Genomic DNA, 72,089 nt, shown 5'->3' on the forward strand with positions numbered 1-72,089 from the left:
GAAGATTTTTGAGCGGCTTTGCAGAAGAAAGATCCAGGATTCTAGATCCATAACACCAAAATATCTACCACCCATGGAGGATATAATCTAAGCCATGGACAGCTGGTAAACCACAGAAAGAAAACCAGTCAGTGAGTCTATGGATGTACAGTAGTAACTCTGCCAGATGGAGAGGGACAATGCCATAAATAGCTTGAATACAGAGAACTTAGCAAAGTGTGCTGTGCTGAGCATAGAGCAATAAGAGTTTAAAATGACATTAAATTAAATTACATTTAATTAATATTAGATATTTGTATTAAAATAATTTTAATTTATTACATTTTCATGTATAAACCCCAGCTAAATGAGGATAATATTTAATGTGATATTATGAACACAAGCAAATGAAGTAATTGTTTCTGAAATTAACCCTCATGTTGTCATTTAGTCATTTTGACCTGGAGAGAATGTTCTTTTTCAAACAAAATGCTAGTCAATGTTATTGCATCTGATTAAAACATAATGACTTTGCTTGCACATGGTATAACATCTTCTCACAAAATTTTGATAATTTATGTACTTTTTTAGATTTTATTATTATTATTACTATCATTATTATTATATTATTATTATATTATTATATTATTATATTAATAGAAGTGAAAGCCAAGGGTCCCCAAATATGATGCAGTGGACGTCCTTCCATTTCTATCTATCTATCTATCTATCTATCTATCTATCTATCTATCTATCTATCTATCTATTCATATACAGTATATTTGTCTATATAATGTTTATATATATATATATATATATATATATATATATGTGTGTGTGTGTGTGTGTGTGTGTGTGTGTGTGTGTGTGTGTATATATATATATATATATATATATATATATATATATATATATATACATTAAGCCTGGTATTATATTATTTATATTATTAAGCCTGGTATTATATTATTTATATTATGTATAAACAGTTGTGTGAGAAAAATAATTGCTTCTGAAATTAAATAATTTCCTTTATACTGTAACTTTACTAGAGCAAAAAAAAAACTAAAACAATTGCACTTATTTACTAATATTTGAGCAGCATGTTTTAAGAATGCTGTGTCATATGTGAGCACAACAGTCCAACATTTTTACATACGAAAAAGTAGCTTAGTGGAATGGAAAACCGCATTCTTGGAGTGTCAGTGAATGTGCTATATTTTTTCAGACACCACAGCGATTCTAATAAAATTGGTTCATTAATGAACCCACTTTATCACATACTTAACTTCTGCTTATTCTATGTAAGAATTGCACACTCCTAATGACCTTAATACTGTCCTCCACAGTGGGGTGTGGTGGTGCAGATGGGCTTGGAAAAAGTATAGCTGCAAAAAGTGAAGCATATGCCACATACAGCAAGGTTTAGCTGGCCCATATGTCATTAACACACATGCACACACACACACCTCAGCATTAAGCCTGGTATCCCCCTCTGGCCATCTTATCCTTGGATAGAGCAGCATATAGAACATTTGGGTTACCTGGGCCTCCATCAAAGACTGCATTAAACAGTCCCCCAAGCACAATTAGTAGCTTCTAATTTACATTTTGCCAGTTAAGGCATATACTGTTTTCAACACACATCAAATTTGTAAAATTATCTAGAGAAAAGATATATTTCAGTCATATCAATATGCCCAATGTGAAAATAGTAAAAATTACTTGTTTTTTTATATATATATGGTAGTGCAGGTCAAACCCACATCTGCAGGATCAGGATGTCTGTTCACATGTAGTGCAGGGCACAGTTGTGTGGATTACTTGTCAAAATTTACATGATGAAGCCAAGGAGTTGTGACAAGGTTACAGCTGTTGAGTTTCTGCGATTAACGGACTGCCACCGAGAGAAGAGCACCAACGGCATGTGTTAACGCAAAATCTATTAACTGATATAATGACTTTCACAGCTTGAATTTCCATTGCCTTGCACCTTTAAATCAGACATTTTAGAGACTAACAGAGCAGAGTTCTCTTTATGCTGCACACCTGTTCCCCATTACAGTTTCTATTACTCTCGTATTGCCTTCTCGCTATGGTCTTCTTGCTCACTTTGAGAAATTTGGCCAAGTGGCTGTTTTGTTGAAAAAGCTCACAGTGAGATGTTGTGTAGAACCATCATTTCACAGTCAGATGCTAATCTTCTGAGAGTTCCTTGGTGATGCCTTTGAAAAAATATCGAAGCCACAAATGGCTCTTGCTCTAGTAGTAGCACATTACAGTACTAATTAACTTGTAGTCAGAAGAGAGAACTCACTAAAAAATGGGAGAAAAATGGTTGAGTCTTAATATTGCATAAACCCTTCTCAGTAGTATGATGGCACTGTGGTGACTGTGTGTGTGAGTTTAGAATGACTGTCAAGACCAGATGCCCTCAGTGTGGTATCCAATAAACTCTAATAAAATTAGAGGGTTTTAAAAGCCTGAATGTGTGACACATTAGCTCTATGGTGTTTTTGCTAAAAATATGCTAATATTAAACACACTCCGAGAAAAAAAAAAATCATAGAAAAAAAAATAAACGTGTACATAACAGAATACCAGACTAAGGAAAGAATTAATGGATCTTGTAGCTGGAGCAGGACTTAACACTCAAACAAAAGCACGCCTGCTCAGAGAGGGCTCTTGAGAGATGTTTATTGAGCATGTGGGCTGCTTCTACAAAATTCCTTGTCAAGCCCACCACGGAAGGAGAGCCTGGGTCCACTGCAGATCCAGAGCTATTGCCCACCATGGATCCTGAGCCAGAACCTATGCCCACAAAGGAGCCAGAGCCACCACCATGTCCATTCAAGAGGAAATGTCTGCTGCCCAGTCTGCCCAGGCCAGATCCAACAGCCGTCCCTGTGGGAGTTTTGGTGGAGCTGGATCATTATGAGTCCTCTAGCATCGGAGGTCAGTCTACCTCAATCTGGAATGATCGATGTCCTAATAGATTCCTGTTCCCAAGCCATTCCTTCTCCACTGGTTCCAAGACTTTGTCTTCTTGTTCATTTCCATCCATCCGTTTTCAATCTTTGTCTCCTACAGCTCCTAGTATTCTTCATCACTGCTGACTGTGTATAAAAAAATAAACTGCTTACACTTTAGATTATGTCAGCAGATTGATAATGTATGAAACGTAGAATACCTGTCAATTTTTTAAAGATCACAGATTATAAAATCAAGATATACCACAGGTGAAACTCATCCAGGAACAGAAGGAAGTCATTCATCCATACAATTTCATGTCTTAAGGGAAAGGCACTGAAAGCTAACAGCTCTTCCTCCTCATGTTTTACATCTCATATGTGTGTGCATGTGTGCATGTTTCACAGATAACAGGTCTGATCATCTTTAGAAAGGCATCAAAATGGAGCTCCAAATGTCAAATAAAAAGTGAAATAGGTCAGGCAAGTTTGGAAGGATTAATTTGCAAAGAAATTGAAAAGAAACTACAAATGAAAAATGGTGGTCATGCATGGATTATGGCATTACATTTAGATTTATCTGTGTAGCTAAAATATGCTGTTTCCCCAAACACAAACAATTTATTATAATAATACTTATGATTAAAATATCAAGAGCAATAATGTTGGCTTTCGATGTAGACAAAATTTTAGTTCAGCAAAGTTTCAGAAACTTTTTACACACAATTGTTCAGCATTGCAAATAGTCCAGATTGAGCAGATGAGCTGGTTTTGTCCACCGTGAACCAATTAACCTTTCATACAGTAGCACTTTTTCCTCTCTCCCAGATGCTAAAAATATATGCTTGCACATGTTAATAAAAATATGACTGGACTTCACTCTAAATAATGCATTGAGTGGTTTAAGAGATTTACTAAGATACGTGCTGCTCTCTGACAGCCAAAGCAGCAGTTCAACACACATATCAACACACATCTCTCGGGAGAGACTAATCCTCATACAAACCCAGTGCGGCCATATTTTGAGAACCAACACCTGCTGAACACAATAAATATGACTGACTACTCCAGAGCAGATTTTGTTCATATCAGTCTGAAACACTGCCTGAAGGTGTTATCATGGACACATGTAGTGATTTCTCACCTGTCAGTGAATGTGTTTTTGAAACAGTGGTCAGTGAACAGACCTAACATTTCAGAACAACATATTTGAGTTCTGACACACTAAATAACAGCAAGTAATTTCTGCGCCACTAGTAGCACCAAATGTACAGTAATTACAAAAAAAAAAAAATAATGATTTCCAATGTTCACAAACAGGTTTCCCAAACCAGCATGCTATAAGGAAACCTAACTTTAGTAACTTTTAGTAACATTGCAAACATCACTGTGATGCTGTATTCAGCTTTTTTGAAGGATTCTATTGTTTCCCTAGATTCAAAGTCCCTCAGAGCTGATTTCATTCATTTCCATTCAAGAAAAGTGAATGATGATCTGCTATCAGGTTCAAAAACAACAGTTCATTCTGTCTCGGCACATTTTCTGAGGCCATACAAAATGTGAGTAATTTATGGGCAATATTTCTTTTTTGGGTGAACAAACCCTTTAATAACAAAACTTTAAAAGCATACCAACAATTGTACTGTAGATATGTACGTATTTATAAACCCATAATTACAGTCTTTACAGTAACAATCTTACAATAACATGGTCCATTTAAAATATAATTCTGTACTATAAAAGATGGTTTTCCTGCGATGTTGGTCCAGCTCCGAAAAGCTATACCTCAGAGTGCAAAATATCATCTTCTACTGTACTGAACATGTTTTTCACACACATGCACGCTCTCACATCCTACCTCAATTGCACAAAACACATATGCAGTACAATGATTTCCACATAAACGCACCTCATTTTAAGGTAACCCACATAAACTGCTGCGTCTTATCTCAAAACACATAATCACAGCCACCACATATAGACTATCTTCATCTGTTTAATAACAGTTATAATTATGTATTATCTGCACCCAGTTACAGCTGCCTAACCTAGTGAGCGTCTGTTATCAGAAGAGTGCAGTTTGCTAAATAGCATGATGTGAATTCTTGATATCTGGATGTTTATTAAGCTAGCTTGTGTGTTTGTGGGTTGCAGTTTTGTATCATCCTAATATGTGTGTTCATATGCATGTATGGAGGAGGGGTAGCTCCAGTATTATCTGATGGCATACTGCATCCACGTGTGTGTATATGAATGCATGTGAGTGTTCTACTTTCCTAATCTCAATAATGAGGACTGGGATAATATTAAGCCGGTTTATGAGAGCAAATATAAATAATGTGTATGCATTTATAGCATATCCATTCTTTGGAGACAGATAAAAGTTCCATCTGGCTAAAGCTTTTAAAAAGTCATGAAGCATTCATTTTTATTTATTTTATTTTTTATTTTTATTTTTATTTTTTTAGATAGGGTTTGGGATAATGAAAATTTTTTCCAATGAAAATATAATTAGATGAATCAGTAAACAATAAAAGCCAATGTAGAGCATCCAGGCTTTTAGATAGTTAAAATATTAGATAGTTCAAATAATAAAAAGCAATTAAAATTACTATTGACTATTCAATTTGTCTGAAAGAAGAAAGTCATATACTGTACACCTTGTAATTTTCATTCACCACTAATTTAGTTTTCCCAGCTATGACAACTTCTGCTTCAGAGACACCTTAAACACTACGGGTCTATGGCAAGTGCAAACTTAAATGGATAGTTCAGCCAAAATGGGAAATTCTGACATATTTTACTTTCCCTATAAGTTGGTCCAAACCTGTATGAGTTTCTTTCTTCTGCTGAACCAAAAGGAGATAATTAGAAGAATGTGGGCAACCAAAGAGTTTCTGGTCCCCATTGACTTCCATAGTATTTTTTTATTTTTTTATTTCCCTCATATGAAGTTTCCTTACAAAGTAGGTCTGTCTATATATGTGTCATATGTCATATATAAAGTATGTTGGAATCAAGAGATAACTTACATCTCTATAAGTGCAAGTTATTGCAGAGCCTATTGCAGAGACACTGCAACTATTCCTTGCTAAACTAGTCTAGTTTGCTCATGAGATCAGGAGATCAGGTGTTGTTCATGAAAGGGCTTTTAAGATGAAGAGCAGCTCTTATGGAGTGTCTCTTCACTGTCCAAACAGTAGCAATATTGAAGAAATGTTCGAATTCAGCTACAAGGGCAGAAATTAGCAGTCTTGGTTGAGAGATGGGCAGTATTAATATGTGTATTGATCCTGATTGGATAGGAAATTACATTAGGTAGGTTTGTGACACAGAGCATGAGGGTAGCTAAAAATAGAGGGCAGCTGGAAAGCCACAAAATGATTAGAAAGGATAATGTAGGCTAAAAAGGAGGTGTGTGCATGTGTGTCCATGTGCATTCACAGATGTCAGTGAATGTGAAGGATTTAGTTACCAACAAAGCTTAGATACTCACTTATTTTACGCTCCAGCAGAACATGTTGGTACTAGAAAATTGTCAATGGTAAATGTTTCATCTCATGGGGGTGTACTTGTCCATTTAATTTTAATGACTGAGTATTACTGGAATCCTCTAAAGAACTGGATTCATTCATCAAATGATGCAGTCCTTTGAAGCTGTTACAGTGTCTAGTGGTGGTGCCCTGGACTGGCCACTGGATGACACTCTCCTCTTCCACTGTTTCATGGTATGAACTCCGTTTCCCATAGTTCTTTGCCTGATCTATCGTTACCAATTATCATCAGCTGTTGGCCATTTACCCATTAACTCATCACTATATATATACCATACTCATTTTGTTTTTTGTTGCTGTACTATGGAGCCTGTTATGTTTTGTTTTTGCTGTTTCCTTGGCACTTGCTTTGTGGGTTACCTTGTGTTTTTGCCCTTGCCTTGCCTTTCTTTTTATCTTTGTGTGACAAGGAATAAAGATGCCCTCAGATCAACTAATTTGTCTCTGAGATTCTGTGACAGAAGTTTACTGCAGGCCTAGCAGAATGAGTTGGAAATATTTCATTTTTAGCAAGGGTTAGAGTTGAACTGGTCTGCATAGTGAAATGCTTCTTCTTTTTTATGGTTCTAGTGAATTCAATAGGTTGTGTGGTTTATGCCACATTTCCAGAGTGGGGAGATATACAGCAGTAACCAGTAAATCATGATTTCTGTGAGCCCACAGATAATTGTGTGATTTCAAAGACAAACACACTGTTGTCTAGCTAAACAAACATGATTGCATATGTTGTTTTCAAACACTTGTCAGAACATAAGCAACGCAATGAGTTGCATTCTCAGCTTTGCCAAAAGAGACACTTTAGCAGCAATTAGCTTGAACTACTTTTCTTCTAGAGTCAGTTTTTCCTCTTTCAGTAAGTTAACTGTCAACATGCTTATACTAAAACAATACTGTTTAACAGCACAGTCTCATGAGGTTCATTACCAATATAACACAAATACATGTTTTAAAGGGGTAGTTCACCCAGAAATGCCAAAAGGTTTTGAACAACAAAGAGTGACAGAATATCTGGGAGAATTATCCCTTTAAGGATGTCTGTGTTTTTTAAGAAATTAATAGTACTTTTACTGAGCAAGAATACATTTATATTGATCAAACGTGACAGTGATTATATTTATAATGTTGTAAAATTTTAAATTTCAACTATGTGCTGTTCTATAGACTTTTCTGTTCATCACAAAAGTGAAAAGAAAAAAATCTGCACAACTGTTTTCAAATATTGATCATAATAATAACAAATGTTTATTGAGCACCATATCAGCACATCAGATGCATCATATGACACTTAAGACTGGATATTTTATACACTGTAGAAAAAAAATCAGACCTTTTCAACTCTATACATTGCTTGAGACTTACTCATGTCTGTGGCTTTTAAAAATAAATAAATAAATAACATTGGTCATTACAGGAATAAATAGATTTTTAAAAGTTATCAAAATAGAAAAGGGTTATTTTAAACTGTAATAATATTTAACAATATAACTCCTTTTACTGTATTTTCAGTCAAATAAATGCAGCCTTGATGATCGTAAAAGTCTTTTCAACAGCAGTGTATGTTTTTGACTTTAAAACAGAGAGAAAGATTTGGATGACTAGAAAAATGTATTGGAGCAATAATTATAAGATTGTGTTCAGCCAAAGTCTGTGATGAACGTAAAGAACCCAGTGAAGCAGAACAGGTCAAGTGAGAAAAAAAAAAAGTCTGTTCAGTGGGAGCAACACAACTATGCCAGCCGGACTTAAAGAAGCGTGTGTGAGAAAGATTTGACACAAGTCACAGGCTTGCCTACATCTAAATCATTGGTAATGCAGCATAATGGCAGATTGTCTAATGTAGATGATCAAATCTCAGTGCACTACAAATTGTCTGGGGACCCTGTAACCACCCCATGTTTTCTTCATATGCAAATAAATATGCAAAAGCACAAAGCTGGAACTACAATGCTTTGCCTCATGCATGCTCGGTGTCAGTTTTTATGTCACAAGTGGAGAATATTAAAACATTATGTTGAACATATGATGTTTTAAAACCAGCCTCTTTTTATCAAGGGCAAAGTCTGCTGAGTTTGAGTGAAAAGCAGATATCAGAGGTCCTGCTGTCCTCTTGCATCAGAGCTCTGCTTTCATCTGCCATAAAGCTCGGGGCAATCTGCTGACTTGCAGTCTCCATCCTCAAAGTCAGTGGGTGATTCTGGTTGGGTGAAACCGGTTTCAGAGAAAAGTTGTGCTTATGAGATTAAAAAAGAAAAAAAAAATCAGTGAAGTCCAGATCTTTGTCTCTTTTTGATTCCGATTTCTTTATTTGATGTACAGAGACTGACAATAAATCACGCTAAGCAAAAAGGGTAGATTCTTTTTAAAACAGCAGGAGGGAAAGCCCTACCTGCTTAGTTGTTATGTACAGAGAGTTAGCTCTCTCCGAAATCTACCCTGAACACCTGCAGCTAGAAAATGCTGCAGATTTGCCTCTGGAATACAGTCAAGGGCAGGTCAAAACTGAAATCTGTTGCACTGCCCTGTGATACAGTAATGTACGTGTGTCATCCCATCTAGGATATCAGATTGACCCTGATGACCTCAAAGCTTGCGATTTAAAGATTGGAGACTAATAGAAATAAAAACATACAGGACAGACATTACCCATTTCATAATTCCACCACATTTTCCCCCACATTATCATGTTGCTTGAGCTGTAATATTTCCCTATTAGCTCATTTTATCTCTGTCATCAGTAAATGATTAACAAGACACTTTCATCGCAGCAGGGATTAATATCTGCCTCACACTGGGACTTCCTAATTCTAATCTATATGCCACCTGCAGAGTGTTTCCAGCCACTGTGATTTGATTTCAAGGGTGATAGATGGCCAGCTGTCCTCATGTGGTTATTCATGATGGCCAAACACCTTTTTTTTCTGGAGTGTTTGGGGTTCATTCTGTTAAAGAGTGCAGCTGATTCAATAATTCATTTCTCCCATGTTGCTGCTCACGCATCTGTTTGGTATAATAGGTTTTCTTAGAATCCCTCTAAAATGCAACATCTAGTTCTAGGTCAGTGCTGAAATATTTATGAATATGCAAATATTAGCTTGGTAGGGTGCAAATGCAGCCCGGTTTGAAGTTGAGTGGCCATCTCTCCTGAGATCTCCTGTGTTGCATATTCATATGCGTCTATCAGACTGGTCCTGCATATCCCGGCAGAGTGATAGTGTTTGCAAAAAATATTGCTGATGAAAAAGTGTGTGCATGTGGTAAGCAAGCAGATGATGTCACTTTGACTGCTTTTACACCTGGTATTAACATTCATCAGATGAGCAGATCACAAGTGGAAATAAAATAAAAAATAATCTGATGTCCATTTTACGCTTGTCCTTCCAGTTTAATAGATTTTTTTTATTATTATTATTACTTTGCCAAAATTATAATATTAATTCTTCTTTTGTTGTTCATCCAAAATTTGGCATGCTTTTGATACAAATAATTGTATTATATGTGCTTATGACATCTCAATTGACACTTTTTTATTGAATGTTGCAGTGTTTATTATAAATGGTTTATCCAAGCACATCATTATTTTATAAAAACAAGTGTCCCTTTATCAAAAGCATTAATTGGTCTGCCCCCTTGCAACCACATCTCTTCTCTGATTATGTGTATAACAACATGAAGACTGTGCAGTAAGGTCATGCAGTAGCCAGACTAGTATCAATCCTTTCCCTCCAGAAACCATTTCAGCTCACATGAAGCGATCACAGCAAATATAACATAATATAATATAATATAATATAATATAATATAATATAATATAATATAATATAATATAAGAAAGTCTATAGTGAATCTGTGTTTGACATGCAAAATTTTACATATCAGTTTTGGTCTGTGTTTGACCACCGTAAACTGGCTCTCATACTTTTACTTTCTCTCCCACTCTTGATCTCTACAGATGCTATCCATCTTCACCACTGAGATTGATGAAACCAAACCGAGTTCAGATAGCCATTCACTTGGCTGATGGTGTGTGGGTGAATTGCCGACCTTTGAAAGGATGGAGAACCACAGAAGAAGGAAGAATGCAGGACAAAAAGAGAAACAAGAAATAAAAAATCATATGAAACTGCACCACGCGTATTGGCAATCACCGGCTCAATCTGTCATGCAGAGAGAACAGTGACTATATATTTTTTTACAGGCTCAAGCCAAAACGTGGGCACAATATGTCATGCATGCACACAACACATTCAGGCACGCTCCACAAGGTATTGTAGTACATTTACTGTACAATTTACTCCATATGTAGCTGCATTGAAATGCAAATCAGCTGATTAGTTAAATGCCAGTAAAACCATTTACTTTTTATTTACAATTTACAGATTGCATAGAAAACAATCCCTTTAGCCTGTTTCATACTGCTTTCAAAATTAATGTAAGTGCTGCATATTAAATTATTTTATTATTTAAATATTAATAGCTCACAGCATTCACACATTCACTGAAGGCATTGCGGTTTGAACTTATTTTTTTACAGTGGTAAACCTACTTATCAACACAGCCTTTTCATTACAGGCTTTTATGCAGTAATATAAAATAATGGCATTTGAAAAAAATACATATTTTCAGTAAATCTGATTGAATCCATATAACTGAAGTCATTTATAGCTTCACAATGGGGTTTCACTCATCTTGATTCATGCACACGTATATGACCTACCTCATAGCAATTGGATTTCAGAATGAACAAGTTTGCAATAATTCTCAGTGGCCCACACCCCATAACCAATTTATAATTTCTGGACTTTATTAAAATAAATATTCCATCTACTACAAATAAATGCATTTATTCATTTATTTATTGCAGATCTGCTGTGTAAAATCACAACACTTGCTGTTAAACAGGGTTAGCATATGTCATGTGAAACAGGCCTTATTTATTATAGCAGCTGAAAAGCAGAATATAAACATTTCTGAAGGCCACCCTCTCGGTATGTGAACTGAAATTGTCAGACAATAAATCTGCATCGCATCTAAACTAATCTGCCAGTATATTACTCACCTGTCAAGATCTCAGGTTATTTGTGTCTCTTTGTAAAATTTTTATCACAAATCAACTTGGCTGCCACTAAGAAGCAGCAACCAATCTGGATGGTACATACCTTGTCATGTGACTTGATTCATATCTCATTTAATTCAGCTCTGACTCTACTTTCAGTCAATATTAAGACACAACAGATGAATTCCTCAGTAAACAGAGGTTCAAATAAATTTTTTACAAACGTTATCTGTTTGCTAATAGTTTGAAAAACATTTAAGCTATGTTGCATCCCTTGTAGCCCTCGCCCCTTCTCATATTGTTCTATGCATAATATAAATAGGAATTTAATATATAGAACCAGTCAAACTTTTGAATAATTAAGCTCTTTAATGCTTTTGAAAGATGTCTCTTAGTTAATGCATTAACTAACATTAACAATGAGCAATACATCTGTTACCATTTGTATTAATGTTTGTTAACATTAGTTAATAAAATAGGCCTACATCTGTTCATGGTTATTTGTGTTAGCTCAGGTACGAATGTTAACAGATACAACTTTTAATTTTAATTATACAATAATGTTTAATAAATGTTGACATTTAAATGTTGATCAATGCTTTGAAAAGTTAAGTTGAACCTGTGTGCTGTATTTTTGGTGGGCAATTTGACATGCAGTTTCATACTACACTTGCCTATCCTGCACTCGCTCTAATGACCTCTAATTTCGTGATTGTCCAGACTCGCTGATGACAACAAATAATGTTTTAAAAACTATTTTCGTGTAATGACTAAAAAAATATATAAAGCTTTACAGGTATTCAATTAGTGTTGACACTACAAATACATACAGGCACTGTATAAGCAACACTAAGTATTAAATGAAGTGTTTCCACACGGTTGCTATGAAAACATCTGTGTATTTGACAGATATTGTATCCTATTCACTTGACCGGTGATAAAGTATGCAAACACAGCATGAGCGTTACTATAGTAAACAGCCAAAGTAAACTCATCTATTAATTATTTTTATTGCTCAAGGGATTGGCTCGAACCTGGATGCAAAACTAAAGCTGATGATGCACGGGGCAACTTTTTGAGCAACTATTTTATTTTCTTTTTTTGAGCAATGTTGCTTGGGCACTTTCCCATTGACAATAGAAAACACATGTCTATCTGGATACTTAAAACTGGTCGTGTGCCCTGTGTGTGCATCTGGTTGCCCATTGGCGTCAAAGTTGCTCAAAAAGTTACCCAGTGCATCATATTATTAATTAAATATTATTAATTATTAAATACTATCACATTGCTGGATAAGTGATGGACCAAACTGTGTGAAATACACATAACTACACAATCCTGCCCTCCAGGTTTTTTTTTTTTTTTTTTTGCTAGTTTGCCAGTTTGGCATCTATTCACAGAGGGTTATGGTTTTCTCCCCAAGCTGCCAGTGGGTTTTCATGCCAAGTTGAATGCAGTGAAAGATTTACTAGAGTTGGATCCAGTCCCAATTTTGTGGATGTTGGACTCATTCACCCTGTTCCAACACTGCCAACACCTATAGAACCTGAGTTTTTAAAGTTACAGCCAATGTCAGAGGAGGTCAATTTAGCTATTCTGCCCTAATGCTTCAGTAACATTCCTGTTGTGTTGTGTCACTCATGAATCCTTGGTTTTAAAAAGAATCTAGTTTATCATATGTAAACTGCCGGCCAAAAGATTGGAAGAATTCAGAATATTCAATGTTTTTAAAGTAATTTATGTAAATTACAGTAAAAAAAAAAAAGATAATATTTAAAATAATATTTTAAAATATAGTTTTTTACTATGTTTTTTACAAATTATCTTTTGATCAAATAAATGCTATTGTTAAAGGCTAAATGCCAATGTTATTGAGCATAAGACATTTCTTTTAAAATTATTTTAAAAATCTAATTATTCTTAACTTTTATCCCATTGTGTAAATTTTTGGGAGGTATGAAGTCAAACCACATGATACAGATAATTCAGATTCTTACTCAGGGGTTGAAAAAAATATATAATGTGCATGCATTCCTTAGTGGCAAAGTATGGTTGTGCAAAATCCATAAACACACTGAGGTTGGTTGCTTATAGATAATAGAACTGGGTCACATAACTCTTGCACAAATTCTTTGCAGTGTAGGGACAGTCTTAATCTGTGTCTAGGAAACCAGACCTTACAGGCTCATCAGCAAATCACTTCAAATTAAATGGACCATTTCTGAATCAGCTCTGATCATCATATTACATCAAACTAAACCCTGATTAGGCTGCATCCAGCTCTAAAATAGCCCCATATCTTGAGTACAAGAAATAGCAAATCAACACAGATTCATTGATCTTAAAATTGCTGTTTGCAGAAAATGCCAAACACTAAATTACAGCCTCCACGAAATTGACCAACCCTCATGTTCCGACCATAATCACACTTGGATGGGGCCAGAGTAAATCACCCCTCCTTGCTCATAACTCGATCAATTTTATACATATGAATCTCTTGGTCACTTGCAGAGGGCGATAACTGCAAAAGAGACTCCGATTAGTGCATAATTCTGTTAGAGGGCATTGTAAATCCTGGCATTTTTATGCCGCTCACTCGCTCTCTCACAAACTCGTTCAGTCGTTTGGGTTGGATTACCACAGTGTGTCATGTTTCTGAGATAGAGAGAGAGAGAGAGAGAGAGAAAGCGAGGAGACGTAGCAGTTGTAGGTATTTAGCTAGAACTATTTCAGTCAGGGCCACTCTCTTTGATTAAGAGTAATGTAGAGATCCTGAACAGTATTTTGGCGGTAGGCTTTTCTCTGAAGGGTTCAGATTCTGAGCTGTCCACAAACAAACCTCGCTGTGTTTTGAAACCCCCAAAGTCTAATGCAATTAGCAGAATTGTTAAAAATGCAACAGATAAAATTCCATGCAAAAGTGATACAGATCTGTGAATAAGACTGGACAAGATTTACATTTACATGAATTCATTCTTCAAAGATTAAGCAACGGTTAGCTAATAGATGATTTCCGTGGGCAAGCTAAGTGAGATCATGCCTGCATAAGGAGGAGCTGGGGATGGAGGAGGCATGTCTGTGCGACAGACTAAAGGCAAGTATGAGTATGGATGAACTTGTATACCTTATTTAATTCTAGTGGGAGGAGTTACAATCAGCTGCGAGTCATCTGATGCTTGCTGTCGCGCCGTGGTCTGACTGAAATACGCTTGAGCTCCATTAGTCACTCAAATGACATTGTATAAGCTTCAGTCTAATACTGTACTTACATAGAAGCATTGGTAATACTGCATGTATCTTGTCCCAATTTCTGTGTTATTTAAAAGGTGATGCATAATAACAGCTGGCATAATATTTATTCATTTTCACACTGTAAAAGAAAAAAAAAAACATAATCAGTATTTGTTTTGTTGTTTTCCAGTAAAAAGATCTGCCTATCCTAAAAAGAAACGTATTAATCTGTCATTCTTGGCAATTTTTTATTATCATTATTTTCACGATAATAACAATAAATGTATTACTATAATACACCTTCTAAATTTTTGAGATTTATGCTTAGAACAAGAAAAAACTATTTGCCAGTGACATACAAAAAATAATTAATTCAAAACATATTCTCAGGAAATAAGCCTTATTAAAAAAAAATCACCATTTATAATGTTTTGATTTTATATTGTTTTATTTGTGCATTTTTTAAAATCTTGCTTTATTTTATTATATATAATGTATAAATTTCACATACTTATGCAGAAATTCCGATATATTTTTTATTTATCAAACATTTTATTTTTTTTATTTTTACTCAGTTTGCATATGAAATTGTCATTAGATCCATGCACAACAAAGAGTGGAGTAAAAGAGACAGGTACAAAGGAAAATAAAAGGAGGGAGATGTTTAAAAAGACAGAAAGAAAACGCTAAAAAAGAAGGGGGAAAAAACAGAATAGTAAGCAGAAATGATAGAAACAGACCACAGAGCAGGAACCCCATACTTTCAAACATATTTGCAGGGGATTGTAGGAAAGCAGCAATCCAGGTGTATTGCTTTTTGAAATGCAGAGTAACAGTGTCGAACCGGGTGAGGTCATTTCAAAACTGTAAACTCCGTAACAAACTCTTTTGGTAATGTTGTGGTCACAGTTGTGGCTAGGCATTGTAGAGATATGCTGATGTTCATGGCATCATTTTGACAACACTGTTCTTTGTTCTCCACTGAATGATCATCATCAGTGAAACACACTCAGTATACATTTATATACAGTAATATAATCAATCATACCTCTATATTTGTTTTTTGTTTTTTTCTTCAGACAAAGATAACTCATATAAAATCATTACACAAAGTATGTCTTACATAGATTTGCTGATACAATTAATGTAAACATTTAAACAAAGAATTCATACATACAAGTACTTCTGACCAAGAATGAAAAAGTGCTTTAAAAAAGACAATGATAATAATAAATTCCTGTTTGTTTTGAATGTGTTGAGGCAACAAATCACAGTTTCTGGGCCAGGCGCTGCTTCCCGACAACATATTTGGTTATCAGATTTTTTTTTTATCAAGTTTACTTAGTTTGTAGTTACTTTTAAGCAAACATTCAATTTATTGTGTTCTTTTCACATCTTACACGATATACACTCACACAGAGTCCACCTTGACCTGATTGTTGTTGGTCATGAGTGGAGAGGGTTTGCTCTTAAGTCTCTCTTGTGCTTCATTAGAACTTTCTGCAAAGAAGATCCTCGCAGTACATACCGAAACCACAATGCGCTTATACTCGCGACGGAAGTTCTGGTTCAAAACTCCATAGACGATTGCATTGAGGCAACTGTTAAAGTAGGCCATGAAATAACTTGCCACAAAGAGCCACTCAGGTATTAAAGGAATCACACGCTCTGGAGAAATCGCCACCGCCAACCCGATGAAGTTTAATGGTGCCCAGCACACGGCAAAAAGCACGAAAACAACAAACATTGTGACGAAGTTTCGTACGTCGTGAGGCGTGATCTTAGGACGATTGTCGGGCTTCACTCGTCGTCGCACCTGTATGACCAAAACCCAGATTCGCAGGTAACAGTAGGTGACGATCATGATGGGAAGAATGAAATGGAAGAAGACGACAGCGATCGTGTAGGCCGAGCTTGCCGACTGCTCAAACGTACAAGAATAAACCCGTGGATCATACTGCAGGGAGCCTACGAATAAGTTGGGCACAATTGCGATCACTGTCAAGGCCCATATTAGCAGTACATAGCAAACTGAGTTTTTGTCGCTGTAAAGCTTGTCATATTTAAGGCTGTGGCAGATATAACAGTAGCGGTTAATTGCGATGCCGGTGATGTTGAAAATGGAGCCGATTACACTGACGCCCATCAGGAAGCCGCTGATCTGGCAGTGCATGTATCCCAGGTTCCAGCCCCGGTGAAATATGGAGGTAAGGACCAGCGGATACGGATAGATGGCTACCACCAGGTCTGCAACCGCCAAACTCACCACAAAGATGTTACCTGAGAAACACACAGAAAGAGAAAGATACAGGTTAAGTAGACTTTGACTGCATCAGAATGCTTAGGCTTAGACTTGAAGCCATATCAGACAATATTTTGCACACAAAGGTACCTCCTGAAACTGATTTTTATATATATGTACTGTATATATATATATATATATATATATATATATATATATATATATATATATATATATATATATATATATTCAGTGGAGTTCAAAATTAGAGAAAAATCTACAATTTCCTAAATTTCAAGGTCAGTGCTTAGTCCTATTTGAAGTTATCCTAACACAAGTATTTTTTACTAAGTCTTTCATGAGTTCAATAAAGCTTCATTGCCCCATAAACACAAGAATGAGCTGCACTCCAAATATTTGCCTCCATCAATTCATGGAATGTGCATTCTATGTAAAGTAGGGTGCAGGTGTGCATTTATAAATGTGAGAGTGTGCAATTATTAATTAGGTTCCCTCACTGTGTGGATGGTTAGGCATGGCCTATAGCTGATGGCTGCATTAGGGTAACAACATGGACGGTTTTAATGAATGCACGTCTAATTGCCGCCAGGCACAAGGACTTGACATTGTGTGTAAAGCTGAAATAATTAACTAACATTGTAATCAAGAGGAAAACACTAAAGGCAGTTGCAGCTGAGTTGCACTACCTCTTTTCTTAAACTTTGTAAGAAGATGCATGCCAATGGCAACGTAGATGCTTTCTGTTTCATCTATATCTGAATCTGTGCAGTTTTATTCTTTGTCATACAGTTTACAAAATATCAATTGGTTCCCCATCTACTGTAGCTTAAGTTTTAGATAGATAGACAGACAGACAGATAGAAAGATAGATAGATAGAAATTATACTCTCATTGGAGGCTGAGCCCCCTAAAAAAGAAATCCTAGAATTGTCCCTCCTCTCATGCATTAAGAGATCAGTTTACCAAGATACCAAAGTCTAAAATTAACCATCTGTGTACATGAAAATATATATCTGCCTTTTTATTTTAGTCAAGTCAAGTCACCTTTATTTATATAGCGCTTTAAACAAAATACATTGCGTCAAAGCAACTGAACAACATTCATTAGGAAAACAGTGTGTCAAGGAAGGAAGGAAGTTTCCTCACAAAGAGATCATCGTTTTTAAAAGAGAAAAGGTTTTTACTTCAATGAAACTGAAAATCAATATCATGTCTTGTACAAACGATCCCACTATGAAAATCAAACTTTTCCTCTGGATTCTCTCTGACTACTCAAACTCTCAATATTTTATAAAAATAATTAGGCTATATTAAGGTGGGCTTTCAGTATAAAAGTCTTATTTGCCTTTGATACAATGTTGATAAGTCACTGAGAAATGGGAACATGAAGCCGTCCTTATGAGTCAGCTTTCTCACAGCCCCTTCGCAATGTCAGTGTGTCAGTAGTCTTGTCAAAGCGTAGAACAGAAGCACTAATTTGTGGGCAATGGTGGTCCATCTTGACGATTAGCTTGCAGTGGCCTGAAGCAAAGCTGTCATTCACATATCTCCTCAAGCATGCCGTTGACATGCTATCCACATAGGGGTACATGCATGCAACACTCTCACCATTTGCACAAATATCATCCATGATTTTCAGGCAAATAACCTTGGCTGTTCTTAAATACCAGAGGTCATATCTCTAAGCATCCTTCTTTTGGCTCCACCCCATTTCTTCTACTTATTTTCTAATCTAAAGCTTAAAGGGATACTTCACTTAAAAATTATAATTTTGTCATTGTTTACTAACTCTCATATTGTTCCAAACCTCTATGATGTTCTTTATTTTATGGAATATTTTTTGAGGGGGAAATAATCTTCTTTTTAGTATGTTTTTATTATTATTATTATTATTATTATTATTATTATTATTATTATTATTTCCCACTACTATTTCGGAGACCACTGAATTTTATTATGTGGACAAAAGGCAATGAAGGCTCATTGGAAAAACATTTTTGTGGCAACATTTCTCAAATATTACACTGCTTGTTGCACATTTAGCAACTTTTTTCAAAGTGAAATGTCCAGTCAGTGGTGCTAAAAACAGATGAATGTGATTCTTGCAATGCATTCAGTCCAACTGATAGTGTTAACAAAGGCAAATGTGAGAAAGAAGAAAAAAAATTCAGATGCAGCCATGCCATTTTTGCTTGTTTATATCGCAAGTGAATGCTGTACCAGGTGAGCTGCCTAGCAAGCTACTGTATGCCAGAAAATCCACATATATGGAGCTGGTCATGTGATGCAAACATCAAAATATATTAATTTCTAAACCATTTCTAAACCAAAAAAAAGGTTTAGTGGTCTGCCCCTGTAATCATAGTTTTGTACTGAATTTTTGTGTAAATTTTAAGTATGCTGACAAAATGGTTGAAACATTCAAAATTCATTGAGTGTTCCACAGAAGAAAGAACATTATACAGGTTTGCAACAATATGGGGATGAGTAAATGATGACAACATTTAAAAAATGTTGTGGAAACTATCCCATTGATCTAAAAATATTCTTGCTTGTGGAGGCATTCAAAAGGTCACAAAACAAAATTGTTTCAAATCTCTCAGCAGTCACAGATTTTCCTAAACTCAAGACCTCAGATGGAGCCATTACAGGTTAAGCCTTAATGCACACTGACAGCAGAGGTTACTTGGGCTGTCTCGTTGACGACTTCACTGGTGCACTCAGCTTATTTGTGACTAAGAGGGGTGGATGATGGAGGCTAGGCAGCCGTCTTTTTTACAGACAGAAGGAGGAATTGAAGAAATCAAAGAATTGTCCTTGACAAAGTCAAGCTGTTCAGTCCCAAGGGAATGTGATGCCATTGGCTTTGCTTGGCTGCCAGTCTATGAGTTTAGGTTATCAGAGAGATTATGGTGTCACTCAAACCATTTTATTTAGCTTACAGGGATATAGGACTCTGACATTTTCTCCATCACCCTTTCCAGTTGGTTCCCAAACTTTTGGATGTTTTCCCTTGTGGTATTTTAGATCAGTACCAAACTGACAAGGGATAGAAGCATATTACCGGAAAGATATGAGTCTGTGCCGTTAAACAAATGGCCTCCGACACTCCCTCTAACCACTTAACACCTTGTAATCTTCTAGCTTGGGTGAATCACATTAGTGTGTGCATATCATTTTCTCTTTTCAGAGTCTTCTATCTAATGAATGGAATATCACAAGCTAAAGTTCAGGGCTGCTTCAGACATGGCCAGACTCGTCAGGTTCGGCCAATATCCTTGCAACACCATGCTGTCTCAATTAGAGCACAATGCCTAGGGCCAGAGCTCAACTTGCGCAAGAGGAGGTAGGTCAGCAGGTCACTAAATCGACAAGGTCAGAATGTGAGACAGCTTCCCTTACTTCCTTCCGGCAGGTCATTATACATAACCTTAATGTATGTTAATGTATGTTAAACACCTCACGAATATGACTACATTTCAATATGTCAAGGCATGCCATTTTACAGATGCATCGATGGAGGAAGCACTGTAATTGCATGCATTTAAATAGGAGTTTGTTTGCGCATTTACTTGGGGTTGGAGTTGGGAGCAGGATTGGACAACTTAAAACTTTTGTGATTCGTTGTTTACGGCAAGGTTAGGGTTAGGGTTAGAATGTAAGGTATTGTAATTCATAACATGCATATTGTAGAATTCCCTGGCAATAATGCAAATAAAAGGTTTTCAGATCAATTCCCGACTGGGCCAATTTTTATAGGGAATTAGATAAAGCAGATAAAATAAATGTTGACTTTGGTGATCTCATCATTCAAGGGCTGCAAGTGAAAGAAAGCCGAAAAACCAAAATGCAAGTGAAAGTGGAGAAGCGTCGCCGAACAAAGAAGAAATGTGCAATACCAGCACAATGTGGACTTCACATTGAGAACTGTCAAGTTGATTCGGAAACAGGAAACTTTGAATGAAAGAATAATGAAGTTGATAAAAGATATGTCTGACTATAACAGGATCAGTCTGGAGCTGCATGCATTAACAGATGACCTAGAATTGTTATAACTCAAATCTCCAGCTAAAAGAAGATAAGTTTCAAATGTATGTATTTGATCACACCTATCGTACCCAATAGCTAAATATTGACTGTTTTGTGGTTTGAAGTTGCTATGTGCTTTGCTTGTGCAGCATGTAGAATAAAAGGTAGGTTATGGATTTTGCAACAAAGTTGCAGAATGGGACATCTATCTAGCTGTGCTGCTTTTGCTATACTAACATGCAGGTGTGACCTGTGTGGTTAACACAGGACAGGCCTGCAGCTATGCTTGAAAGGTGCTATAGATGATATGACCAGTTATGTGTGGTTGACTACCCCTGCAGTGTTTCCACTCTGAACTTTTGACACTCTGTCTAGACTGGAATGAAGGTCATGTGAATACATGTGATTATCAAATAAGGAGTAATGCAGGGGGGTTTGAATGAAAATTGTATGCAAAAGCTATAAAAGGACTGAGTTTGTGGCTGTATCATTTATTTGATATAAAAAATATTTTTTGAGTGTGCTTAATGAATCACAGAACTAAAAAAAAAAAAAGTCTTACTGACACCTTAACTTTTGAACGCTAGTGTATGACTGATTTGTTCTGACTCTCGTGCTGTCTGAAATCATAAGCTGAAAAAACAAGGTAGCTAATGCAAAATTAAATGTTTCTCCATTTTCATTCTATCCACCGCAAAAATTGCTATTCAGTAAGATGTTTATTTTGTGTGAATCACTATCTGCTTTGTGGATTGTCCTACAATACTACAAACTTGAAGTAATGTCGCAGTTCTCTGCATGACATAGCACAGAATCACACATTTAATTGGGCCTGTGTGTGTTTTCACAACTCAATGAATGAGAGAGGTTTCTGAACCCTTCATTGAAGAATATTATACAGCAAAAACCCATAAAATTAATAGCAAAGACTCTGTCATGATTCTGCCCTCGTGTCCTTGATTTTTTTCCTAGTCTTGAGGCAGGATCATGACAGACCCATGTTTTGTGTACAAGCGCATGGCCTTGTCTTTGGGCCATGTGCTTGTGTTGTCTCGTTCCCTTGCCCCGCCCCCCTTGTTATCCTAGTCGTGTCGTGATTGTCCTATCTGTAACACCTGTCGTGTCTTAATTGTTCCCCCTATTTAGATCTCCTAGTGTGCTCTGTCCTGCGTCGGTTCATTGTGTTTCTCGTATGTGATCGTATGTGATTTGTGTACTACTTATGTGTTCTACACTTGTGATTGTACCTCTGAAGTCCCTGTATAACCGTGAGTGTTATTTGTAGTTAGTGTTCTCTAGTTTTGAGTCTTTGTTTATCTTGTCTGATCAGTCCTGTTTAGTATTTGTTGTATCAGCCCTAGTCCTGTTTTCCCCCTCGTGGGTTTTTGTTTTCCCCTTTTTGTAATAAACCCTTTGTTTGAGAATCCCTGTCTGCACCTGAGTTCCTCCCTTACCAAGATCCTGACAGAATGAACCGACCACAAAGGAACTCAGCAGACAGGAGGCAATGCTGGATGGTATCAGCCAGCCAGCGAGATTGTTTTGAGGGCTCTCGCCTTGTGGTGTTCCGGGGGACCAGGGGAGGTCGTTCCGGGGCGAGAGGAGGAGCCCCAGAGGTCCCCACCTACCCAGCTGCCCACGGTCCCAGAGGGTCGTGTCCTGGCCGTGGCAACCCTGGGGGATCAGGCAAGTCCCCCCCAGAGTCCTGAGGCACCTCCCACTACCTTCAGTCTCCCCAACAAGCGAGGGAGACGGTTTTCATGGGAGTCGGCTTCAGAGTCTTCGGCGTCCGAGTCTGCCCTGTCCGAGACCAAACTCCCCCAACCCGCCTCTGACCCAGCTGTAGCCTCTGCACCGCGCCCGAGGAGGAAGAGGAAGAAGAAGGGGCCTGCCGGTCCTGTGACCCTGTCTCCTCCCGAGCCAGCAGCGGTGAGCGCTGGCGTGCCCGTGCCAGCAGCGGAGAGAGCTGGCGTGCCAGCAGCGGAGAGAGCTGGCGTGCCAGCAGCGGAGAGAGCTGGCGTGCCAGCAGCGGAGAGAGCTGGCGTGCCAGCAGCGGAGAGAGCTGGCGTGCCAGCAGCGGAGAGAGCTGGCGTGCCAGCAGCGGAGAGAGCTGGCGTGCCAGCAGCGGAGAGAGCTGGCGTGCCAGCAGCGGAGAGAGCTGGCGTGCCAGCAGCGGAGAGAGCTGGCGTGCCCGTGCCAGCAGCGGAGAGAGCTGGCGTGCCCGAGCCAGCAGCGGTGGGCGTGCCCGAGCCAGCAGCGGTGGGCGTGCCCGAGCCAGCAGCGGTGAGCGTGCCCGAGCCGGCAAAGAAGAGAGCTGCAGTCGTGAGAGCGGAGGAGAGAGCCGCGGCCGACTCTGCAGCAAAGACTCTTGTACAGTCGGTCTCTTCTCATAAGGAGATGCCTATTATCCTTGCTGCTAAAGCTTTTTCTGATTATTTGTCCCGTCTTGTCCAAATTTTAGAAGTCCCCGTCAGTCCTGTTTTGTCCCCTGACCCTGTCCCCAGAAGTCCTAAGTGTCCAGCCGTTGTCTCCCCGTGTCCAGCCGTTGTCTCCCCGTGTCCTGTTGATGTGGCCCCGTGTCCTGTTGATGTGGCCCCGTGTCCTGTTGATGTGGCCCCGTGTCCTGTTGATGTGGCCCCGTGTCCCGTTGATGTGGCCCCGTGTCCAGTAGATGTTGTATCCCCGTGTCCTGTCATCTCCCCGTGCCCTGTAGATGTTGTCTCCCCGTGCCCTGTAGATGTTGTCTCCCCGTGCCCTGTAGATGTTGTCTCCCCGTGCCCTGTAGATGTAGTCGCCCCTCGTCCTGTAGATGTAGTCGCCCCTCGTCCTGTAGATGTAGTCGCCCCCTCGTCCTGTAGATGTAGTCGCCCCTCGTCCTGTAGATGTAGTCGCCCCTCGTCCTGTAGATGTAGTCGCCCCTCGTCCTGTAGATGTAGTCTCCCCTCGTCCTGTTGATGTTGCCCCGCGTCCCGTAAGTGTTGCCCCGCGTCCTGTGTCTGCTCCTGTCAGTTATCCCGAGAACCCTCCCCGCCCCTCACCACCCAGACCTGCCCGTACCCCCCGTCGTCAGCCTTCGTCCTGTCCTTCTAAAACTCCTGCCCCACCCACTCACCCTGGTCTGCCCCCCATGAACTTTGTGGTCCCTCCCCTTCCCTGTTTGTTTTTTTTGTTATGTCACCCTAACCCTGCCGTCGTGTATTCATGTCTGCCTTTGTTATTATTTGTCATGTCTTGTTGGTTTGTGTCTGTGTCCCAGTCCGTCATGTCAGTCGTGTCCCGTGTTTGATGTTCCCTTGAGGAGCGTCTGGAAGCCGCTCCTTAAGGGAGGGGTTCTGTCATGATTCTGCCCTCGTGTCCTTGATTTTTTTCCTAGTCTTGAGGCAGGATCATGACAGACCCATGTTTTGTGTACAAGCGCATGGCCTTGTCTTTGGGCCATGTGCTTGTGTTGTCTCGTTCCCTTGCCCCGCCCCCCTTGTTATCCTAGTCGTGTCGTGATTGTCCTATCTGTAACACCTGTCGTGTCTTAATTGTTCCCCCTATTTAGATCTCCTAGTGTGCTCTGTCCTGCGTCGGTTCATTGTGTTTCTCGTATGTGATTTGTGTACTACTTATGTGTTCTACACTTGTGATTGTACCTCTGAAGTCCCTGTATAACCGTGAGTGTTATTTGTAGTTAGTGTTCTCTAGTTTTGAGTCTTTGTTTATCTTGTCTGATCAGTCCTGTTTAGTATTTGTTGTATCTGCCCTAGTCCTGTTTTCCCCCTCGTGGGTTTTTGTTTTCCCCTTTTTGTAATAAACCCTTTGTTTGAGAATCCCTGTCTGCACCTGAGTTCCTCCCTTACCAAGATCCTGACAGACTCTGTGAGTGGAGAAGAGCAAGTGTGGTTTTGAATGTAACATTCATAATGTATCCAATTATAGTCAATAAAATGAAAACCTCTAGGCTTTCAGCTAATTACCATCCAATTACCCTTCCTTTTCAACACCCACATAGTTGGCTGTGGTCCCTTAATATGTCTTTCTGAGACAAAAAAAAACAGGGAACCTTTGATAGAAATAGCCTTCTAGTTTTCTCCAAGCTGATTACTGTGTCAGTAGAAGCCCTTTCACCAATGCAGTCTACCATAACGGGAAGCCTGCGTAAAGTCATCTGATTTGGCCTGATACGGATATCATGTTTATGAACTAGAAAGGTAATTGGCTAGTCTCTCTCTCTCTCTCTCCCTCTCGCTCTGTATACTGCCATTCTGAGTCTGTTTGAAAACAAAAGAAGCGCTTTGATGGCTCAGTATGAATATTAATAACAGTACTCCTCAGAAGTTCATTTACAGAGGCTGAAGAAAGCAAAGAAGTCTGAATTTTATTTACACATCTGAATGGAAATGGCTCTCTTTTACTCGTATGGATTCCCCCAAAGGCACACCAAGCAAAGCACCAAGGTCAAATAGTTTTCAGTCGTTGGGTTTAGTGCTGCACTCAGAGGCAACACGGTGTTACATGGAGGACTGTGAGCACAGTAATCCGCCTGATTAACTTCCTTCAGTAAATAGCACTGAAATTCAAAACTAACGCCTTCAACCATGATGCCACGCTGCTAGTGTGGAGTTAAACTGAGGGACAAGGGCATACGGAGACACATTAACACATTAGTGTCCAGACACATGTGGCATGAATCTGCAGATGCCAGAAGCTTCCATATTTAGACCCAGAATTACCTCAACACAATTAAAGATTAAGATATGGCATTGTGTGTGAAGGATGACTTTAAATACAACATGCTTTACAGCCAACAACAATGAATCTCATAAATAGTGAAGATGAGGTGAATTTATTTTTCAGGTTTCACAATATATACAGTATTGTTCAAAATAATAGCAGTACAATGTGACTAACCAGAATAATCAAGGTTTTTCGTATTTTTTTTATTGCTACGTGGCAAACAAGTTACCAGTAGGTTCAGTAGATTCTCAGAAAACAAATGAGACCCAGCATTCATGATATGCACGCTCTTAAGGCTGTGCAATTGGGCAATTAGTTGAATTAGTTGAAAGGGGTGTGTTCAAAAAAATAGCAGTGTGGCATTCAATCACTGAGGTCATCAATTTTGTGAAGAAACAGGTGTGAATCAGGTGGCCCCTATTTAAGGATGAAGCCAACACTTGTTGAACATGCATTTGAAAGCTGAGGAAAATGGGTCGTTCAAGACATTGTTCAGAAGAAAAGCGTACTTTGATTAAAAAGTTGATTAGAGAGGGGAAAACCTATAAAGAGGTGCAAAAAATGATAGGCTGTTCAGCTAAAATGATCTCCAATGCCTTAAAATGGAGAGCAAAACCAGAGAGACGTGGAAGAAAACGGAAGACAACCATCAAAATGGATAGAAGAATAACCAGAATGGCAAAGGCTCAGCCAATGATCACCTCCAGGATGATCAAAGACAGTCTGGAGTTACCTGTAAGTACTGTGACAGTTAGAAGACGTCTGTGTGAAGCTAATCTATTTTCAAGAATCCCCCGCAAAGTCCCTCTGTTAAAAAAAAGGCATGTGCAGAAGAGGTTACAATTTGCCAAAGAACACATCAACTGGCCTAAAGAGAAATGGAGGAACATTTTGTGGACTGATGAGAGTAAAATTGTTCTTTTTGGGTCCAAGGGCCACATGCAGTTTGTGAGACGACCCCCAAACTCTGAATTCAAGCCACAGTACACAGTGAAGACAGTGAAGCATGGAGGTGCAAGCATCATGATATGGGCATGTTTCTCCTACTATGGTGTTGGGCCTATTTATCGCATACCAGGGATCATGGATCAGTTTGCATATGTTAAAATACTTGAAGAGGTCATGTTGCCCTATGCTGAAGAGGACATGCCCTTGAAATGGTTGTTTCAACAAGACAATGACCCAAAACACACTAGTAAACGGGCAAAGTCTTGGTTCCAAACCAACAAAATTAATGTTATGGAGTGGCCAGCCCAATCTCCAGACCTTAATCCAATTGAGAACTTGTGGGGTGATATCAAAAATGCTGTTTCTGAAGCAAAACCAAGAAATGTGAATGAATTGTTGAATGTTGTTAAAGAATCATGGAGTGGAATAACAGCTGAGAGGTGCCACAAGTTGGTTGACTCCATGCCACACAGATGTCAAGCACTTTTAAAAAACTGTGGTCATACAACTAAATATTAGTTTAGTGATTCACAGGATTGCTAAATCCCAGAGAAAAAAAGTTTGTACAGTCAAAGGTAGACACTGCTATTTTTTTGAACACACCCCTTTCAACTAATTGCCCAATTGCACAGCCTTAAGAGCGTGCATATCATGAATGCTGGGTCTTGTTTGTTTTCTGACAATCTACTGAACCTACTGGTAACTTGTTTGCCACGTAGCAATAAAAAATATACTAAAAACCTTGATTATTCTGGTTAGTCACATTGTACTGCTATTATTTTGAACAATACTGTATTTTATTCCTTATAAATATCTAAATATGTTTTCATAGATGTCTTAGCTCCATAGTTGAGTTTGTTTGCTCATATATTTATTAATTCATAATGAAGATGTCCATATTTGGCACTCAAAAAAAGAGAAAGAAAGAAATAAATAAAAGAAAGAAAGAAAACACTGCACCTGGCATATTCAAGTTAGAAATTAAATAGCAGTAGCTAAAAGCAGATAAATGAACTATAAATGATGGGAAAAAGCTCTTTGTTGTGTTGTGAAAGTGAAAGAGAAAAAGGATAATTGACTCATATTACCAAAGTTATAATTTATTCATACTTTGCATCTAAGAAATAAATAATATTACTGTGTATGAACTGAATTTATTAAGAAACTTAAGGAAACTGGTTGCCCTAAAAATGCAAATACTGTAAACTTCAAGTAAATTAAATGTTTTGTGATATCAATTAATTTAAAGTTATTAAACTTAGTATATTTAAGTTTTATATTCAAGTTAATGTACTAATTTCCACAAGTTCAATCTAATCAGTTTGTTAAACTATAAAATTAATGAAAAAAGCAAACATTCATACAATTTTCTGTTTTATTTCAATTTAATTAAAAATTTAAAAAACTTGAAACTTTTTATTTCAGAATCACAACAAACTGCATACAACTGATATGTTTTTTGTTGTTTTTTTACACTCTGAGTTCACAGTATTGGCAGTATTGCATTTTGGGTGCCAGCTCACCTTTTCCAGGTTGAGCATTATCTGCTGAATAAAAATGAAAGATTGGTCAGTTCATCCATTACCAAACTTTCTTTGATTCCCACAAAGGGTTTAGGTGTGGACATTCTTGACCACTGAGGAGTGAATCTGTATTGTCAGCTGCATCCTAACAGAGGATTATTAGGATTTTATCATATGAAAGTACTGCCTGTGTAACATAAAATGGCTTTTTTAATGGTAAGTTCACCAATGTTCAATCATTCTTTGTACGGTTATGGAGTCTATATGCAAATAAACAATGTGTACTCTTTCTCTATTTTATACCTGCTCCAAAATAGCCCTGTTTATTTGTCAGCAAAAGTCTGCCAGATTACATATTTTACATTAACTGGCTGACATTTGCTGACAAATAAATGGGGATTTTTGACAGTTCCAGGGCTATTTTTGGAAACAACAGATCATGCTTCAGCATTTTTGAATCCCAGCTCATGGATACGTCAGACAGTCTGTCATTTCCAAACCAATAATATTTACATTTATGAATTTGGCAGAAACTTTTATTCAAAGCAACTTACATCATTAAAGGGTATACATTTGATCATCTCAGACATGACCTCTGTGTTTCTAACATCATAATCTCTTTATTACCTGCATTAACATGTAACAGCCAAAGTCTAATAATCAACCCAAAGAGCCTGTCCACCAACAAAAAACGACCATATAGGTCGTTTGTGCAAGCATTTATTACGACCTATATTTACATTTTAAAGTTAAGCGCCCTCTAGCAGGTGTAAAAATAATGACAGTATCGTGTTGCGTCTGTCGTCATGAATTGACGTATAACGTCAGTACTAATCAAACGCACGTTTATTGAATAAATGCAATGTGTGGGCGTTTTTACACCAATCTCACAGTATTTCCTACATATTTTACTAGGTGGCTTATTCGTTCGAATGACCCAACCTAACCCCACCCCTAAACCAAACCTTCACAGAAATCATGCTAAATTATGATTTATTGAGCATATACATTTACGTGCACGTCCGTTCCCTGGGACCCATGATAGCATGATTACATATCAAGGTATAACACAATAATCTACTAACTGAGCTACACAAAACGCAAACCAGAGGGCAAATAAAAGAGTACAAAACATTAATATGAAAACGACTTTTTGCCGATGGGGCGCAATTTTAGTACACGCTCTGATGGGTCGTATTTCAGGGATTTGGACAAAGGACCTATACAAGCGTATTGGTTGGAGGACAGGTTGAACCCAAAACACTCAGAAGTGAACCACAGACCAGCTTTATGAGATGAGTTCAGTTCAATTCACATTAAATGGCTTCTTTTAACTTTAAAGCTATTATAATTCAAGCGAACCGCTCAAAAACCCTTAAAACAAATCCAATGAATACAAACACTGCCACACATAAATGACAAGCAAGCACTTTCAGAAAACCCAGATCCCCCTGTGAATGAACATCCAAGCGAATTTCTCTCACTGTCCACAAGAATAAACACCATTGCATCCTTTTAAACTGACTTGAAATGATTAGTCTTTGGCTTAACTAAGTGTTTCCATTTTGAAAAACATGTTTCAATCAAGTAGCTCAAAGTGCATTGTAATCAGGATGTAATCAATGCCATCTTTAGACTTCCAATCTTTAACATCATATGTGTAAAGAAAAGCTAAATTTAACTTGTTAGTATGTTATTCTAACACTGAACTTGATTTAATAATGGACAGTGGTTCCACATGATTGAAATGTGTTATTTCCTCTCAAATACTTCATTTACAATCAACTAAAGTGAACTGAGAAAACTCAACTGAAATTAGGCATGTCCAGATAACTTGGTGTATTCGTGTGGAACCAGTGTATATAATTGAATGATGTTCAGCCAAACAGTAAAGTGAAATATAATTGTATATTGATTATTCTTTTTATTATTTTTGTAGTTGTTATTCCCCTCAATAACTAATGCTTATATTGAAGAATCTAACCCTAATCTAAATGAAAATACTAAATGCATAAAATAAAAACGGAAATATTATTTGTATATTGTTTATTATACTTATATCTTTATTCTTTTTTCGGTACCCTTTTGTTTAGGGACCAATTATCACTATTAACTAGTGGCTTATTAGCATGTACATTATTTATTAGTACTCATAAAGCACATATTGATGCCTTATTCTGCATGACCATGTTTTAGATCCCTTAATCCTACACCATACCTAAACTTAAAAACTTACTTTATAATTATTAATAAGCAGCAAATTAGGAGTTTACTGAGAGAAAACTCCTAGTTAATAGTTACGTAATTGTGAGAATTGGTCCCCAAAAAAAGAAAGAAAAAACAAGTTTGATTTCATAATCACAGCTAAGCACCAAACAGGGGCTCTTCGAGTCAAAAAGTTTGAGAAAACGACCTGGTGTCACTGGTGTTATGCCGCAGCTTGCGGACGGTGTGGCGGTACCTGTCGTACAAGCTCAGTGTCTCCCATGAGTGAGCAGAGATGACAAAACACCACAGGTGGTGTCACACTCCGTGTCAGGCAAGTTCGGAGCAAAGTTGGAAAGACACGAGCTGACAGATCCATGCCACAGACTCTGAAACACGTGCACATTCACATGAACTCTGAAGGAAAGAGAGGTGGAGACAGAGAAATACACACAGCACTACAGAGGCCTTCACCCTGTCAGATGACAGGTTTGAGCCCAAGTCACCAAACACACACACTGACAGGGCTGTCACTTCTACTTCTCATCCACCGAGTGTCAAGCATTACGCTGTCCTATTCATACTAGGGATGCACCGAAATGAAAATTCTTGGCCGAAACCGAAAACCGAAAAAGAGAAAACCAAGGCCGAAAACCGAAACACCGAAAGAAATTATGCCAATTATTAGTACCATTGCATTTATTGCTATGACCGTGTACTAACTTTACTAAAATTAAGACATTGCGATTGCATAAATTAATATTAAAGTTTCAAAGATAATTACAATTACATAACTTATAAAAAAACAACAACATAAAAATACATAATTACAAATGATGCAAATATTTATTAAGCACATTGCAACAATGCACAGTATAAAATAAAATTCCAACTTAAAATTTATCCCACTCATGTGTATATTTAATAATAATGTACAGGCCTGCTGGCCTGCAGAAAGGTCTTAAAATGAACAGTCCTCTCATAAAAACATAGTGCATTTAGGTGAAGTGCATTTGAAATTTTTCTATGTAGGACTAGAAAGTGCATTACTTCTCCAGTTGGCAAGACTCTTATCACTTCTGGGGATGGGGACTTCAGAAAGATAACCATCTAGCTGTTGAGCGGTTGAGCTTGTCATCTGCCTGACATTTGAGAAATATTTGAGAGAGTGTATTTAAATAGGACCAGGGCAAAAATAAACATTTTTATCAAATTAAATAGAAATCTAGCAGAAAATCTAGCATAAATATGGCTACAATCTGATATTATGTATGTATGTTTGTGTGCGTGTGTGTGTGTGTATATATATATATATATATATATAGTAGCCTAAGAACAAAATAGCCAACGTATTATTATTATTTGAGGCACTTTCTTGCAGAATTCCACTGAACATATCAGACAACAATGGTGCATGCCACTCATCTGGTGCAGAGACCAGACTTTTTTTCTGCGCTCTGATCTGTTTCCTGCGCTTGGCACTTCTCCGTCTCCACGCAGGTTCTCCGCATCCACACGCAGCGCGGCCTGGATCATTTCTCGTGCGCGCTGCCTTATTTCCGCATCCAAGTAATGGTCATTATAACGCGGATCAAGCACATTCGCGATGAAGTGCAGAGGATCCGAAAAGATCTCAGTGAGACGTGTGCTAACAGACTCTATAAGACTGTACTTTTCTTTGTTTTTACTTCGTGGTCCATCTTAATCTCTTTGTTAGGAGACGTTTTAGTGCTGCGAATAAAGGAATACGAAGAGAGAGAATGTTCTCACTGGTGTTAAGTGAATGTCGCGTGGAGCTCGTGGTCTGCGCTATGCAGGTGCACGTGCAGGTCGCGGTTTCTGTTTGCGTCATCACAACATTTCGGCCGTGTTGTTTCGGTGATAAAAGTCTATCGGCCGAAAACCGAAAAGGCTATTTTCGGCCGAAAATTTTCGGTGGCCGAAATTTCGGTGCATCCCTAATTCAAACAAGCATGTCCTCCAAGAGCAGTGGTGGTCTTCTGTAATTTTCCAGTGTAAATTCAGAACGTTTTTTACAGTTTTAAGGTATATGGATTAGCATTTACCTTACACTATCAACAAGGAAACAAAAATATAATGTAATAGGAATATTGTATCACTTTTTTGTTTTTCATTAAAGGGGGGGGGGGGGTGAAATGCTATTTCATGCATACTGAGTTTTTTAAACTGTTAGAGAGTTTTCCCATGCTAAACATGGACAAAGTTTCAAAAATTAAGTTGTGGGTTTGAAGGAGTATTTTTGTTTCAAAGTTTTTTTCGAGTATGGCTATGTGTGACGTTAGATGGAGCGGAATTTCCTTATATGGGTCCTAAGGGCACTTCTCCCGGAAGAGCGCGTGCTCCCGTAGAGCAGAGACATTCACTGATCAGAGCGAGAGAGCCAAATGTCACAAAAGAAGTGTGTTTTTGGTTGCCAGGGCAAGACAACCTTGCACAGATTACCAAAAAAAAAACAGCATTAAGAAACCAGTGGATGGAGTTTATTTTTACAGAGCATCAACGGAGTTGTGCAAGTGTTTTTGTTTGTTCCCTGCATTTCGAAGATGCTTGTTTTACAAACAAGGCCCAGTTTGACGACGGATTTGCACATCGTTTATTTCTTAAGTATAATGCAGTCCCAACGAAAAAGGGTCACGATCGTGTGTTGGAACCGCAGGCGGTGAGTAGAACTGCTTCAAATATCTCTGTGTTGTTAACTTAGCTATCGGCGCGTAAGCACATCAAGTAAACAACATGCGATTCTGGCATCAAACTGCACTTTCCACATGTACAGCTTAAAAAAAAAAAAAAAAAGACGACAACATAAAGTGGAACTTAGTCATTTTCCAAAGTTCAGGGATGCTATCAAGCATTTCAAAATGGATTTCATTTATTTGTGTTAATATACTTTAAATCGAGTTAACTACAGTTACACAGTAACAATAACAATATATTTTTTCTCTATATTATTCAGAAAGAAAATGCTGTTTGACTATTTTTATTAGTATTCTCCTTCATAATGGCTCATTAGTCATTAAATTCTCACCAAAACTTGCCACAAAAAAATGGCTCACGCGCAAATCATTTCAATGATTTCGAGGTAAAAATATGTTTTGTTCTGAAATATTATCTGTTGATGTCTCTGTCTCTGTTAGATAGCATTACTTCAGAAATATCAATTAAAATGATTGTATTGCTATTAATAGTTATTCAAATATTCAAATGTTATGCACGCTACCACTCTAAAGTTTCAGTTCAGTAAGAAATAAAATCTTTTTTTTTAAAGACATTAATACTTTTACTCATGAAGGATGCATTTAATGGATCAAAATTGATGCCAAAAACTTTTACACAGTAACAATAAAAAATCTATTTACAATCAATTGAATTTCATCTATTCCTAGATTCCTGATAAATGTATCAATTTCCACAAAAATATTAATTATATGTTTTCAACATTGATTGTTAATAATTAATGCTTCTTGAGCATCAAATCATCATATCAGAATGATTTCTGAAGGATCATGTGACAATGAAGACCGGAGGAATGATGCTGAAAAAAAAAACCCTGGCTGAAATGGAAAATAAATAATTTAATATTTCACAATTTATTTTCAATTGTAATAATAGTTCATAATATTGCTGTTTTACTACATTTTTGATCAGACGTTAAATGTTTGCACAGTAAGCTAAATAAAACAGTAAGATTTAAATATTTTTCTTACAGTACCCTTAAAGTGGCAATTTTCCTTTTCCCACTGAAAAAAAGCTCTTTATTAGAGCAAACATGAACAAATGGTGTAAACGCGTTCAACATGACTCACTTTCTGGAATAGAAGCAGTCGCCAGTTTTTATGAGTTACAATTACGATAGCAGCAGAGAAATGTGTGCTACGCTGAATAACAGACAAGCACATGAGGTAACTGCTGACGGTAGAACGTAAAGAAGTCAAGCATGCCTTTTACACATTTCTCATATTCATTATGAGTGTGTACTGTTATGCGTGGGCTGAAGAGTTGAGCATATTATGAGGGTCAGGAATACAGCGCTCCTTCATTTCACCTCATCAGCACTACAGAGAGAACTGCACATGGGTCTGTTCAGCACACACTGAATCTAATGCACATGAGCCCAGAGACATTTCCACATACACTTGTTTAGAAATGTAATATAAGTGTGTAGTATATAATTATTATATATAATACATATAATATTAGATATTTTAAGTGTATACTCACACACACACACTAGGGCTGCACAATTAATCGAATTTACAATCCCCATTACAATTATGAATGCCATTATTATCATAGGCATATTTAGTCTCAGATCTGTATTTAAACATTTTACTCAATCAAAATCTATATGATATTGTATAGTATACTGTATATACTGCAGTACATTATAGACACACACACACACACACACACACACACATACTTTTATAACATAAATAATTTTAGAATTTCTAACACATTCACCGAGGTCATGGTAAGTGGAATGTGACAAGGGTCAGCAGGAACAATAGTGTCTTTTGCCCTTTTGTGCTGCTGTGAGTAATAGTTATGATTGGTGTTGGAGAAGGTCCTAGAAAAGCATTAAACACATTTATTGAGCATGAACAATAAGGAAAACGCTTGTTTCCAGAACATTCCATGTTATGAGTCCATGATTTCAAGACAATCAACTTTTAAGAGGTGCTCTGTGTCAGCAATTCTCACTCCGCATGAGAGATTTTTAAAGGTACAGAACATCAGAACAGCAGCAGTGAAGCCCAGTGGTGGAAGTGGCTTAGAGATTGAAAATTTACTCTAAGATAGTCTCAATTTACAGCCTTTACATCGCAAGTAAATAGATTTTGATGTGTTTGAAGTGTACTGTTCTTGGTATTTGGTATTTTTTTATATGTAAGGTATGTTTATATGTAACTCAATAGCATGCATATGTTTGAAACCACAAACAGATCTGTCCCTTTATTGACAATGGCTGTTGCCTTAGTGCCTTCTGTCTGCCATTTGCTTCTCTTAAATCACCATTAAGAAGCAAATATTTTTAAAAGCTCTGGCATGATGCTCGATATAGAGCCTGATCAGCATTTGTATATGTGTCTGTGTGGGTGGTAAGGGACCTGCAGATCACAGTTTTAGAAATGCTGCCTCCAGACAAAGAAACGCAAGCTATTGCAGTCTTCATAACTGCTAGATCAGGTCGAGTGTTACAAAAGAAACTTTGCATCTTTTAGGTGGTTTTTTTCTTTTTTTAAGTTGCAAGGGACTAATCACAAATTTGTTAAACTGCAAGATGAGGTCAAAATTCACAGGATAACAGTGTAAAAATGCGAATAATAATACTTTAATATTTCACTATAATGCAAATATTTTCCAGATAATACTTTATAAATATTATACACAGAATTTTTTTCATTTTTAACAGTATAATTGGGCATATTTTTGGCTAGAAGGGGATCTTAAAAAGCTAAAAATCTTTAAAATTGTATATATATATATATATATATATATAGACTGGAAGATGGATGGATGGATGGATGTTTTGTTGTTTGTTAGGGCAGGTTAGAAGTAAAATAAATAAACAAAAATAAAGTGTTTAAAAAAATTGTGACATTACACAAAAAAAAAGTGACATTACACAAAAGTAGCTTGTTACTTTAAAACACAGACAGAATAGAAAAGTTTTTTTTTGTTAGTTTTTTTTTGTTGTTTTTTTTTAAGTATTGACAGTTCAATACTCAGTAGTATAATGTGATCCAAGCCAGGTTTAAAACACCGATTTAATGAGATCTGCTATAATGAACACATTCTACTATGGTTCTGTACTATGCTCAAGCAAACCCTTTAGACTCATTTTGAAAAGTCACTATTCAGGCAAAGCAGTGACCCACTAGGAGAAGAACAGAAGCCATACGGCAAAATATCCTATAGCATGACAATGGATCCATTATGTGCACACTTTTATTCAGAGTAACCTTCACCTTTTCATATGATGTACAATGTATGCAGTGGCTCAAAAGCCTTCCTAAACCTCCACTTATCAGCTCCACTCAGTACAAGATTCAGTTTTGGACAATAGGAGAGACTGCAAGGCCCACTCTCAAGCAGTATGTCAGACAGTACAATATATAGTACATCTGAGCTTAAGAGTCTTGTAACAATAGAGAGCAAAAGAAAAAGAAAACAGAAATAAAGTCACACTGCAGAACATACAGTCACATTGTGAAGTACAGTATAAATTTGCATTTATAAGAAACATATTTGCATCATCTTGTTGCTCAGAGGTGGGCTTCCACATTAAGAAAAACATGTTTCTGAAGAGGAAAGTTGTGAAACCATTATATCCTGATTAGATATAAGACAATTGTGCCGAAGAACATTTTCAAAAGCATTTCACATAATCTGTACACCTGCTCCTTCTTTCTTATTTCTCAATATCTGATTCACAGAAAAGTATAAAACCCCGCACTCTTCTTAATGGAGTCTTATTCTGTGCAATTAAATTTTCTTTAATGTTTTGAGATAAAGAGCATGAGCTTGTAAAACATCCTCCTCAGTCCAAAAAGACCATTTATTACTCCAATAATGACTCATTCTGAACTTATTCGGTACAGGTTGTTTTGAAGACTTCCATTACATTTTTCAAGCTTTTCAATAAAGCTGTTACTCAAAGCTGCAGTAGCTGATTTCTTCTCAATGGCATTTGTTCGGCTGGCACAAGACTCCAACGTCCATAATTTGAAAACTACTACCTTTTCTCACATGCACTCCGTTCTGAGCCAATCTCCAGAGTTGTAAATGCACTCAATCACTCTGAAGCAAAGGGGAAAATGACGTCATAACACTGAATAACTGATGGCATCAACCAAACCCTTCACCTTTTGAATATCCATGAATTGGCGAAAGATGCTTTTTAGTTGACTAAGGTCTGTACCAGTAGGGACTAATGGGGCCATGCTAACCTTGACCCCACTAAAGCCATGTGTACACCTGCGCTCCTCTAAAATTAGTCATACACAGAGGAACGGACTCAGGTGCTCCAGACATTTTCTATGGAAAATAATATCATATCAATCATATCAATAATATACAGAGAAAGAATGATTTCTTGCTTCACCCTCTTTCACTCCTCTTCATAAAACCAATTATCATGGCTTGAGCTCCAATTTGCAATTACTGGGCCGAGCAGATTCTTGACAAAGATTGGATTAATCCCATTTCTGCCAGCTAACTTTTCAAGTGCACTTAATATATGAAGCACTTTATAAGGAACCACTTAACTACTACTGTATATAATAAATTGGACAAAGTCTAAAAAAAAAACAAAAAAAAAACTTACACAGAACCCGATTCTATGAAAACTTTCAGTGAACTGCTGCTAAGTAACCAAAGGAGAGAAATGTGATATTACCCACATTAATATTTACAATCATTTAAAATTAGAATAAATAAAATCCAGTCGTATTGACTGTAGAATCAGTATTGTGTGCTGTATACTTAATCAAAATGTCTGGCATAATACTACTGTAATTGTTTTATTTATGTGAGAAAAACGCCTCATTAATTACCAGCAAGAGAAATGACCAGACAGCCACTCTATTCCCTATACGTTGAGATAAATTGAATATTAAAGGCCATGTTGCAGGTTAACAACCACTTTCGATTAATGGGTACATAAATCACTCAAGATATGTATATCATTTTTAAAATGTCTCAAAAATGGTCTTAAAGACCTATTTTTTAAGTTTTTGGTATTAACGTTTTTTTTACGCAACTCTGTGATGACGTCACATTGGGGAGAAGTGGAGGAAAGGTAGCCTCAGTCTAGTATGATGCCGCGTTCCAGGTAACCCGTAACCCGTGTTTTTCCAACCTTAAACCCGTGAAAGTGCACTGGAACGGCAATCAAACCCGTGACTTCCCACCCGTGAACTCGTGTCTCGTACTAGATCGATGCACTCCTAGCTCCGAGGTCACACAGCACGAGAAACAACGATGACCGCCCCTAAGAATAATACTGCCTATGGATGCAGTGTTTATGCAAGTGGTACATGATAAAAAAAGATTTTAGGTCAATGTAACGTTGCAATAAAATAAATAATCTAGTTACAATTCCTTGCGCTCAGAAAGTTTGTCGTTACTTGCCTAGAACGGTACAAAGTCGTTAGTAGTGGTATGAAATAGTGATTACGAGCTCAAAAACCTGCCTGGAGACGCAGCATCAGAACTATAGCAACTGACTGGGATGAGGAAGAGGTGGCAAGGAACAATATGTATGATGACCCCCAGCAGTGTAATTTCGATCAAGGCAGCCGTGAGAGGGCAAATGAGGAATTGCCAAGAACTGATGTCCGTCAAAGTCTATGCATGGTCCGAGGAAAATGAGTGGAGTTGGTGAAGTGTCCTGGTGAGTTGCTATCATTTAGCATCACAGCAATGAGCACTGGTGCTCGTCTACGAGCAGTAGTGCACAATAACGACACACACACACATATATAAATTTTTTATTTTATTTATTTTTTACTGTCATTGAGTAGCACCGAGTGAAAAAAATTAACATTTTCTTTATATCTAGTGGCAGTGATCATGACGTTAGCTCAGATAAGTACCGGTAACCTTTGTCATAGTCTCGTAGTATTGGTAAACTTTGTTTTTGTCATCTAGAAATAGAAGGCATCATACGAGCTATATGGACGTTTCTAAGCGTTTATTTCTTCCTCCGGTGAAAATGTTGTTGCAAACGTAGCTGTGTGTGTGTCGCTGTGTTTGACAGGTGCTTGTGTCGGTGCTGTCCCATGGAAACTGCATTGGAAAGCTTGTGCTGTAGGGGAAGTGAGTGCGTTTGGGTCGCTGTTGGTCGATATCTGTCTATCGATCTGTCGGTCTACCTATCTATATACTGTATCTAGTCTAATTATCTATATATCTATCTATGTATTTATCTATTTATCTATAATCTGCGTTCTGCATTATCTGAATACTCTCATCTCTCTTGTCACTCTCAATGCTCTCAAGGCTTGCTTTGGTAAATTCTCTCCCCAACGTGATGTGATGCAATGCATTGTGGGGGAAAGGAGACCGCTGTAAGATAGTACCTACTTTTTCGTATTATATTACGTTTTGTAATACCCAACAACATAAAATACAATGAATAGCAGTTTAAATGTTTATTACCAACAAGCAAATTGCACAAATTCGTTAAAAAATTTACCTTGCAACACGGCCTTTAAGACTGGACCACCAGTCAGCTGGAAAATTTATAGTAACTATCTTTAAGTTTCCCAAGTCATTGCAGGAAGGCAGACACTGTTCAGCAGCTAAACAAATCTGATTCCCAAGGTAACATTATTTCAATGTTTCAGTGCTCCTACAGATGGGATTTCTCATGGCAGACCGAAATATGGAATAAATTAATGTCAAACAGAAGATTGAAAACAAAAAAACAAGATTGAGAAAACAGAAGAAACAAATAAACACACGCATGTGTGAAATTGCACCCACGCATACAGTATGTTTATTTGTTTTGACATTCTCAAACTCTACAGCAAGCATTTGGGGTCTATGTCTCGTCTGATTGGCCAGCAGGCTGATTCTCTTATTTATATCTTATTTCTATAATTTTTTGCTTTATTAACCATATGTATTCAGCCTCAGTTGAGCTGAAGAGGTCAGATAATGCTTACATTAAAAAAAAATGTTTTTTTCTCTTACAATTTCATTTTCAAAATATTATTTTATTTTCTGCTAAGAAGACTGTACAGACTACATGTACAAAAAGATTTTAAAAAATAATAATATAATAATAATAATTAAATGAGCATCACACTAATAGAATGAAAATTATAACATCTTAGTATTAAACTTTAACAAATTATAACGTGTCTCCTTATCTCTGTCTCACTTGCACACACATAGATGGATGAACACTGGCAGACACACATAATGTAAATACATAAACACATGCAATTATGCAATTTTTTGTGTCTGAAAGGAGATAAAACACAAAATCTAACAATGCTTCTGTAGAATGCAAGAGAACAGGACCCGAGATAAGATACGCTTGTATTAACATTATGATAACACATTTCTCTGCTGTTCTCTGCTAATGCTTTATTCCTCACTTTCTGTCACCCTCTCGCTATGTAATACATTTCCTGTCTCTCTATTTCTATCTCTCTATTTGTGACCCTGGAACACTAAACCAGTCCTAAACATACATTTTTTGAAATTGAGATTTACACATAATCTGAAAGCTAAATAAATAAATTTTCATTGATGTATGGTTTGTTAGGACAGGACAATATTTGGCCGAGATGCAACTATCTGAAAATCTGAGGGTGCAAAAAAAAAAGCTAAATACTGAGAGAATCGTCTTTAAATTTGTCTGAATAAATTCTTAGCGATGCATATTACTAATCGAAAATTAAGTTTTTATATATTTACCGTAGGAATTTAAAAAAATATCTTCATGTAACATGATCTTTACTCAATATCCTAATGATTTTTGCATAAGAGGAAAATCTATAATTTTGACCCATACAATGGTTTAAAAAAATGGCTAAAAATATACTCAGGTGACTTAAGAGTTAAGGTTTTGTGCTCCACGATCACATTTATATCTACAGCAAATATTCAGAGTCAAGATAGAGTCAAGAAACTGTTTTAAGATTTTTACACAATATATATCTTGTTTTGTTTTGTTTTGTCTTGTATATATATTCTTAGTCTTAAGCATGAACCTCACATCACTAAACTGTTAGATTATTTAAAAAAAAAAAAATGTGAAAAGCAAGTTATTTTTCTTTTTGACAAAATCCGTACTGAGCAATACTGCAATCTTTAGTATGAACATGAATGGAAATGAGTGATTTCCAAGGAAAGGCTGATGATGAGGGGTATGTAGGTCAAAAGAACAGGAATTTTATGTTTTCTCTGGGGTCTCTTAGTATTGCGTTGTCTTTGTTAATGGCTTCAGTAATGTATCTCTGACCTCTGAAAGAATCCATTAAAAAGCCGTAGTTTCTCATGGTCATGTGTCTCTATTATAGTGACCAGTGGAGGAGAACAGGAGATAAAGGGCAGAAGAAAAATACAGACAACAGCAACCAGGCACAGCCTGTGAGATTCCCAGGTAATGCATCAGCTACAGGATTATATGACCTATTTCTGACTTTAATTTAGGGCCTCTTCCATTATAAAGCCTGTGAAAAATAAGCTTCCTCTTTCACTCTGCCTCCCTCTCTTTTCACATACACATTCACCTCCGAAATGACAGAGAAACTAAACAAGAGTACTTGACTTCAAAATCTGACTTCAAACATTATGAGAGAATGGAGCTATTGTCTTTTAGTTCTTTGAAGGTTTATTTATCACCCCTCTCTCATCCTTTCATGCTCTCTCTCACTGTCAGACCAGAGTTAGCTGCAAACCTGACGGTGCGCTCGTAGACTGGCTCTGTACAGCATGTGCACTCCGTGCGAGGTCCTGAGACAGGAAGAGATGGATAAATGATTGGATGAAGGGATAACAGGCATTCCTCAGCACAGGCTGTTCGCAGGGTGGGTGGGACGGATGAGGGATGCAAACTAATACTCATGTGCACACATCTGGGTGTTTACTTTGTTCAGATGCATGTATCCAGTATGCCTAACCCTAACCCCTCTTAATGCATTTTGAAATGACATGCAATGTTTCACTAAACATTGATAAAAATCCTCACGCTCACTGGATGCTGCCTCTTGAGACACTCTAGTAGCTTAGTAATGTTTGGTAATGCAAAGAGTGAAATGACACAACGGAACATACTTTCATACTTTTCCACTGGACACAACAGGAGAATCAGTTCAAGTCCAGCTCAAGTTGATAATTTCTTTGCTGGACGGGTAAGGAATTATTTTTATGTACACACTCTCTGAAACAGAGAAAAAACATTTTTAAGACTTTTCAATAATTTTAATTATACTGAATTTAAAAAATATGCCTACCAGCCAATTGTCACGTCTGTTTTTGATTTAATAATAACTTTTCTTTTTCATGTTCCTGTCGTGTGTTTCCCTTGTTTCCTCATGCGATCAGATATTGTCTTACTGTAGGGAGATGAGAGGGTCTGTATTACTTACTAGTGATCGACCGATATTGGTTTTTTTATAACCGATACCGATACCGATTATTTGTATGTTTATGTACCCGATAACCGATATGCAGAACCGATATTTATGTACTGTTATACTTCTGTTTCTGACAATTATTACAACACAAATGAGCTGAAAAAAACATTTTATTTATAACAATCACTCCCTCCTTGCATACAAAAAAAACAAACATTATATTTATACACAAATAAATAGAGGGGTCTGAGTCCAAAAAATGTAAGCGCACTGTTACTAAGTGTCTTTGTTTTAAAATAAAAGCTTTGATGAGGTAAAAAAATAAAAACAGGTAAAAAAATAAAGCACAAAAATGATTCTAACATATTGGTGGGGGCGGGAGGGCTATTTAGGAGTGCATAGCTATTTACTCCCAGTTAAGCAGAACTAGGTTTTAGTGTAGAAAACAGAGTCTTTCAGCATTCTGCCCTGTAAGCCTGCTTCCTTCAAAAATGTCATGCAGTGGCAGTGCTTGAGGCTTCCTGATCATCAACCCAGTCAGGTGCTGAGCAATATGAACGAACTTTTTTTCCCGAGACTATATAAAGTTAAACAGCACTTGTCAGTTGGCATTTTATGATCTAAATTTAATCTAACGTTAAATCATGAAATGCCAACTGACAAAGTGCTGTTTGACTATAACTTAATCAACCGCGATCGCGCATGGAGATAATAAATAATTAATTTCCACAAAGCGGTATATGTAGCCTATATGTGTATTAGCGAAATAATTGTTATGTAGTAAATGATAATATAATCTAGGGTGTTTAAACAAGATAATCTTGTCAAAAGTTTCATTCAGTCGCCATGCTTAAACCTCCAGATCATCCGTCAGTTGCTAAGCAATATGAACAAACTTTCTCTTCTAGACTAATGGTGAGCAAATACAACAGATAGAGAATTAAATTCAACGCTTTTATTTTCAACATGCACTCATTCATGTCTGTTTTATTTAATTCATGTAAAGATACGTCTTTATTGGGGCAGGACATGATGAATTACACTACGTGACTCAATGAGTTCATCTCAATTGTTTAGAAACAAGCTGCATAAATTAACTATATCAGGAATTTATGTCTCAGATCTCATTTGTGCATGTCTGTTATGTTAAATAAAGTTGATTAATTAAAGCAAACCAAGTAGAACATATATTTACCTGTGCACTGAGTTGTTGTTGACTGATCTCCTCAGACACCCGGTCTGCAATGGCGGAAATCTCAAAACGGCCACAAGATGGCGCCGTAAATCGGCGAATCCGATATTACAAAACCGATACCCGATTATGGAAAAATGCTTAAATATCGGGAAAAATATCGGTAAACAGATACATCGGTCGATCACTATTACTTACTATTGGAGAAAGAGTATCTGTCAACTTGGTTATTTGAGTTGTGTGACACTCAATCGCCGTTTACGGATCCCATAGGAATGAATGAGAAATGCCATGAGCTGAATCCCACCTGTTGCAAAAAGTCTGCGACTTCTCTTATAAAACTGCATTTTTTTTCAGTGTAAACTCTATAAATAGTTTAATCCAAAAGTATTGTTTGGTGTTAAAATTTTTGGAGATCGATTCATTAAATGATAAGCTGTTTCCCTTTGTGTGTGTGTGTTTGTGTGTTTGTGTGTACTTTAACTTCCTCTAGCAGTAGGGGGCGCAGACTGAGAGTGATGCACACAGACAAACATGTCACAAAGAATGAGCGCACCCCAACCAAAATATGTCTGAGTAAAAGAACGAAAGAGAGGGAGAAGAGGGTCACAAAGAGGTAAAAACTGAGAAAGAAGCGGATTGGCACAGATGGAAGAGGTGGGGAGGGAATGCGACCCAAAAGACTGAGAGAGGGGTCCTGAGGACAAGTAAACAAGTGTGCATAAGCGAAGCGTCTCTGCACGAACAAGTCGAGCAATGTGTTACGCGTGTTGTGCCTTTTAAAGAACATGTTTTGCGATGCCCACTGCAGGCATGAGTGATTTCAGTTCCTTTCATGTTGACTGCTTTTCGGGTCACTGTCTCTCACCTCTAGCAGATACATATGCAGCACACACACAGAACTCCATTCAGGCATCACACACTTCAGCTCTACACACATGCACATGTACACAATTCTCAATGCACTACCCTCTATCCATTAGCAGAAACACACACACTCGCTCACAAACTCACACATACTGCTCCATTAGCTCCAATCATACCAAACCAGAGACATACACTATACTTCACTTATGTCACTTATTCACAGCAAGCTGCAAATTGCTTGAAAACAGCATTAATAACATAACAAATTTATCACACTGATCTTACCGATGTGGAGCAGACCATTAAAATACTGTACGGGTCAGAGAACTTGACTCTGTCAGAGCTGTTTAATTAACTTTCCAAGATGACATACTTATTTAATCCTAGAAAATGGAGAAGTAAGCACATTTGGCTTGCTGTTTGTTAAAAATGGGGTGCCTGGATAAAAGAAAACATATTATGTGAAAGAAATGTTGTATATGCTCACTTTACAGCATAATAACAAATTTACACGACCAGTCAAAGGTATGAAATCATTATGATATTTTAATGTTTTTGAAAGTATTCTCTAAAGATCACCAAGACTGTATTTATTTAATCAGAAATACAGTAATAATATAATATTATAAAATTGTATTATTGCTATTTAAATATCTATTGTCTTTTATTGTCATGTGATCCTGCAGAAATCCTTCTAATATGCTGATATAGTCCTTAAGAATCATCTCTCATTATTTTGTCAAAAAGCAAAAAAATAAAACAACATGAAAACTTTTCAAGTTTTTAAAGTTCTGGATGAGAGAGCACCTCGGTTAACTGTTTGGAAGAGAAGTCATGCAAAAGTAATGCATTTTTTTCCATAAAAAGCAACAATGTATCATAAATAATTAGGTATTTAGGAGTAACACAATAATGTAACATGACATTTAAAACTAATGTTCTCTTAACACATGTGCTTCGGTATTCAGCCCCCGAGTGTGTACTGTTCCATCTACTCAGAGATGTGATTTAGCACAATTTGTGATCATAATTGGAAGTGCTTCTCAACATGTTTTGTCTGTGTGTGTGTGTGTACATACTCATCTGTGTGTGTGAGACAGAACACCTGAGCTCCACAGGGGGATACAGATGCAGCAGTGTGTACAAATACAGACACTTGAGCACAGCAGGACGTGACAGAACAGAAACACCAACATCACCAACTTCCTGAAATTTACCAACCTCTCAGCTTATTATCGCTAACAATGGTCAGAACAGATAGACTGGGGACCGTGACAGATCGAATGCCCTATATAACCCTATCTAAACTGGAAAGGGCCTGTAAGCCCAGAAAAAAATAACACGAACATGTTGCAGAAATGACAAACCAGCATTTGTATGGTGAGATTTCAGCACATGGATGTGATAATGATTCCCATTGTGATGTTCCTCATGCTGTTAATTAGTAAATGTGTACTTGCTGAGGAAAGCCACATGTAAAAGAAAACAACAGTGCAGCTGGTAGTGGAGCAAAATCTACTTATATTTTTAAAAGACTGAAGGTTTTAAAGGAACAGTCCACCCAAAAATGTAATTTTGCCTTAAGTTTACTCACCCTACGGCTTTCTAAGATGTACTGGAGAGTAGTTTGTTTCTTCATCAGAACAGATTTGGAGAAATGTAGCATTATAACACTTGCTCACCAATGGATGCTCTGCAGTGAATGGGTGCCGTCAGAATAAGAGTCCAAACAGCTGATAAAAACATCACAATAATCCACAAGTGATCCACACCACTCCAGTCCAACTGTTAACATCTTGTGAAGAGAAAAGCTGCATGTTTGTAAGAGACAAAACCATCATTATAGCATTTTAACTCTAAACTGTCACTTCTGGACAATATACTAGTCCATAATCAATAATTATGCTTCTTCCAGAAAAAAAAAAAAAGAAAAGAAAATTTGTTTAGAACCGTTTTGGACTGTTCTTGTAAACGGTCCTTGGCCTGTGTATATTACTCTCCTGATTCAGATTAGATGACTTTTTCACTGGAGAAAGCAATATTATGGATAGAAGACTCGTATTTTATCTGGAAGCAACAGTTTGAAGTTAAAAACATCTTAATGTTAGATTTGTTTATTACAAACTTGCTTAAAGCTTGTGGATTACTAACCTCTCGTGGATTATTGTCATGTTCTTATCAGCTGTTTGGATCCTGCAATGAAGAAATCAACTCATCTACATATGATGGCCCGAGGGTAGGTACATTTTTAGCTAACTTTCATTTTTGGGTATATGATTCCTTTAAGGTCTATCTAGGAAAGCAATACATTTTTCACACAGAGCAGTGTGTGTGTCCTTAGAAGTGGATAAAAAATTCAGCTGAACTGAAATCTCTTTTGAGTTTTCTCTTAAACGCTTAAGGTTAGGATATGGTTAGTGAGGCACACATGAGGAAAGAACTGAAAAGTTTTCCCTAAATGTGCAGAGGGGTCAGACTCATGGGGGCACGAAATGAGAGGATGTTTCTTACAGTAGAGTGCACTCTTACTTCAACCCTCCCTTGAAACACACTATAATCCTGTAAAAGCTTAAAGAGCCAAGATGGGACAGTAACCTTGCTCAGCTTCTGCCTAATGGAAACACATTAGTTCTGATTCTTAGATATCTCAAGCATGATACTAAATACGGATTTTACAACAAGTAACCTCCAAAATATTGGCTAAACGTGTGTTTTTGTGCTTGTTCTGATCCACTTCCAATGTCAATTCCCAGAAATTGCTTAATGCACCTTTAAGACAACATAAAAATAAAACCAGGTATCTTTGTTTCAAAGCCAACATTTCCTCATTAAAGCAAAAAAAAAAAAAAAATCAAAGTTTATCAGTTTCCAAATTACACCTGATTTGTTATTCTGTTTCCAATGCTCTGAAATACATTTTAAGTCTAGTCCAAAAACTTTTAGTGTCCTTTATATTTACAGTTCAGTATATCAACCTAGCAATAATCCAGTTTGTGCCTCCTTCCATGTTAGTGTAAAAATCTTTCTCAAATCTCAGATCCCTCAGAGTGTCTTTTCTGAAGCCTTTCTCCACTGGACATGGCTTAAAGTCGTAGTGAAACGGGAGTAGACCCACCACCGCAAACCCATTTCCATCCACTGAGAACTAAACACCACATCTGAGGGTTTGGGCAAGTAATGAATTCCTTTCAGACTTCAGAACGTCTGCAGAAAGGATATCACTGTTATCATCTGCAATAATTCTTTGGCTACACTTATTAGAAACAGCGAATCCTTCCCAGAATTCACTTGCAGTACATAGCCTTCATCAGTCTCCCACCCAAGCACCAACATAATACAATAATACACAACCACAATGTAATGAAAAGAAAAAGAAATGTGAATGAAATAATGCGGTGTGCATAAACCCAAGCCAGAAAACGTTCAGCCAATACAAACAGAGAATAAAGTGTGACAAACCAATTATATCTGGCTTAATAGTGAATACCAGAGGGAAAAACGCTGACAACAACTTAAAGGGTTAGTTCACACAGATAGCAAAATTATGTAATTAACGGGATTACATAATTGAAGAAAACGGTTGAAACAACATGAGGGTAAGTTATTAATTACATAATTTTGCTATCTGGGTGAACTAACCCTTTAAGCTAATACAGCACATCTAGTACAACAGTCATGATAAATTACAGTTGTCAAATCTACAAAAAAAATGAAATTATAATCTGCATTAATGACCATAAGAGACATATCAAAAATATGACTGAAAAACACTGTAATTGTAAAAAAAAAAAAAAAAAAAAAAAAGGTTCAAAAGCATCCCCATCCCCAGTGAACTCTCTTTAACACAGGTAAAAGTTTTTTTTTTTTTTTTTTTTTGCAAATAGCAGAACCAGTTGTACAAATACCACTCCAGTGTAAACATGAGCTGTGTGCTAAAGCCTGTGTGTTTCACACAGTAAGAGCGCTCCGTAACTACACACATCCTCTTGTGACCTAAAAACAAGGCTCTGGTTGCCTGCTACACGTACAATGACTCAAGAGAGAGACATCCCAGATTACGGTTGAGCTCTGCAATCACCCAGGCAGCTGCACAGCACTCCTCCCCAGCACACGGTCACTCGTTCATCTGGCACTAGAGGACAGCCATATGTCCAGCAGTGGTGCTGGCTGCTTCGATCGCTCTGAATTACAAAGGACGGATTTTGGTTGATTAAAATCCTCGGCTGTCTCTGTGGTAATTGTTCATGTTCTGTGTGTGTGTTTATAGTTTCTATACATTTCTTCAAATGTAAAGCCAGCCCAACAGGTGCAGACTGGGAGGGGGTGGGTACTAAGGTGTGACTCCAACATAAATGAAAATATTTAAAAAGATTAACACCTCAATTTTAATCTTTTTTGGATTAATTGGCCTTGCTTATTAAATAATCATTGATCATAAATATCTAATATGGATTACAGACATTTTCCAGCATCCATTCAACAGTAACCACCTAGTCAGTCTTTGTCTTTGAAACAGTTTTTGTCTGTTTCTTTCATCTTATCATGGTCTGTCTAACCTGTTCTTCCCATAAGAAAGTCTGCATTCTCTTCGCTCTCATTTCTCCAGCTGTCTTGTCTTCCACTCTCTTTCTCATGGGTTTCCTGTCACTTCCAAATAACAAGAGTCAATAACACTCAATTCACTATTAACTAGGAGTTTTCCCTCAATAAACTCCTCATTTACTGCTTATTAATAGTTAGTAAGGTAGTTGTTAAGTTTAGGTATGGTGTAGGATTAAGGGATCTAGAATACGCTCATGTAGAATAAGGCATTAATATGTGCTTTATACTAATACCAATATGCTGGTAATAAGAAACGAGTTAATACTGAGAATTGGACCTTAATAACTAAATAAACTCTTCCTTATGAGCCTACCTGAAAAAAGAGATACAAATTCAAATACATGACATTGCTTTTAAATACCAAGAAATTATCATATCAGTTTGCATTTGATCTATTGAGCTCTTAAAATACTTCTTAATACTAAGCCAGTTTCATCACTGGAATCCAGTAAAACAACATCTTTAGATGGCAATAAAATAACTTCTAGATTATCAAAACATTAACCCAAATAACTCAAGAATTAAATATTAATATTATAACAAAAATGTGCATTTCCTGTGAAACAATTTCTGTGGTATGTGTTTATTGGTGTTATATTATACAGTATTGCATAAGCATGTGCATACAGTATTTGATTTGTTTGATTGTTGTGGATCAAAATGGAATAGAGGATTAAAACTGTCATACCAAATTAATAAAAACATGAATCACATGTTCCCTTGGAGAACTAGAGACGCACATGCTGCATGCTCTGCGATTAGCGGTCAGCGCATAGGCGCAGAAGAACTGACACTGGAAAAGAATCAGCCTCCAACTGCTCGCGAGCGGGACAAACTTCAGCGCGCAGATATTGGTTGCGCTCTTTTCCATAAACTTCTGTAGCTCCCAAACGTCCAGCTCCTAATGAGCACCTTGGAAAAATGCCAGGATACACAATGTGGGTCAAAGCTTAATTAAATTGAGTCTGCTGTTTTTCTAACGAGTCTATATGAGTCAGGTTTTCCAGTACTTATCTGCTGAGATTCTGATTCTGGACAGGTTTCCTGTTCGTGTGTTATTTTCCCACTCTGTGATTGACAGGAAAAGAAGTACAATCCCATGGCACATCATACTAAGAATGCCAAAATAATCTGACATATATCGGGCACAGCACATCAATCAAACCCAAAGAACATGTTCATTTTCCCTAAGAAAGCCCAACAGCCTCTCTGGGTTCAGATGCGAGTTTAATACTCAGATACCTGCCTAGACAATCCCACAAGATGAAAAAGAGAGGGAAGCCCCAAAGCACAGATGCTGACACAGATATGGACTCCACATAATAACTCAACTAACCCCTTCAGACCTGGATTTTTCCAGACACACATACACACAAACACACACAAAAATGTTTATTTTGAATGTCTATTAAACTGGAAATTGAATTTGAACAACATCAAGATGATTATTCATCTGCACATACATTTTTTTTTATGAAAATCATAGAATTAAAAATTGGGGTTATGCCCCTTCCTCAAGTGTTCAATGATCAAACCTGCAACCTTTCACTGAGGTCACACCAACTGCAGCTTACGAAAAATAAATAAATATTATATATAGCCTATAGAAGTTTTGACAAAGCATGTAGAAGCGTTGCTGTTACAGGAAAATGGTTTTAAAAATACAATATAAAATATCCTTTGTCAGACATGATATGAAAAGCACTTAAATTTGATGAAGATTGCTCAAAATGTGTGGTAATATTCTTACTGAAATCATATCTTGCTGTTTTGCAATAGTACACAATACATCTTAGTGTACAGTGAATCCACTGTCTCTTACACTGGACATCACTTATGACTTTGTATATATTATGACTCATGCTATATGACTTTTATTATGGCTAGCACTGATGCCACCTCTCAAACAGAATGCGTGAAGTAATTCAATAACAAAATTTAGTTCATTTTGATAGTACTGTTAAAACAGTCGTGCGTAAAACACGCACACATTTCGAGTTTTAGTGCAATTTGGTTGCACTTGATACCAACTGTCCAACATATCAGTTAAGGGCAAACATTGGTGTGCAGATTAGGACACAACACCTGTGATGCAATTTCAGGGAATCGTGAAACATGAGCGTGTATTAGAGATGCGCGCACGCTCTCCTTTCTGATTCCTGTCTGTCACTGTTGTCATCTGGTGTTATCTTCTTCTGTTCACGCTTCAAACGCAACATTTCAGCAGTTAATGTGAAATAAACGTGACACGCGTGTCAAACCTGTGCAAGCTCGCGCGCGCAACTCACCTGCGTTCCGAAGTTTCTTGTTTCTGTAAACGGAGAAAATCACCAGCAGGTTTCCTAAAATATCCACCACTATAGTGAATATGAGGAAACACCCGAGAGTAGTAGCGACCCAGGGCGGCCGGTGAAGTGCTTGCTCGCTAGGGTCCAGTGCAGAGCTGTTCAGAAAACTCCCATTCATAAACATTGTATTTCTTCATGAAACTTTTCTCAATCAACAAAATAAACCGCGCGGTTCAGGTGGCGCGCGTCTCTCCTCTGGGATGGCATCTCTTCGTGAGGCCCCGGACAACTTCCCTCGGTTCTCTCGTCGGGGCTTTCGTGTGTCGGGGTCTGCACTTTTATGGTTCTGTGTGCACCCATCACAATGTTGGAACATGACATCCACGGGCATCTTCAGAACGCGTGTGAACATGTGATGAACTGCAGCGGAGTGTGTGTTGCCACCTTGTGGTCGTCATCGGTAATGACGCTTTCATTCACCCATTCCATCTGAACGAGTCCCTTTTTTTCCCTTTTTTTTCATTCAATTTTTGTCGCTCCGTTCAGGATGTAAGATACGTGATAGAGACTCTGATTTTAACTACTACAATAATAATAATAATAACATTATATGATGATGATGATGATGATGATGATGATGATGATTATCAACAAAATTATCAAAAATATAATAATAATAATAATACTATAATACAGGAATAATTATTCATCAGTTAGTATCGGTCCTCTTATAATTTGATTGGCCAAGCAACACATAAATATAAAAATTCCAGTCGTCTAATTTGATTGGCTGAGAAGCGGCAGGTTGGTTTGGTTTATGGTTTATAATGCTTTAAAAAAAAGTCTGGTTAAAATCAATGGGAAAATGTAATACTTGCGGTCGGGTATATACTATGGCATAGCCTACATAGTATTTGGCGTGCCGTTCATAGCATGCTCCATAATGTTGCTTCTCTCTGTGTAAAACCATATAACATTTTAAAGTAATAATATAAATAACATTTCTTGGCACATATAAAAACTGGAACTAGCATCAGACCCAAAAACAAGATAGATAGTTACATTTTACCTTGTTCATAAACATGTATACGCTTGTTAAGTTGTGACACATCGTCAGTTTCCATGTCTGGGCCTGCGTAACTGAAATACTTCAAACTTTTCAAGGAGAGCAGGCTGTCTGCATGCCGTTAGTTCAAAAACTTGAGCTTGTGATGTCCCGCCAGCACTCTTCCCCCAGCAGAACTCAGATGTATCCAGCAGCCTGTCAGCCTCCAGCCATTATGATGCAATTTTAATGCAGCGCTGCTAATGGCTCCAGTCATGAAAGCAGTTAATAACTAACACTGTCTGTCTCTTCTCTAACTGTAAGGTGGTCTAAAGGGAGACTTACTGTGAAAGGTCTTTACATTTACAATGAACAGACAGTGTGTTAAACTCATGCAAATCTATTTGCACAAGTTTGCGGAGTATGAGACATTACTTAGGAGGGAAAAGAGCTTGTGGTGAAAGGAGAGATGAAACGTTGTTGGCCAGTGTCAATGTGTCGAGATAAATACATGGCAAGGCCATTACTATTGCAAGCATGTGTCTCATTGTACTTTGAAATTGTGTGATTAATGCTCTGAATGCATTCGGGAGTTAAGCATCATATTTAAAATTCCAACATCTTTCTGAAGTTGCAGGAAAGGAGACATTTCTAGAGATATTTCTGAAGGAGAAATATTTTAAATATATAATTATATATATACATTCTGTCATCATTTACACACTCTTATGCCATTCCAAAGCTGTATGAATCTCTTTTTTTCTGTTGAACATAAAAGAAGATATTCTTAAGAATGTTGGTAACCATACAGTTGACGGTAGCCATTGACCTCCATAAAAAAAATGAATATGATGGAAGTTAACATCACAATCAGCTATTTAGTTATCCACTTTCTTCAACATATCTTATTTTGTGCTCAACAGAAGAATGAAACACATGTTGTCCTAAACCCTTTACATATTTCTTTCTTCTGCTCGACATGAAAGAAGATGTTTTGAGGAATATTTCTAATCCAACAGTTTTGGTTCCTATTGACTTCTATTGTATTTCTTGTCCATACAATGGAAGTCAATGGAACCCGACATGCTTAAGTTACCAGTATTCTTCAAAATATCTTACTTTGACAGAGCCAAAAAAAAATCACACAAGTTTGGAATGACATTAAGTTGAATAAATTATGACACAACTTTTTTTTTTGGGGGTGGACTATCCCTTTAAGAATGTACACTTTTATCCTCCAAATATTCTTCTAAAATATTAAATGTTACACATTATGACAGTATTTGTGGTTCCTTAAGTCAGCATGAAATCAATTTGTGGTTTTGTTTTATGGAATATTTATATGAGAAAAGGTTGATGGTGACACTCTATGATGGTTTAGATGTAAAATCACAGCCAGCAATGGTTTTTAAAGATCTGTCTACTGTAATGGACACTCTCTATCAAAAGGTAAAACCATTCTTTTCTTTACCAGACATAAAGTATTTTTAAAGATCATAGCAGGATTCTTCACGATGTAATGTGCATTTTGCCAAAGCTAAATTTACTTTTCAGTCTTCCTGACAGAACTTTAATAAGTGGAAACTCCTGATGAAGCTATAGGTATAGAAAGAAAGGATGAATGACAAATGAGAGAAAGAAGAGAGTGAGGGGATGGGTACTCCTTTGAGAATGACTGGGGAAACCTTTCCTCATATATGACAATGAGTTATAAAGTTGTGTTTTTTGTAAAAGAGCAATATGTTGGTAACTCCAGTTTTGTTTCTGTGAATATCTGTCCTATTTTAATCTTGCAATACAACATATAATGCCAAGAATAAAGATTAATATTTGCACAAATACATTTTGATAGATATGTCAAATAGTTTTGATCTGGCCATAACAAATATGATGCAATAGCGCCCTCTGCTGTTTGTCACAGTATGGTGCCTCAGCTTTACCTAACGATGGGTAAACGTTTCTGGAAACTTTTTTGGTGCAAAACAAAATTATTAAATAATTTGAAAATAAATAGTTCTGTTACTGCAAAGTATTTCAGTTATGTATTTACCTCTTCATGCAGGTTTTTAAAGGATAATTCAGTCAAAAATAATAATCATCACACCATCCATGAATTCATTTGAAATGTATTCCATAACTTGCTCATGAATGGATCCTCTGCAGTGAATGGGTACCGACAGAATGACAGTCCAAACAGCTGATAAAAACATCACAGTAATAATAAGAAATCCATACCACTCCAGTCCATCACTTAATGTCTTGTCAAGTGGAAAGCTGCATGTTTATAAGTATTTTCTCTCGATTTAGACGTAATACATTTTTCACTGATGAAAGCATTAAAAGGACTCATATTTTCGCTGATTTGAAGTTAGAAACATCTTGATGAATTTGCATTCTTACAAACACAACTTTTTTTTTTTTTATTATAGGTTGTGTGGATTACTTGTGGATTACTGTTATGCTTTTTTTTTTTAAAGTAGTTTCCATCACTATATCATTGCTATTGCAGAATGCACTGCACAATTTGAGATGTGATGGAAATGTTTATGACATCTCAGTTAAGTGACAAAAAAAGAAATGGAACTAGAATCTAATTGCAGACTGTCACTTCTCATATCTGAGATGTTGTCTGTCCACATGGTTTTTTCACTTTTCTTGCAGGAAACTGCTGACTGGATCCATCATCTATATGAAAAATGCTTGAGCCCGGCAGAAAGTCACAGAAAACATCAACAGTCCTGTCTTGCCCTGTCATTCTGAAGCCCAGCATCTCCGCTTCCCGCAGATCATCTGCTCTAATACACAAACACACTAAAACGCCATGCTGGAATAATATTATACATCTCACATATATAATTTTTTGAAGTAACCTGGATTTTTAACCGTAGAATTCTTTGCCATGTCCTTGAGAAAGTGATTTGCATGTGACATTACTGAATTTGAAAGAAATCCATATAAATCCAAAGGTTTCACATACTTTTTCCATTAGCTATACGCATACCATAGAGGGGCCTATGGAGAAAGCTAATAAATGAAGTCTGCAGACTTCTGTAAGAAGAGTCACAGACGTGCCTTTGAAGTATTTTTTCATGAGCATTGACCATATTTCTTTAGAGATCTCTAAGCTTCTGCTGGATGTGGGAAAATTCAGTCAGTGAGAGTCTGTTTGTGTGAAGCATGTCAGAATTATTCAAAATAAAATATTGTGTTGCACCCTCCTGAAATGGCAATGCCAAGATGGGTCAAAGCAGTATACCTAAAGTTCCAGAGGACATGAGTGATAAGAAAATATGGCATGTTTGTTGAATTAATCAAAGGTGTTTTAATTATTTTTATTTTAACTGATATATATCTTGCTTTCTTAGTTATCTCTACACGTTAAATTGTGATTTTAGCATTACACAACATCACTGTGAAAATTGTACATATTTTTGACCAAAAATAAATAAATAGCAAATATCTGTGTGACAATTTTATCAAGAGACGTCTTGAGATTTTTATTAATATGATGTTTAACCAGCAATACACTTTTTTGTTTACTTATTAATGTCATTCATGCATCTGAAATGCACTATTATTTTCCATTAAATTAATAATTTTCTATAAATTTTTATAAGGCATTGAAACAGTGTTCATTTAAATTTGCATTCAAGCTATTTGGCAGATGCTCTTTTCTAGAATATTGTACTAAAAGCTTTTATTCTCCTGCTGTCCTGAATATTAACAAAACATATCTGAATTGGCTGCTGTTTGCTGTTCTAATGGCCTGTCAAACCGTCAGACTGAGTCAGTGTGTGTATAAACAGTAGGACCCTTGTGACAGGAGGTAAACAAATGGATGTACTGTCAGCCATGCACAGTATTAATATTTTTCTTTGTGTGTGAACTCTAATAAAGTTGCTGCATTCTGGAATATTTTCTTCTCTCTCCAGGACTAAAGATGTGAGGAGAAGGTAGATAAGAACACTTACTGTGCTGATGTAATGTGAAGGTTAACATTACATCAGCACATTACATCCCACCCGATATATACCACAAAATTAAAAGAGGTGAATGGTTGAGTCTTACGAGGATTTATCAGGTTAACCATCTACATAATTACTTTGATACATATGCAGTTCTCTTATTTTCTTCCGTTTAAACACTGAACTCTGAATATTCTGTTCGCATTCCACTAGGGGGCAGTATAAGACTATGTAAAATTTCTAATGCATTCATTTGACCTGTGAACCGTGTGTATTTAAATCAACTTTGAATCAGACATATACACCAGTGACATCCGCAAGATATTACACTGCTTCAGCTGATGTCCTTTAACAACCAACATGAGTCACTATATATGCTTCATAACAATAAACAAACAAATACATATATATATATATATATATATATATATATATATATATATATATATATATATATATATATATTTAAAAAAAGACCTGATAAAGAAATGTTACAAGGTACCAGGCCAGATACAAGCATTCTCTTCCAGTCCTCTCTTCATTCTAGACAGCTTTGATTTTGTTTAATAAAGAGAAAAATAATAATATAAAATGATGATTATTTTAAGATGCTTTCTGTTGGGTCATCATCATTTTAATTCTCCTATTATGACTTTAATTTTAATATAAACAAATTCAAATATCTTTAGACTCAGTTAAAAATAACACTGAGGTTTGGAGTGATATGAAGTTCAGGATGTAGGTTCAGGAGGAGGCTACTCATTCAGACCTGTCAATCATATAAGCAGCGGTCATTGCAGCATCCCTCCACTTCTCCATCTCCCCCTCTATTTCTCTTCTATGCCTTCATCGAGATCAGCAAGACAAGTTTGCTTACAATTAACCATCAGGCCTGGATGGGCAGGTCAACTCATGAAATAAGGGTTAGTATATAATGAGAGAACTTAATTTCTGGGTGAACTATCCCTTTAAGTCTTCCTGAAATAAATCGACTGCACTGAGGGGAATAAGGGATGAATGAATCATTGATGAAGCTGCATCATTGACCCGAGGTTCAGCTCATCTTTAACTCTTTTCTTCTACTGGGTACGGAGTGAGGCATGAGGGCATGACCTCTGGAAGAGCTTGGTCAGATGTTTGAGGCTGGACTTCTGCACCTGAATCACAATGATAACTAATGGACCGCTGAGCCATCAACCTAGCAGACCTGCGCTGGCTCACACTATTTGTTAAAGCACAAACACAAGCCAAATTATTCTTTTACAGTTTAATAACCAAAAATATTCAGAAATCAAACATTACACTCAAGTGTGATATGCACCGTATAAGAAAAACAATTGCATGGACGCAATTCATTATAATTAAAAAACTGCATGCCTCCAATCATCATACATCACAAGTTCTGCACAAGTGATCCATGATCATCCATGATCAAATTACAACATATACATAACAATATGCATAACATTTAAGTGAGATTTCCTCCTGAGGTCAGTCACTCTTTCCAGACACAGCTTCCAGTATTTAAGATAAAAAAGGGAAGTGTATTCCATGAGAATGTTGGACAATCAGATGTAATAATCATATACATGTGTGTGTGTGTGTGTGTGTGTGTGGATAACCAGAGGTTTTACAATTAAATCAAAGGAATTCTGTCACAAGGGAATAAAATGGGTTCATTTTTACAACTTTAAGACTCAATTTAACACCATTGTATTTAGTATGTGCTCTACTGTACACTGTACATTTTCACATGTGATTTTTTTTCTCGATAATGTAGAATCTTTGTATAATATACATTCACAATATATATATATGATACCCAATACAAATGAAGCAAATCTGCGATTAGCCGATCAAACATCTGCTCTGGTGACTGGATTATTTCAGCAGAACACGTATAAGGACACCAAGACACATGACACTTTAAATGTGCAATAATATATAAATAACAGTGATCAATAGGACTTTTAGAGATGTAACATAGATATTACCATATGTAATCTTGTTTGACCATCATAAACAAAACTAATACAATCATTGTGTTCAAAGTCTTTCTTTCATTGCATTAATCTCAAAGCTGCACAAGTATGACAAAATAATGCACAGATATTACAGCATAATGATAAAATATAAAATGAATAACAACAATATGATGCTGAAAAAACGGTTTTACAGTTTGTGATATTGACTGAATGAACGGAGTCTAGTGTGAGTATCCTATTGTAAACAGTATGAAGTGCTTTCTTGCTCTATATTTTCTACTTTTAATGGATCTGATCTATAGAATTGTTCCATCATTTCTTTCTGTGTCCTTTCATATGTTAATCTGTACACTTCTCTTTCTTCATTTATTACACTGAAACGGATCTTGGGATAGAGAAAACTAGATCAAAATACAATTTTATTTCTGACTCAAGCTGTGCTTTATGTATGGGGTTTAAGCTAAACTACTCCAAATCTGTTCTGATGAAGAAACAAACTCATCTACATCTTGGATGTCCTGAGTGTTAGGACATTTTTAACAAATTCTCATTTTTGGGTGAACTATTCCTTTAATTCCTTATACAAATTTGCTTTGGTATTATGCAAGATTGTTTAGATATTTTTACTGAAAACCAGGTACAAAACTATTGTTTAAGAACATTTTGCAATCCATATGAGGAAGGGAAGGTTACAAAAATCATTAAGTTTGTAAAACAAAATACTAAAACAGGATTTTAACTGCTTTCTCCAAACTGAATGTTCACACCCTGATGAATTTGAGAGAGATTAGGGATGCAAATCTAAATGGTGCTCAATCTGGTCTTTTTGCCTTAGTTCAGCTCCCCAGCAGACTTTTTCCATTAAATGGACAGTGACCCAGAATCCAGCAGTTATTGTGGAGATGAATCACTGTGCAAAAATAGAAATACTCTAAATAAAACATTGTGTAAGGCATAAGGGAAAAACCCCCACAATAACCATTATTTACAAAGATCTTCTTTAATCTTTAGCTAAAGCTTTTCTTTATTTAGCATGATAACAGCATCTCAGTTTGCGTGGTTAACTTCCTCCACTGAGTACTGGCATGCACTTCTAAATACCAAAAAACAGAAAGAATGATACAGAGATCTGAATATGCATTAGACCTCGTTATGATGTTCTTTCTGTGAGCTTGAAGCCAGTTGGGGAATAAGGGCACAGTATAATGAAGGATTGTGTTACTCCCTTGTAGGTATAATTACCATATTCACATGCAATATTGCTGATATGCTCTGACTGTGTTTGGGCAGGTAAATGAAATATAAATCGAAGACGTGTACGCTTACAATGTTAAAGTGAATTACAGTATACGGCCTGATTTCCGTCTCTCGTCTTCCTTCACCAATTTTGCTCTTTCCATCCATAGCTTCTACCCACATTCCTCTCTTATTTTTCTCCTCATACTCTCCATTCTAGCCTGTCTAATATAGACAAATGTGCTATTATGTAGCAGAAGCTGCTCATTGATAAGTACCGTTTGATCAAAATCTCTCTTTTCTACTACAGACCTGTCACAAAAAAAATTAATGAAGATGAAAATCTCATCTACAACCGCTGTCACTTTTGATTTCACTGCCAAAGCATTAATAATGATGCTCGATTTCAAAATAGACTGAAGGTAAAACACACACATACACACTTTTCTAGTTTTCCCTCCACTCTTTTTCCCTAGAGACATTTTACTGCACTCTGACTATTCTTAGACAACAGACAACTTCTACAGAGAAAATCTGGCTGTGCACATTGCAGTTATGTTTTAATAATAAAAAATAAAAAAATCCACTCTTTTTCCACTCTATGATGCATTAAATATTGAAATAAAAGATAAAAATAAGCTACCAAAGTAACATTGTCTAGGAGTTGTAATTATATTATATACTATTAATATACTATTATTATATAGTTGTTATATATATATATATATATATATATATATATACTAATTAGTTTTATATATTTGTTTATATATGTGTGTGTGTGTATGTATATATACACACTACATACATAAATGCACATATATACAGACACACACACACACACACACACACACACACATATATAGACATACACACACACTTTCCCATGATGCAAAGATTAATTTTTAACATCATTACGTGATCCTTCAGAAATCATCTTAATATGCAGATTTGGAAACATTTTTTATTACTAATGTTTACAGTTGCGCAAATTAAATTTTTTTTGGAAACCATGATAGATGTTTTTCTAGTCTTTGTTGAATGCAAATATTTAAGTAAATAAAAATCTTACTGACCCCAAGCTTTAAAACAGTATTGTATATATTATACAGTTACATTTTAAATAAATACATATAATATTTTTTTATGGTGGTGCCAGTAAATGGGAAGTAAAACTTTATCTAGCAAAAAAAATATTTTTCAACCGTGCCTTCTGGTGGAGTGGAAATACGAAGGGATATACAGATAAACAAATTAATAGATGGACATTAAATCAAATAAACCCTGATCATCAGAGACTGAAAATGAGGAAGTCTCTCTTAATGTGCACAGCCATAAAAAAAAAAAGAAATGCTTTTAATAGATAAAAACATACTAGAAGGCATAACGGAAGACCACAGCTGAGTGTTCAGCTGTATGTCAATAAGTAATTTTCTGATCTGTCTGGATACACTACAACAAGAGCACTGGGCTGGAGGCTTGTACTGTACCACAGTCACCATGGAGATGATTGACAGCAGGAGGCATTTCAAAGCTTCACTGCAACCACACAAGCTCCGGCTCGACCCAAACATAACGGCGCCACCTAGAACAAAAGCACAAATCCCAATTAGAGAGAACGATCATGCGTTAATGGGATTGATGTTCTCAATGATGAATCAATTTCTCTCCGTCAACACACACACACACACACACACTGCTTAATGCTCCCTCTCCCGCGCACATACACAAACACATCATTACCCACACACATCCCAAGGCTTACAAACGAGACAATATGAACTCTCAGCATGTGGGCGAAGAAAACGTCGCCTAAAAACATAACGAGAAATGAAGCCCAGGAGAAATCAGCCGGTAGCTATAGCGAGAGGTAATAACAGACGCTGTGATGCAGTGAAGAGCTGTGCTTCTGTCACAATGATGGAGGTCTTGGATTTACATAATGAACAAACAGTGCCAGGAGGAATGTGGCAGAATCACACCGTAACAGAACACGGAGCTGTTACTTGTGAAACGAACGGAGAAGCAGATAGATGAATAATATAAATGTGCAGATATTACTAGAAAGTCAGGTCGATGGACAAACACTAACTCTATGGGCCCTATTTTAACGAATCCAAACACAAAGTGTAAAGCGCGTGGTGCAGGTGCACTCAGGTGCACTTTTGCAATTTTAACGACGGAAAAACGGTCTGTGCGATGGGGTACATTTTTTGAATAGGTTGTCTCTATTCTCTTACCGTATTTTTCGGACTATAAGTCGCACCTGAGTATAAGTCGCATCAGTCCAAAAATACGTCATGATGAGGAAAAAAACATATATAAGTCGCACAGGACCATAAGTCGCATTTATTTAGAACCAAGTACCAAGAGAAAACGGTTGCACTTTATTTTACAGTCCTGTTCCTCATGTACATACTATGTACTTATTATAGTAATTACAATAACTATGTAATAACTAGGTACTAACCCTGAACCTACCCCTAAACCTAACCCTACCCCATGTAGTTACCTTGTATTACTAGAACTTCCTTAGATAAATACACTGTAAGTACACTATAAGTACATGTTAGTACACGTACTGTAAAATAAAGTGCTACCGAGAAAACATTACCGTCTCCAGCCGCGAGAGGGCGCTCTATGTCTTCAGTGTAGACTACAGGAGCACCGAGTAGCACAGAGCGCCCTCTCGCGGCTGTAGATGGTAATGTTTTCTTTTGGTTCATTTCACTCGATTCATGTCAAATTAATTTTGATAAATAAGTCGCATCTGACTATAAGTCGCAGGACCAGCCAAACTATGAAAAGAAGTGCGACTTATAGTCCGGAAAATACGGTAATAAGTAATGGACGTAACGTTCAATAAACAAACCAGAGTGTCATCTCCCATTCACTTTAAGAGCGAGATGCGCTCGCGTCATGGCGGATCGTTATTTACATGGCTGAATTTTGTTGGCGGAAAAGCTGAACGCTTCTCATGCGAAGAAAAGTTAAAGTGCATGAACAGATCATGTACGGGACAAGCAGGAATCCACCAAAGCTCCACACGATGAGTCAGTTAATATATATGTGTGTGTGTGTATTGGCATGATTTTTCAATTAATTCGGCAATTTCATTCATCATTATAAGTAGTAATAGGCTGCATTGCAAATAAGTAGCCTAATTCTAATACACGCAATGAATATCCATCATTACATTTTTATATTTATGTAGCCTACACATAATATTCTTTTAACCTGTAATCCTTTTGTTTTTAATATTTGGCATGTCTGTGTGAAGTCAATGTGCACTATGGACCCGCCCAGAGGCACATTTTCTACCAACGCGCTCTTTAAATAATAAAAAAATATTGCGCCATTGACTTCAGACTTTAGATCAGGTTTAAGTTGGTCTATGGCTCAGTCTATTTTCAGCTCCTTAAAATAGCAGTGCACCAGCAATGCGCCCGAACACACCTCTTTTTTTAAGACCAGCATGCCCACAAATGGGCGCAAATGCATTTGTTAATTAAACTACGTGACCCTGGACGGGAAAATGCGAACAGTGCCGGACTGAAACCAGCAAACACACTTGCGCTGCGCCTTGCGTGCCGGGTGTATGTTAGGGACCAAGGTGTTTACCTGTGTCCACTCATTGGTTTGGGGGTCATAGGCTTCCACGGTTTTCAGATACACCTGACCATCATAACCACCGACCGCATACAGACGGTCCCCCAGAAGACACACCCCCACAGCATCTCTGCTGAGGCTCATGGGAGCAACTGCTGTCCACACGTCTGTCTTTGGGTCATACCTGAAAGAAGTGATAAAACAGCTGAATTATATAGACTACATTTATATTTCTGTAGACATTTCTGCACCTCATGTGTCATATAACTTGGCTTTTTTGCCAACAAACCCATATTAGACTTTCAAAGAAATCCGTCATTATTAATAGATACATATATTATTCATAAAATCACAGATTTAAATACTCGACCAATTCACTCATAGGTGCACAGACATCTTGATATTGGATTGTATGACTAAACCCAGGTTGCGTGCCAGATTTACACCACACTACAATTTTGCCCCAGTAATGTTGTATCAAAAGTTAATTGCATTTCTTTATGGAAAAAAACAGCGGTGGAGAAGTGCTTAAAAACAAAGCACCAAAAATGTGATGTGTTTAGAAAACAAAACAAAATCAACATATTTACCGTGTGTCATTTACTAACAGTCTGTAACATTCTCATATTATGCTAAATATTTGAACATTTTAATAATTTGTATTTTTTGATACATAAAATGCTAATTTTGAAATGAGTCTCAGCAATTTTATTATCTAAATGTTACAAATGTACTTTCTAGCAACGTCATTTCCACCACAGAATTCTATTGAATATAATATAAGACTTTATTTTGTAAAGGTCCACAATACCCAAAGTTGAAAATAACTTCTATTTAACTTGCTAAAGAATCCCTGGGGAAAAATGTATCAGTTTCCACAAATAAATAAGCACTTTTTCAACACTGATAAAAAATAAATAAAAAAAATAGGAAATGTTTCTTGATCAGCATTTCAACATATAATAATAATTTCTGAACAAGCATGTGACACTGAAGACTGGATTAATGATGCTAAAAATTCAGTTTGCATCACAGAAATAAATAACATTTTAGGTTGTAATAATATTTTACAAATGGAGTCTTGATGAGCATAAAAGGAAACGTGCATGTGTGACTCTGTTCTGTCAGAAATGAAGGACATGCCAAACAAATGTTGACAGGCAGAGACTGAGAGCAGTCTGGGTGCAGGGAATATTCAGCAGACAGACAGCTCTTTTAAATAAAGATGCAGACAGAGACAGAGAGACAGACAGATGAGAGAAGATGATGAGCATGAGTCAGTCACACTAAAAAAACAAATACCTTCCAAGACATGACCAAGAGGAAATCACACTTACTCTGAGGCCTAATAACCACCCAGAAAAAAAACATCCCAGTAGAGTGATGCTAGCTAAATGTACTTACAACATGAAGCAGCTCAAAAAATAAAAATGCTGTAGAGTACATTTCTGCTCTCAGAGGAAAGATAATGAAAAAAAAATTCACAATATCATGCTTAGATAACAAGTGGGACATTAACAATGCGTCTGTTCAAATTGAATCTCACAATTGTTCATTCAAACACAAGCTGCAGTGTCATGTGGAGCTCAGATGGTGTGATGAAGGTATGCACAAGTTTGTTTGCAAGCAGCTGTGTAATAAGAATCCAGAAAATACTAATCATTTAGCTGGTCTTTGCAATAGACTAGGATTGTTCAATTATGAATAATAGGAGATCAGAATAGATTACATAGATGCAACATCTTTGTTTTTTCATGCACTAAACGCTGGTGAAAATAAAGCTGTGCCAAAATGGGTGGTTTTATAAATGACAAAAGAACAGAAGAATTCTATAAAGAACACATGGCACTGTGTCCAGAAAATACTAATCATTTAGCTGGTCTTTGCAATAGACTAGGATTGTTCAATTATGAATAATAGGAGATCAGAATAGATTACATAGATGCAACATCTTTGTTTTTTCATGCACTAAACGCTGGTGAAAATAAAGCTGTGCCAAAATGGGTGGTTTTATAAATGACAAAAGAACAGAAGAATTCTATAAAGAACACATGGCACTGCATGTCAGAAAACTTTATCAGACTCCGTCCTTCCTCTGAATCACTCTCAGCTATGAAACAATTAGAGGAAAAACCTCATATCCTTCACTAACCTGCACTACTAGTTTGTAGAGCACTTATTAGTCAGCTTCTCTTCAGGGACTCATCTGTAGCACTTTGATGTGAACACATTCAGACCTAACAATAGCATATGACTATTTTTTGCAACATATACTGGCATTTGCCACTGAAGAAAAATAATATAATATTAACCCTCTCAGGTCTAAGGGTATTTTTGGGGCCTGGAGAAGTTGTCATGCCCTGACATTTGTGCTTTTTTCATCTAAATGGCTAAAGTCTAATCTCACTGTAATCAGCACAAACTGGGCTATAATAATATATGAGCAGCATGTATGTACATGATTGTGTTTCTGAGAAAAAATGTTTTATGCGTGGTAAGTGAAAAACTAAAAATGTTAAATCACTTGAATAAGGCAATCAAACACAAACTGGAGCTTGTTTCTTAGAATTTTTCTTTCTAAATTATATGAAAATCATCTTGTTTACTCACTTACAGAAAACAATATATTAATTTAAATTTTCTAAGACTTTTTGTTGGTAATAGTCAGTGCAGTTAAACAGTTTATTAGTAAAAACTAATACTTTCAAAAGCTGAATTTTTTGCATCATTACTCCAGTCACACAATCCTTCAGAAATCCTTTTAACAATCTGATTTTCTAAAAAAAAAAATTAAAAAAAAAAAAAAAAATTTTACATTTATTATTATTATTATTATTATTATTATTAATGTTGAAAAGAACAGAATATTTTTTATTTTTTGGGGGGGATAAATTGAAAGAACAGCACTGTTTGTTAAATTTGTTACAATTATATTTATTTGTCACATTTATATTATTTACATCAAGCTTTTGAATGGTATAGTATTGTATATTGTTATTGAAACTTCATAATGTTTCACTTGATTATACACTTAGTCAGGAATTATAGTTTGGAAAAAGTCTAACTAGTAAAATGTTTAGACGTTATGTGAAAACTAGTACAAGTATATAAATAAATAAATAAGAGACTTACTCATGTTTATGATCTCTGCTGAATAAAGTGCTTAATTCTTTTTTTCTGAGGAAATCCAAATCTCAAATCCTGAGGTAAACCTCATCACGTCGTTTTTGGGGTGAATTAAGTCTTATTCCTCTCATCGTGAAGCAAACAATAAAATAAAATAACTTGCAGAACAGTCTTGCAGTGTTTTTTTATGTTGTACGGGCGTATTCAAGCTGAGCGCTTCAGTGAAATAATATAATCTCAATAGCGTGTTCAGTGCATGGACGTGGTCGCATTAGATATAATGTAGGCAAACGTGAAAAACGGACATCACTATGTTTTCATATGGATTACTTTAAACTAAACAAGTGCAAAATATTATGTGATAAAGTAGACCTGTCCGACTTTCTATAGATATATCTCTCATGTCTCTTCGTTCAGTATTAACGGAGTTACAGTTCATTTTAAAGACAAGTTTGTAAATGAAGATCACCACAGACAAAGGCTGCAGACAGCAAACCTTGTTTATCTTTATTTTATAAATGCACAAAGTTTTGTTGTTATTATGTCTGTATATTAAAAAAAGTTGACTCTTTACAGATTCGATTGATTTATTGCTCTTGTCTGTACGATCAAAACTGAAAGTGTAATTTGATTTCTTTTCGGGGTTAATCGAATCCAAAAGATTAATAATAATAATAATAATGTGAAAAAACTGCTTTTATTTTGGCAGAAAACTGTAGAAAGAAGTTTTTACAGCTAAACGTTGACCCATTAACCCCATTCCAGATCTTTAGATTTTGTCCCTCTTACCTTTCGACGCAGTCTGACAGTCGAGAGGCTAAGCTTGACGCTGGGGCATCATGGCCACCGATGGCATACAGAAAGCCATTCCACGTCGCTACACCAACACCGCCTCTGCGTTTAGACATGGGAGCGCAGCTGCTCCATTTGTTGGTGTGAGGATCGAAACACTCCACTGATTTCAGACATGAACTTCCATCCCTGCCACCCACAGCATATAGCCTTAAAAAGGAGACAGAAAAGGAGAACATCATAGATTAAACAGACAGTCTGTTTAGTTAGAAGCACGCTTTTTTTGCTGTCTGTGCTTACTTGCTGTTTAACACTGCAACTCCCACAGTGCTCCGGGGTGTTGCCATGGATGCAACAAAGCTCCACTGGCGAGCTTGAGGATCCCAGCGCTCCACCGTGCTGAGATAACTCCAACCGTCATGACCTCCCACTGCATACATGGGGCCTTCTAACACTGCAACGCCTACAAACACACACACAAATGATGAGAAGTCACACATAAACCTTCATATGGCTCTTAAAGATTCTTCAAGTGTAACATGCTTGAAAATATTTTGTAGGCCTTTTGATTTCTGATTCTGATTTCAGAAACACTGACAGAAGCGCAAAATCAAGTCATAAACATAGAATATACATATCTAACATGGAATGTCTCATTAATAGACAAGTGTCTATTAATATTAAACCACAAAAAGCATGTTCTGTTTTGTGTGAATGAATACATTTTTATTTATATAAAATACCAAATCTTCACTATAACTTGTAAAAACAAAAGTTTGGTTTAACTTGAAGAAATTATGACAGAAATACATTAATATCGTACAGTAGAACGTAATTATTAAGTAAAAATAACTATAATACAGTTGATAATAATAATAAAACTGATTTCATAGGGTTTCAAATATTGTGTCAAGCAATTAATACTGTGAATTATCATGAAAAGTCAGATGAAGATACTAAATGCAAATGTTATTCCTCACCCAGGCCGTGTCTGTGTGTGGACATGGGGGGCATGACGCTCCAGCTCTTGCTGCGGGGGTTATAACACTCTACTGTGTTGAGGGTCTTGAGTCCATCTCGTCCCCCGACCACATAGAGGCGGTCGTCAAGAACCGCAACGCCAAACTGCAGCCTTCTTCCACTCATGACAGCCACCTGCCGCCACGTGTCCCTCCGTAAACAGTACTGCTCAATACTAGTGGCCCCTTTAAAAACAATTACAATCAGTTTTAAAAACACCTGTACAGTCTGGTCCTTCTGTATGCAACACTATTAGCACTGTACACACGTGCAAGACTTCACAAACATCCCCTTATATCAATACAGAGAACAAAAAAGCCTTTAAAGCCTTGACTGTTACAGGAAGTAGAAATCTGAAGAAAAAAAATAGCTGTTATAAATTAAATATAAAATTACAAAGTACATTTTGTGAGGTTTATGCTCAAAAATAAAAAAGTTAAAATCTGCAAAAATAAAAAATAAATTAATAACAAAAATTCACTGTAAAAAGATATATATAAATAAATAAAAATGAACAATCAAGGTTGTTTAGGCATTCATTCACAGTACAGGGAAAGCAAAAAAGACAAAAAAACAACCCTGTTTTTAAGAGAATTTCATGTCTTAGTTAACAGGCTAGAATAAGAAGTGAACAACAGGAAGTATAAAGCCCTAAGGACCAAACTGTGAAAGCAGAAGTCTCCATGCTTCTTTTCTAGACAATCAGCTTGTTTTACCTTCTAAAAATCTACAGTAATTGTATAGAATGAGTAAGATTACAGTAGGGAAGCTACAGAGCCACTTCGAAAAAACCCTTGAAAACCTGGTTCTGCCCCTGTACAGGCCAGTGCAACATTCAGTTCCAGAAGGAAAAATCCAATTCACTTTTTTATATAGTTTTATTTTATATAATTATGTACATTGCAGTGTTTCAGTCCATAAAGTTCCAATGGACATCACAGTCTTTCTCAGATACAATGAAGAATAAGACCTTTCACCACAAAGAGGACACAATGCTCATTTAAATACAAACTTTTTTTCTCATTTTTGATCTACTCAAATGTAAAACACTTAATGTTGAAAGCACCATTAACTTAAAAGACTCTGAAAATGGTAATGTCTCAGCAGTCCACTGCACTAATGGAGAAACGGAGAGAGTGAACAAGGGAGAAATGGAGGTTACCTGGTTATCAACGAAGATAACGTAAAAAAAAAAGAAGAAGAAGAAGCAGCAGCCAAGGCATACAGAACTTAAGAAACAACAAAAAAAGGATATGAAAAGAATACCTTTTGTGGCATCCATGCCACCCACAGCGAAAAGTGCCCCGACAGTGGCCTTGCGTGGACGTGTCCTTGGGCTCTGGAGAAGCGGCCGTCTCTCTGGCAACAAATGATACTTCATGGCCTCCATCACCAGACGCTGACACTCCACACTGTCTCGTAGCAGTGGATTTGACTCCATATCGGCTAAAAACTGCATGAAGAAAAGACAATAACTGTATAAATGTATGACCCAATATCACCAAAATACACATTATAAAATGTAGAATGTTAAGAGGAGGGAATACTAAAGCACTATTTCCCTCTTAGCCTTATCGCTTACATGTTTTTATGTAGATTATGAAGAATTCTCTTTCTGGAGAGTATTCAGATGTCTTAAGAAATGTATTAATTAGGGCTACAGCTAATGGTTATTCAGTTGTTTATTGGTTTAAATAATTGGATTAAAAAATATAATCTCTGGAAGGGTATTCCAGGGATGCAATCTGCAAAATTAAAGGTTATGAAAACAAATATAGTGATGGTATCAAGCTATGCGACACTCTGCATGAAAAAAAATATATAATATTACATTATTAAAAATAAATAAATAAACAAACAATGTGTACAGTGCATAGACACAATCAATAATAAGATTGTTATTTATTTTAAATATCAATTATTTTCTCTTTTTTTATATATATATAGATTGGTTATGCTACTAAATGGAATTGCAAAAATAACAATGTCTCAAAATAACTGCCCAAACACTCCTCCCTTCCGCCACTGGCTGGGCAAAACCAACTTATGCCCCAATCTCACTTGAATGGTTAAGCTAATGTCGCTAAATGTACATTTTAAACTTGGTTTTATGTATTTTTATCTCTGTCTGCATACTAAATTGTTATTGAATACACTTCAACTCACTTCAGGGCAACTTTGTGTTTATTGTAAATGCATGGCTGTTTAATTGCTTCTCTAAAAACCGAAATCACATCAGTCATGCTGTCATAAAGACCAATGAATTGCATGCCAACTTCAAGATGTTGATTTATGCTGCAGAGAAGATTAGCTAAAAGCTTTAAATCATCCTAACAGGAAGGGTGTTCGTGTGAGTGACGTAGACACCACCCACAACACTGACGGGTGCAGAGTTATTTGTCTGAAATGAACAAAACAATGTAGTCATTACCAATCTCATCACAGATCTGGCATCTGCAAGGGAGTGTCAAGAAGAAAACTGTCATTACGTCAGTGCAGGATATTGTTCGAATCCATGTGACAACCCTGAAATCTTCTGGAAGAAATTTCAGACTAATGAAGTTTAATTTGAGGTCTGTTTGGCACAAACCAAACATAGCTCTACAGTGCATATGCTGTAGGTAATACCATGACCAGCCAGCAAGAATACTCTGGTGTTGCTTTCAACAGGACATTATTGATGAGAACACATTTCAGCCAAAGATCTAGGTTTATGGCGTATACTAATGTTCCAGCAGGACAATGGTCCAAAGCACACAGCAAAAACTACAAAAGAACAGGCTTGAATCCATTTGAACATCTGTGGTATGACCTAAAAAACTGAAGTCCAGAAACTTGGAGCAAAAATTCATTAAAGAATAGGAAAAACTTTCATAAACTAAATGTGCAAAGCTGCTGCAGACACGGAAAAGACTAAAAAGAGGTTTTGAAATACACTTTATAAAAATGCAAATACAATAAAAAAAAATAAAAAAAAAAGGCAAATCAAAAAAACTTCATCCTTGAAGAACATAAAACATTCTTAATACATGGCTGTATTTAATGTTGATAACAAAAAAAGAAGTAGTAAAGATTGATTAATTATGTTTTCAGATACTTGTATATACCACCGATCAAAAGTTCCTAAGCTTAGGCCAGAAATACAATAAAAACAGTAACACTGTGAAAAACTTTTACAATGTAAAATAACTAAAATATGCAAATATCCCTGTGATGTAAAGCAGAATTTTCAGCATCATTATGTTTGTCTCTAGTGTTCCATCAGAAATCATTATAATATGCTGATTTGCTGCTCACAAAACATTTCTTTTTAATATCAATGTTAAAAAACAGTTGTGCTGCTTAATATGTTTGTGTAAACCATGATAGTATTTTATTTTATTTATTTTTTTGCAGGATTTTAAATAAAATATAACGTTGGAGGAAAAGTATTTTAAATATAAAACTTTTGTAATAATTACTAATGTCTTTACTGTCAGTTTTATGCATTCTTGTGGAATGAGAGCATATAGATGCAACAATTGCAATTTTCTTGTCCGATTCAATTATATTATGTATTAATTATATATTATAATAAAAAAAATGATTAAGCATTACAATTACCCCAATCTGGAATAAGTTAGATTGTCTCTCACTTAACTCTGAAAATAAAGTGCTCTTTTACTGGAAAGGTAGAAATGATTTGCTGTATAACAAAACAGATGTCATTTCCCACGTTTATAAATGTTAAAACATTTTAAAATGTTATGAAATTATGAACAAATGTAAAC

At 36.6% G+C, this 72,089-nt stretch overlaps 2 protein-coding genes across 3 annotated transcripts in view; both read right to left on the reverse strand.

The window, feature by feature from the left end:
- Positions 1-15,251: 15,251 nt before the first annotated feature.
- Positions 15,252-52,033, reverse strand: mtnr1aa (melatonin receptor 1A a). Its single transcript, XM_026269590.1, has 2 exons — positions 51,542-52,033; positions 15,252-17,066 (listed from the first exon to the last, which is right to left on the reverse strand). Exons 1-2 carry the CDS (start codon positions 51,723-51,725, stop codon positions 16,198-16,200), a joined length of 1,053 nt encoding a protein of 350 aa, XP_026125375.1. The 5' UTR covers positions 51,726-52,033; the 3' UTR covers positions 15,252-16,197.
- An 8,738-nt stretch (positions 52,034-60,771) lies between these two features.
- The window catches only part of klhl5 (kelch-like family member 5), a 49,165-nt gene continuing 37,847 nt past the window's right edge, over positions 60,772-72,089 (reverse strand). Inside the window, exons 6-11 of one of the 2 annotated variants that reach the window (XM_026269603.1) lie at positions 69,586-69,772; positions 68,280-68,504; positions 67,600-67,762; positions 67,297-67,509; positions 63,394-63,565; positions 60,772-61,357 (exon numbers count right to left, since the gene is read on the reverse strand). In XM_026269603.1, coding sequence (XP_026125388.1) covers positions 61,301-61,357; positions 63,394-63,565; positions 67,297-67,509; positions 67,600-67,762; positions 68,280-68,504; positions 69,586-69,772 — 1,017 coding nt within the window. In that variant the 3' untranslated portion in view covers positions 60,772-61,300. The remainder of the gene's footprint in view (positions 61,358-63,393; positions 63,566-67,296; positions 67,510-67,599; positions 67,763-68,279; positions 68,505-69,585; positions 69,773-72,089) is intronic. The other variant, XM_026269612.1, reaches the window with a different exon arrangement.

The sequence above is a fragment of the Carassius auratus genome, chromosome 1 (genome assembly GCF_003368295.1).
Source record: "Carassius auratus strain Wakin chromosome 1, ASM336829v1, whole genome shotgun sequence".
Lineage (NCBI taxonomy): Eukaryota > Metazoa > Chordata > Actinopteri > Cypriniformes > Cyprinidae > Carassius > Carassius auratus.

What these genes read in the sequence shown, in the direction of transcription:
- mtnr1aa (XM_026269590.1), bottom strand. Translation starts at nt 51,725, where the DNA reads ATGTTTATGAATGGGAGTTTTCTGAACAGCTCTGCACTGGACCCTAGC. An exon ending in CAAGAAACTTCGGAACGCAG is followed by an intron (nt 17,067 to 51,541) that starts GTGAGTTGCGCG and finishes TGTGTTTCTCAG; the next exon opens with GTAACATCTTTGTGGTGAGT.